Source organism: Leptidea sinapis, chromosome 1 (genome assembly GCF_905404315.1).
Source record: "Leptidea sinapis chromosome 1, ilLepSina1.1, whole genome shotgun sequence".
Lineage (NCBI taxonomy): Eukaryota > Metazoa > Arthropoda > Insecta > Lepidoptera > Pieridae > Leptidea > Leptidea sinapis.
This window is the reverse complement of record NC_066265.1, coordinates 13,147,463-13,207,326: the sequence shown is the minus strand read 5'-3', so window position 1 is coordinate 13,207,326 and position 59,864 is coordinate 13,147,463. Positions and strand designations below refer to the sequence as shown.

The 59,864-nt window shown below is 36.5% G+C and overlaps 3 protein-coding genes and 1 long non-coding RNA gene across 5 annotated transcripts; 1 reads left to right on the top strand and 3 right to left on the bottom strand.

Moving 5' to 3' along the window:
- The first annotated feature begins 3,148 nt into the window (after positions 1 to 3,148).
- LOC126966588 (phenoloxidase 1-like) lies at positions 3,149 to 16,234 on the top strand. Of its 2 annotated transcripts, XM_050810737.1 has the most exons (12): positions 3,149 to 3,334; positions 4,761 to 4,956; positions 5,957 to 6,065; positions 7,007 to 7,127; positions 9,185 to 9,393; positions 9,746 to 9,998; positions 10,926 to 11,078; positions 11,396 to 11,530; positions 11,887 to 12,068; positions 12,481 to 12,623; positions 14,187 to 14,422; positions 15,448 to 16,234. In XM_050810737.1, the coding sequence occupies exons 1-12, from the start codon at positions 3,224 to 3,226 to the stop codon at positions 15,673 to 15,675; spliced, it is 2,076 nt and encodes a 691-aa protein (XP_050666694.1). In that variant the 5' UTR covers positions 3,149 to 3,223; the 3' UTR covers positions 15,676 to 16,234. The 2 variants fall into 2 exon arrangements, with proteins under 2 accessions (XP_050666694.1, XP_050666701.1); XM_050810744.1 differs by lacking the exons at positions 3,149 to 3,334; positions 4,761 to 4,956 and having other exon boundaries at positions 5,872 to 6,065.
- Positions 5,879 to 8,822, bottom strand: LOC126967012 (2-(3-amino-3-carboxypropyl)histidine synthase subunit 1). The gene is made up of 2 exons (XM_050811316.1): positions 8,334 to 8,822; positions 5,879 to 8,140 (listed from the first exon to the last, which is right to left on the bottom strand). Exons 1-2 carry the CDS (start codon positions 8,572 to 8,574, stop codon positions 7,137 to 7,139), a joined length of 1,245 nt encoding a protein of 414 aa, XP_050667273.1. The 5' UTR covers positions 8,575 to 8,822; the 3' UTR covers positions 5,879 to 7,136.
- A 6,676-nt stretch (positions 16,235 to 22,910) lies between the features above and the next one.
- Positions 22,911 to 25,885, bottom strand: LOC126967463 (uncharacterized). The gene is made up of 5 exons (XR_007729999.1): positions 25,725 to 25,885; positions 25,439 to 25,474; positions 23,822 to 24,098; positions 23,531 to 23,566; positions 22,911 to 23,290 (listed from the first exon to the last, which is right to left on the bottom strand). It is a non-coding gene; the product is annotated as an uncharacterized LOC126967463 (long non-coding RNA).
- A 3,982-nt stretch (positions 25,886 to 29,867) lies between these two features.
- Positions 29,868 to 46,511, bottom strand: LOC126979577 (zinc finger protein 883-like). The gene is made up of 3 exons (XM_050828955.1): positions 46,424 to 46,511; positions 41,393 to 41,538; positions 29,868 to 31,675 (listed from the first exon to the last, which is right to left on the bottom strand). Exon 3 carries the CDS (start codon positions 31,635 to 31,637, stop codon positions 29,868 to 29,870), a length of 1,770 nt encoding a protein of 589 aa, XP_050684912.1. The 5' UTR covers positions 31,638 to 31,675; positions 41,393 to 41,538; positions 46,424 to 46,511.
- Positions 46,512 to 59,864: the final 13,353 nt, after the last annotated feature.

The following is a 59,864-nucleotide window of genomic DNA, read 5'->3' as shown; positions in this document are numbered from 1 at the left end:
TTAATATTTATAGAAAATTACATCTTGACTGTTGCCTCTCAATATATTCTTGATAATGCTACGTATGTTCATAGGCACATAAGTGAGTTTGCTAGAAACTGTCATAACCATAATGTTAACACCAGGAACAAACATAAACTTATAATGCCTACTTCTCGGCTAAGTAAGTAAGTCTTTTGTGGGGCGTTGTAAATGCTTTTACAACAAGATCCCAGAAAATATTCAAAACAAATGTTTTGCGAATTTCAAAAGAATTATTTAAAAACTTTTGTGTGGTTATTACAACATAAATAACTTTCTTAATCAGTGGCGGATTTACCAGCAGGCTGAGTAGGCTGGAGCCTAGGGCGGCAAATTTTAAGGAGCGGCAAATTTAGTTCATAATTTTTTTATTTCGATTTACAAATTGTAAAAAAAATATACACACAAAATATGATTTTCGAAAATTGGAGAGAAATTAAAATATTTCACAAAAATCGAAATATAGTCCTATAAACAATGCTAAATAATAAATATATCTACATAAACAATTTCTAAACGCTTTATTAATAAAAATAAAAATTAATAATAATAATATAAGTCTATCTATGACAACGAGAAATGTGTTAACCCTAAAATAATATCGAATCGCTATTGCGTTTATCTAAAAATTAATGATCTAACACCAGGTACCACAGTTCTCAATGATATTAACAATACGGGAAAAGTTGATGTAACGAGGATGATGGAGCACAAATCATAAAGTTGGAAAATTATTGATAGAAAAATTTATATGATTTTGTGGTCTAAGATATCAAAATTTTGAGGCGGCAAAAATTTAATAGCCTGCGGGCGGCAAATCTGTAAATCCGCCACTGTGTATCTTAACTCTGTATCTTAATGATACCACAGATTGGGAATGGAGCGACAGCCCACAGACTATTAAATAATACATTTTATTGTATGATTTTACACCAATTTCCATAACCATATTTTTATATAAAAAGAAGAAGATCGCTGAGTTTGTTGCAACCATTCTTCTCAAGTTAGAGTCATACCTTTTGGAATGGGTAGTAGTTTTTGACTTTCAAGAAGTGATATAATATCCTATTTTGAATAAAAATATTTGAATTTGAAAAATCATCGCGACAGCATATTACACCTTACAGACAGAGCACGGTATTTCCCGTTCAATGTCTTTGTCATCCTTGAAATCCTCAATCTCTATGTGACCGAGATACCTAAACCACTCAAGTTTCACTCCATCGAGGAAAACAAAAAAAGCGAAGGGAATCTCACATAGGTATTTGCGGGCTGGTTCATTGTACATTCAATACCGATCCGGAGTCAAACCCTATGTTTTCCTGGATGGAGAGAAACTTGAGTGGTTTAGGTATCTCGGTCACATTGAGATTGAGGATTTCAAGGGTGCCTTCAAACTGAAACACAGTAATGCTTACATTATTAGTTATTACTTAGTTACGTTAAAAATGTAAACAACGTTTCTTATTTAGATTTCTATGGTAAGTGGTATAATTATTAGTGACCGAGATATCTAAACCGCTCAAGTTTCTCTCCATCCAGGAAAACATCGGTGATCGACTCCGGATCGGTATTGAATGTACAATGAACCAACCCTTCGCACATATTTGAGGGCTGGTTCATGCGTCAAGTCGTGAACGGGTCCTGCTTGTGGTGTCAGATCAACCTATTACAGTTAATAATTAATCATTGTATTTGTTGGATGCAATTACTAATTATGACAGTAATCACGACTATCATGTTCACGAAGCATCCTTACACAAACAATGAATTATGGCTCTAAAGGGTGATGCATCTATTTTATGAAAATTTATATATATACAGTTTATTATTTATTACTTTTTACGAAATAATTTATAATATTTAACCACGATTCATATATTGGAAGTAGCACCTTACAAACTAATTTGTTATGTATATTACAGCCATTGTAAAATACTCTAATTGATAGCAAAGAGTGGCCTCAACTTTTTCCGAACAAATAGTAAATTGATAATTAAAAAAAATATAGTGACGATTCAAACGCGTTTAGGTACTTTAAGCCTAATCGAATAAAGTTTATTTGACTTTGAGATTATTTTCACAAATTTTTCATATAATAATTAAGTTTAGCACACTTGTACTTCCTATGTCTCATGAAGACTTAAGAAGTAGTGTTAAATTACGTAATTTGATTTCGTTATTGTATTTACGTAAATTGATTTCGGACGGTTTTTGCATTTGCTATCTCTTTTACCGCGTATTGAGGTGAAGGAGATTACATTACAGAAACCAGTTCAGAATGAGAAAAAAATAATATGTATCTACTCTTAGATAATACGTCTAGATAGAGTCTCTTGCTGTTAAAATACAGGCTAGGAATAAGGGCCGGATTTAAACTTAATGCCGCCCGCTGGGCGCCGGAAAAAAATCCGCCCCAATACTGGAATTTTTCTTTAACTTATAGTTTATATATTTTATTAATCAAAAAGAAAATAACAAATTTATTGCACAAACTTTATTATAGAAACATGTATAAATATTTGTTTTTTTCTAACAATTATAAGTTTGGCACTAAGGGTGACTCATAATTGTATTACATCAATTTTTTCACAGGCAAACACGTCTGACTTTTTGAATTGCGAATTGGTCTTATCTTCGCAATCTAAACGTTGAGCAATCTTGTAAAGACTAAAATAATTTTTTTACGCTTTCAAAATTTTTCCGCCCTAAAAAATTCGCCGCCCTGGGCACTTGCCCCAACTGCCCCTAGTGTAAATCCACCGCTGCTAAGAATAGTAGTTTAGTGTGCGTTTCAAGCTACGTCTTACACTCGCGATTTGTATGACACTTTGTGTTAGTGTGCGTGGAAGTTTCAAAATAAAGGTTAGTTATAAACAATGATGTTCTATACATATAAACTAATTTTTTTTTCGACGTTTTCACAGCCGTCATATTTGAATTCTAGACGGTATCTAAGTATCTACTCATTCATTTTAAACAGCAAGCATATATAACAATATTAATTGATAAGACTGTTGTGGTTTTGTTTTGCACTCGGTCTAAAGGAAAGAAGTGCACGCGGTACTAGGTTTGTTTTCGTATAAAAAAGGGCTCGTCAGATAAGAAACTATTCACTTCACAATTATTGTGAAGTGTACACATTCTACCTAGTTTAAAGCTACTATTTGTAAATAAGTATAAATATTTAGGTATTTTCAAGATGTCAAACGTATCGAAAAGTTTGGGGTTGTTGTTCGACCGGCCAAATGAACCGATGGTTACACCGAAAGGCGATCAAAATGTCGTCTTTCAACTGACAGAGCAGTTCTTGGTAAGTCTTTTTAACATTAATTTTATGGTTACATGTAGGTACCTACCTCATAATTTTTATTCTAGTTAAACGATAGAATTATGTTTTCTTCACTTTCTCAGCTAGGCATCAAAGTTTAATTCAATGGTCTAGAAAGATTATTTTATTTTATTCGCTTATAAAACATCTGACAGCAAGCCAGGCAAAGTAGACATAGAAGTAAAATTTTAAAGAGTTACTTTTTGTGTCTTTGTGATAATCGCATTTTTATTTTTTAGATTGCATAATTTAATTTACATTTGTCACTTTTTCCACAATTTTTACAAACAATTCAAATTAAATATACACTCTTCTTGCCTTTTTTCGGCAAGCAGCAAAAGTTTTTACTAATTTTTGCTTACGCACGTCGGGGGCCGATAAGGATACAGATACGGCGGTCGGCGGTAGCTACGCACCCGCGCTTTAATTTTTTACATAAATATTAATTTATATCATGTATTCTACAAAGGCTGCAGGCCCGCAACTACAGCAGGCGCGGGTGAAAACCGCTTCGTGTGTCCTTAGCCTAAGTTCTATACCTATGTGTAAGTTTATGCGTAAACATCTGCGGGTAGTTATAGATATGTACGTTTGTTGAATCAATACTGATCCGGAGGCGATTCCCGATGTTTTCCTGGATGGAGAGATACTTGAAGGTTGAAGAAAGGGTTGAGCGGTTCAGATATCTAGATGACAAAGACATTGAAAGGGAAATACATGCTCAGTCTGTAAGGTGTAATATGCTGTCGCGTCGCTTTTTTCAAATTCAATATTTTTTAATCAAAATAGGATATAATATCACTTCTAGAAAGTCAAAAACTACTACCCATTCGAAAAGGTATGCCTCAGACTTGAGAAGAACGGGCGCAACAAACTCAGCGAGCTTCTTTTTTTTTAATAAAAATATGGTTATGGTTATTATTGTAAAATCATACAATAAAATGTATTATTTAATAGCCTGTGGGCGGTCGCTCCAATCCCAATCTGTGTTAACTATAATGTAACTAACTAACACCAGGAACAAACAAAAACTTATAATGCCTACTACTCGGCTATGTTGAGTTAGTCAGTCTTTTGCGGGGCGTTGTAAATGCTTTTACAACAAGATCCCAGAAAATGTTAAAAACAAATGTATTACGAAATTCAAAAGAATTGTTTAAGAACGTTTGTGTACTTTTGTGGGTACCTGAGAAGCGCGGGTTAAACTCCCGTATCGCCAATAACTTTTGATATGTAAATTATTTTTATATATTCAAAGTGAGAAGTAATAAAATAATAATAAAACAATTTATAACTAAACATACAAAAAACATATTTTAGGCCAATTTTTTCATAACTTAAAAATCAATAACCACCGCAGAATGAACCGCAGTAACTAAATACTTACCAATTATTGTGTTATTTATAGTCTGATGACTACAAGAACAATGGAATTGAGATCAATAATCGTTTTGGCGAGAAGGCGTCTGAAATTATTCCTCTGGAGAAACTGAAGCGAGTCCCCAAGTTTAAGAAGGCAAAGAAACTTCCGCGTGATGCTGACTTCTCCCTTTTCTTGCCTGCCCACAAGGAAATGGCTGACGAAGTTCTCGATGCTTTAATGAGTAAGTACAGAGACGTACTAATTGTAAGGATAACTCCCCTCGTCCTTTCAAAAAGAAAACCAAATTTACATTAAATAATCCTATTGAGTGGCACCGTTATTACGCGGGTCACTTTGCCATGAACTTTTAAAATGCTTCAGCGGAATCCCCATCCACACATACACAGTAAACATACGTTTACATTGAATTCCCATAACTTTAGAGTTATTCCCCCTTATTCATAATAGCCTGCTAACTTAAAGCATTGCTAATTCTCACTCTGTCTTCTTCTATTGACCTAAGTCAGAATGAGAAAAAACACTCCATAGCGGTTGTTTAAAGTTAGCGGATCAGTATGAATAAGGAGGATAATCTATAGCTAAAAACAAAAAGAAAAGTCCAAGAAACGTGTTCTAAATTGCTTATTATGTGTGTAAAAAATGTTTTTAAATGTACATTGATTGTAACCAGTATGGCAAGTTCTAATATTAGCGACGTTGCCAAACTTACACTTACGAAGTTACCAAAGGAAATACATACATACAGTAAAATATTGACATAATTTTCATTCATATGTAGGTAAGTACAATCATTCATAATTTAAAGTTATTAGTATGCAGCGTTGCCAATTTTCTCGTAAATGTGTGTGACAATTGATATTTGATAATTATTTCAATTATTTAAAAAAATCGTACACCATTCAATTCTAATAAACGGTCTTGGTAATTAATACGTTAGTTATGGAATTTCAACATAAATATGTTGTATACATTTTTGTTATTAAAGGGAACAATCCGAGAAAAATATAAAAAAAAAAAACAATCTTTTGTAAAAATGGATGTATAAAGTTGTGAAATTTAAAAAAAAAATTGTGTCCTTTTTTCACCCACACAACCAGACGCTAAAGTTGATTATATAAATGGATAAAGAATGAAAAAAATACTAATAATCAATATTTATTATAAAATATTAAATTACATATAAAACATTGAATTAAATAAATAATTAATTTATCTAACAGCTGTTCCCGAGAATCAGCTGCAACAGTTTCTGTCAACCTGCATCTACTGCCGAGTGAATCTGAACCCACAACTTTTCAACTACTGTTTCAGCGTTGCCCTGATGCACAGGTATTTTATACACTATAGTCACTATACTATACTGTTTTAATTGATATGATTAGTTGTTTAAGAAGTTAAATAAGAGTTGCTAACATACAATGTTAGGGAGCCCCATAGACCTACTCCAGAGTTACAAATCTCGAGCACAGTTCAAGAGTTATTTGCTCTAGCACACACTGGAGCCCACACACAGTATATCCATTAAATGCACTGAAGTCCATCTTATATTAAATTATTAATATTACATCTATTTCCGCCTCAAAATATGGTGCGCTTGTTCACACTCACAGGATATTGACTTTTCTAAATGTAAAAAATGTCTAGTGATACAGATTTCTATGGATTATCATTGCATTGTGTTTCATAAAAAAACATTATATAGTAATTTAAAGTGTTTTTGTGTGATATGGACATACACTCTTCCTCCAGAGGCTCCTTTGCACAGGATGTCGGCTAGATTATGGGTACCACAACAGCACCTATTTCTGCCGAGAAGCAGTAATATGTAAACATTACTATGTTTCGGTCTGAAGGGTGCCATAGCTAGTTTAATTATTGGGCAAATAAGACTTAATATCTTAGTGTCTCAAGGTGACGAGCACAATTTTTGGGTTTTTCAAGATCGTGAGTGGCACTGAAATGTAATGGGTAGGGTGTATCAATTACCATCAGCTAAACGTCCTGCTCTTCTCATCCCTTATATTCATAAATAAAAAAAATACACCAAGAAAGTTAGTTTATGTAAAAATTACTTTTTTTTTAATACATGTTATAGAGTATGATACTGCATATACATGTTATAGAGTATGACACTCTATTTTAGAGTATGTTTGGCAACCCCAGGGTAATTATAATGACATCAGATAGTACATCTTTCAGTCAGCTAATGCTATCAGATATTACTAATTGTACCTTGGTATGCTCATCTTCAAATATCTTATTTGTTACAGACCCGACACAAAAAGTGTGACCATTGCCAACTTTGCTGAGACTTTCCCTTCAAAGTTTATGACCTCCAAAGCTTTTGCCCAAGCTCGGGAAACAGCTGCAATAGCATCACAAGGAGCACCAGTAAGAACATCATTTCTTTCTACCACAACAGTTGTCACACTTTTTATCACTCTCTGAACACAACACTGGTTTGTAGTTTGGTGTCCACGGACCCAAACTGTCATTAGAATAGAAATCCATTGGATAAGTACCATCATCCTTCAGCCATTTAGAGTTCCCTAAGGATACTGAACATTCATAAGGTGTAAGTAATGGTTTGGGAAAAGCTGTGCCCCAATCTATTGATAATCGAGGACAAGCAACTTGGACAAAGGCATCCATTCCAAATAATGCCAACTTACTAGGAAATATTTCAGACAGCAGTATCTTGATATAGTTTTTGTTGGAATTAGAAATTTGTTTCTCTAAATTTGCTAGTACTTTTGTGCTTCCCTGTCTTCCTAATGTTCCAAGAATCAGACCAAATTTACTTCCTTCTGATGCAATTTTTATTTGATTATTCCTGTTCATTTTCATAATTTCATGTTCATATTCTTCAGATGTGAATTTTTTTTCATATGGATCATATTTATATGCTGGTATATTAGGATTAGCTATCATAATGGCTTCTAGATGAAATCTACCATCACCAAGATATATAATACAGTCAGCATTTAGTTTAGGTGCAGTACATCCCAAGATTTCACCAGGAGATAAAGGTTTACTTTGTGGAACTGTGACAACATAATCTTCTTCTCTGAGATTCTTCGAAACCGAATGAAGAGTTGTAACAAATTGAATAGTACTTACTAATGCTAAATGTGTTTTCCTTGGAAAGTTCAACTTTATTGTTTCTATAAAGTGTGATGGATCAATTTTTATGTCAACAAAAATATATAGTACTTTTATATTTGTTTGGTCTATTGGGATAAGACAGGAGTGTCCATAATGCACTAGTAGGTCTACACCAAGGGCTTGAGCTGTAAAGTCATCGACACAGCATGCCCCATATGTCACATCTCCCATTATTACAGTGTCAGCTTCAGTAAATGCTTCAATTATATCACATAGAGTTGTCGCAAACATAGTCAGACCTGGAAATGAATAAATTTCATTACTTACTATTTCATGATTTTAGTGGGTCTCGATGTTTAAATAAATCTGTGGGTCACCTGCACCTATTCAATTTATATAAATAACTGTCACATAAAGATAAAAAAATCTCAGGCTTACTCAAAAAAAAACAGAATAAGCTATTAAGAAAGTTTTATGCAAAATAAACCTTACCTTCAGGTAATTGAAGAGCAATTCTCTTTGAACCTAGAGTTCGAATCCTCCATATCGTCTTATGTATTTCAAAATTATAGTTACTTGGAAGAGCTTCACATGCTCTATTTATTAAAGGATCATTAAGTAGTTCATCTGGTATTTTATTCACTGATCGCACGTTGGGTTTAAAAGTTTTTCTTTGGCCCTCTGGTTTCGCTCGCACTACTACTATATTAGGATTCGCTGCTAAATCTTCCATTGTCCTAGGTTGTACTTATTCCATTCATAGTTCGTAAATACAAGATACTTAGCTGAACAATAAAATAAAACACATGCACGATTATCCGATTTATTTACATCCTACTATTTAGTGGCCTACGTGACTTTTGCAAGAAATAACTTGGAAATAACGTTTCAGACTACGCAATGCATCAGATTCATAAGTATTTGTCAAGTTTAATGAGTTGTATTTATTATAAAATCAACCGTCACTAACAAAAGAAACGAAATCTAAAATTTTTAATTTTATAAATAATAGGAATGTACAACTCATTCAACAAACAAAATTTCATCGTAATGAATTAAGGTGTAGATCCAAACTACAAACTAGTTGCTAGAGCTACTGCTTGGCGCTTACCGGAACGACCGGAAGCCGAACATAGATATCAAATGTCATATCTACATTTTATTCGATGTCAGATGTTTTTTTTTTCTTCTTTTGGCAGATGTCAGATGTCAAACATCACGTCTTTGAGTTAACTTTCAATTTCGTTCCTTTATACGAAATTGAATAAGAGATAACTTACCTAAGTTTGTACTCTGTAAAATGAGCTACAAAACAGTTGTAAAAATTTAACTTATAATTACAGCGCACACCAATCATCATACCCAGAGATTATACAGCAACAGACCTGGATGTAGAACATCGCCTTGCTTACTTCCGAGAGGATATTGGAGTGAATCTTCACCATTGGCACTGGCATCTTGTGTACCCATTCAGTGCCAACCAGAGATCCATAGTTGCAAAGGACAGGCGTGGTGAACTATTCTTCTACATGCATCAACAAATAATAGCACGGTATGATTTGTGCAGACTTATCTTAGGAGATTTTTTTGACATTTTTGAGTCAAACGGATAACCTTGGGACAATATCTTTGCATTAAATTTCTCTGCTTGTTGTATTATAGTCGTAAGAGTTAAATTTATAATTAAGATATCGTAATTCTATATTCTGATGTGTGTTTTAGGCCATCATTAAAAAGTTAAAAAACTATTACTCTTTACGAGGTGAATTTATAACGTATTATTTGATTTGTAACTAAATTAATATACTATATTCTATGGAATACCCAGTGTACCAAAGTTAAATTAAATATTCATCAAGGTCAAACAAACACGTCCAGAAACTAATTAAACACTTTTATTACAGTTACAACGGCGAACGTCTCAACAACTCTCTAGCGCGTGTCAAGAAGTTCAGCAACTTTAATGAACCAATCTCCGAAGCCTACTTCCCCAAGTTAGATAGTCTGACATCATCACGCGGCTGGCCTCCGCGACAGGCCAACATGCGCTGGCAGGACTTGAACCGGCCTGTAGACGGCCTTAGCGTTACCGTGGCAGATATGCAACGCTGGAGAAGGAACATCGAAGAGGCCATTGCTACTGGTATGGTCAGGAAGGTCAGTAATGCGAGTTCCGTGCCCGAAAGGTACCAATGAGATCCCAATTACCAAGACTCAGCCGTCCCACTTAAGCCACAACATTAGATAGACAGTTGAAATTTTGAAAAAATGTGCATTTATGTATATACTAAGGTCCATAATATGCCGGAAGGCGTCTCAATACATAATCATATACATACTTTATATCTTTTATGCACAGTTATGAAGAGAGACACAAAACCCATTTGATCGTGGATTAAGTATTGAGACACCCTAAAATGGCCGCCATGCAAGATAAAAATAAAATGCGTCTCTTCAAAAGTATTTAAAATGTAAATGGTATAATTATTATATCTTGAGCGATGGTATTAAAGCCTTTTTGTATGAGTCCGAGTCGCACCTGAACGAGTTTTATTTGTGGGGTTAAGCTAATCTAATTAATTTTCACAGTAAAAAAAATATGTCTCACAAATGTAGGTTTATATAGGTGTTGTATATTTGCAGTAGGTACCTAACCCTCTTCAAAGAAAGGCCATGCTATTATTATACAAGATAGTAAAAGAACTACTCTAGTCGCAGAGTAGAGATAATTTCGGCCATTGCCCTCTTACTGACCACACTCACGTGGCCACCGTCGTTTTTAATTGGATGGACAGTGTATATGTAATTGTTGTTAAGTGTCATTTTCTATTTATCATTCCACTTAACAGTGAACTTATTGTAAGTCATCACAATGTAGGTCTTAATAAAAGTAGGTTTAACTAGCGCAAAAGGGAGGGGCACCATGAGGGGCCTGACTTACTGCGATTTTATGAGGAATAAAAAATGTTATTCTATAGTCTATAAAAAAGTATATACTTTGTAACGATTGGAAACACAAGCGCTTTGTTTAAAGAAATGTTTTTATCAGAAGCTATAATCTAAAATACTTTCATGTTTTAACAGGCTGATGGATCGACGCAGCCGTTAGATATCGACACATTAGGAAATATGATGGAAGCGAGCATTCTGTCACCTAACATGGATCTCTACGGAAGTCTGCACAATAACGGACACAGCTTCTCTGCCTACATGCACGACCCAACCCACCGTTACTTGGTTTGTACAAGTTTTTTTTATATATGACCAGTATGTTAGTGACATTATAACCCAAATGTATCACTAATTAATATATAATTCAATTACACGTTGTGATTTTTTTCTATCCAGTAAATTCTTTGTTATTCTGCATAAGAGAGTCGCTAGATAAAATCTTTAAGTTTTACATATTTTATAAAAATTATCTAAATGTTAAACTATCTGTATCCTATTTGTATCTTATATTAAGTATAGTTTGAAAATTAATCAAGCGAGATCAATAATAGTCACAAAGTACCTACATGTCAAATTTATTATATCATTGTCTTATAATGCAGGAATCGTTCGGCGTGATTGGCGACGAGGCCACCACGATGCGAGACCCCTTCTTCTACCGCTGGCACGCCTTCATTGACGACACATTCCAGAAGTTCAAGGAGTCTACCCACGTTCGTCCATATTCACGCTCTGAGGTATATACAAAAAAAATATCGACTTAACCTTTAATAAAAGGCATTTATTTTCTCAAAATTAGAATTCTTTTTGATGATTTTAACTATTGATCCCAGGTTCAAGTGCAAATGTGTGATGAGTAACTAGGTATGTTCAATAAACCACTAGATTTTAAATACAAAAAAAAGTGTCTGTGGCTATGGGTAGAACAGCTGACTCTTTCCAAGATGCCCGTGGTTCGATTCTCGCCAGTCACACAATGTTTTTTCATACCTACGGTTCTTCCACGCACTGATTAGCCCAGTAACAAAAACTAGTGATGTTTAATTCCGTCACAGTCAGAGGCAATTTTATAAGAGGTGGGAATCACTTGCAGCTCGAGAACCCAGGTGTGAGGATATCGTCGGTTCGTGTCCAAAGCAGCGCGGGAGACATGAACACGCTCAATACTTTCTGGATGTCCAGCGACCTCGACCTCTCTCGCGGTCTTGACTTCTCAGACAGAGGGCCCATTTACGCCCGGTTCACTCATCTCAACAACCGGGACTTCCAGTACACGTGAGTTTCCGTTATCAATCATTCAAGGAATCCCGACAATCTGAAAGAGTAAATCGACAAAAATAAAAAGTGTGAGTCGAACGAAGGGACGAAAGGTTATACTTTTTTTTTAAATTTTGAGTTTCAGTTCTAAGTATGGATAACCCCCAAAATTTTGTATCTTCATATGTTATATCTTTATGTTAAAATGTTAATGCGGTTCACAGAATACATCTTACTTACCAAGTTTCAACAGTATAGTTCTTATAGTTTTGTAAAAAAGTGGCTGTGACATACAATGACAGACAGACAGACATGACGAATCTATTAGAGTTCCGTTTTTTGTCATTTGGCTACAGAACCCTAAAAAGACAGTTACATAGTAACGGTTACAAAAAAGTTAAATAATAATGCTTAGTTCTTGAATTGTCAGGATTGAAGTAGAGAACAGCGGCAACGCAACTCGCGGTACGGTGCGCATATTCCTCGCGCCCAAGTACGATGAGCGCAACATCCAGTGGGTGTTCTCAGACCACAGGAAGATGTTCATTGAGATGGACAGATTTGTTGTTCCACGTGAGTATTGACTTCGAATATTTGTGACTTGTAGGGTTGCAATATATGTACCTATGTAACACAAAATAAAATTAGGTGACCAGTGCAAATAACGATTACACTAAAATAGACTTATAAAACGATTAGTAAATAGTCAATGCACATATTAAGTATGACCATGCATACTGACGACAGATTGCACTGTAAACTATTAACAAATTCTTTTGGAAAATCTATAGTTTTTGGTGTCTCTATATATATATCTATAGTTTCAAGTTTAGTCAATATTTGTAATAAGTAATAGATAAGTGAGATATTATTTTTGTATATTATAGCTTAACAACTAGATACATGTGCGAATAAGATTAAAGATTACAATAATTATAAGTATTTCTATTTAGATATCGAACTTAAAGGCATGCACAACATTACTAAACAACATTGTAATAACAATTCAGGAAAATACACTTAATTAACTACTTTTTCTTTTTCTAATCTATATTTTCTTTTAATGTTTTTTACTTCTAATTTTTATGTCTAAAAAGAGCCTCTTGACAACCGATGAAAACGGGCCAGGTTTATTATTTCAGTGTACGTGACAAGCTACGTGTTACACTCGCGATTTGTATGTCACTTTGTAGTAATTAGTGTTCGTGCATTGCTCTAAATAGAGATTACCTGTCAACCTCTATTTTTCAATGTTTTCACAGCTGTCGCAGTCTGTCTAGGTATAAAATAATTATCTAAAGTTTTTTTATAAAAAAAATATGTTAGTAATATGATCTAGTTTTCACACATAACAACTTTTATAAACAATCACAAACTTTATAAACATTGAGGAATTAGTTATTGTTGTGTTATAATACCACTCATGTGATACTACCTACTAATATTACCCACATTCGTGTTTTAATACCTAATTATCAACAGTTGCATACAAGACTTTATCTACACACATAATATGAATACTCTATAAAAGATTCTGAAACAGTTAGTTTACTGCTAATATTAAAAAAGCCAGTCCTAGTAACTATAATATCATCCAAAGGAGTGTTACTATAAAAACGGATGATATAATTATTGTACTGAATTTCATTACTACACTCGTTTGGATGATGTAATGATTATTAGGACATTGGGTGTTTCAATAGAGGATTTAAAGCATGGGTGTAGATAAAAGTAGGTACGTATTCGACACATTTTACAGAAGATCTTGACAGTTTATGCTATCTGTACTTTATTTTCTGTTCCATCACATTCATTATTTTTATAGTATTTTATGTGTATAATATGTTTACAAAATTATTTGTATTTGAAAGATGGCAAACGTGTAAGTGTTTTAATGTGTTTATTTTCTTTTTGGCACTCCGACAATTAACCAGGTAGATGCTGAAAATCAGCGCTGCAGCCAGTATTGGTTTACAGCACAAGTTAAGCATCGGCCTTTTCTTTTGCCACACAGCATATTTAGATAAGTTAGGATTAGGAATAATATATATTAAGTATTTAGATTGTATTTGTGTGTATGGCATGGAAGAAATTTTTCTTGTTTCTTATCTTAATAATAATAAAAATGTTTTCCAGTGAACCGTGGACGGAATATGATCACTCGCAGGTCGACGGAGTCATCATTGACTATTCCGTTCGAGCAGACCTTCCGCGATCTGTCAGCGCAAGGCTCGGACCCGCGTCGCACAGACTTGTCCGCGTTCAACTACTGTGGTTGTGGCTGGCCCCAGCACATGCTGGTGCCGCGTGGGAACGCCGCTGGCGCATCTTACGAGTTGTTCGTCATGGTCTCCAACTACGACCTGGATTCTGTGAGTATATCACACTCTAAGTATACACCTACGCCGCACTCAGGGGCGTGCATTAGTTTTCCAGCAAAGTAGGCACTGTAGATATAACTAGTCGTAGTTGCGTTTTAGTCCGACAGTACGACATAAGTTGTATAAAACGCGGCTTTCTTCGTATATGTAACCTGTAGACTGCCTACCGTAGGTAGTAAATTAACTTTGACTCTAGTGCTATATTTATTTAGGTTAATAACGAGGTAGACACTGCCTGATTGCCTATATGATATGCACGTTTTGGCCACACTACGGTTAAACCGCAGCGGTTTTAAACCGTGTGAGTTTATGACACAAGAAAATGAATACAAGCCGCGCACTTGCGGTTTTTTCCCGCTACTGATCTTAAAACCGTGAAATATTACAAAATTGTCGCGATAAAAAACCGCCGCAAAATTTGTAATTCATAGAACTTAGTAGATAGACATACACTATGTGTTGACCGCAGCTGATGTATGAAGGCGATATATAGTCCCACATTGTAATAAATTTTATCTATGCAAGAAAGTTCAGAAGAATTTTTTTATTTTGGTAACTTTCAATGCCAATATATCCCGAATCATGGTCCGATTGCAACCGCCCACTTTTAGGATGTAGGTGTTTTACACCCTGTATACGTATGCATAATACATAATATATTGTGTATATATGTACATAGATTCACATGTATGTTGGCATTTTATGAGATGGGGAATAACGATTAATTTCGCGACATTGTTAAATACCTTAACCGACACATCTTATTTCCTGACGATTAAAAAAATACTGAGACTTAAGATGTTGTCTGATTAGCACAATAATTTCACTAGCTCAGGCGCTCTTAAAACCAAAACACAAGAACACACTTCCACATTACAGCAAACATGTTAAAATTACTTGTGAAAATCCATTTCAAATAATTGTAAAGTTATGCATTTTCATCAAAAGAATCAGTTCACTATGCGAAATAACTATTTTGACGACCAGCAGAGTATAATGTATACATAATTCAACAGGTCGATCAGCCAGACGGGACATCCATGACCTGCAAGCAAGCTTCAAGCTTCTGTGGCCTCAGGGACCGATTGTACCCTGACCGTCGCAGCATGGGTTATCCCTTCGACCGGCCTTCCACCACTGCTAGCAGCATCCAGGATTTCTTGTTGCCCAACATGTCCCTCATCGACGTCACTATTCGTCTGCAGGACAGCGTTGAACCTAACCCGCGAAATCCATCTAGCTAAATATAAAACGTGTTAGATATGAACCATGAAATAGATCAAACTACAAAATCTAAGCTAGAAGGCCCATAACAAAAATAGTAACGTGAACTGTTCTGTTTTTGCAATCGCGGCACTCATTAATTTGCCAGCGCCAATAGAAATAAAAAAAAAAGATATCATCTAGTTCCAAGTTGTTAGTTCAAGTAAATCATACAAACCGGCATCCCATTAACGATAATCATTACTTTCTAATGATCTATGCAGTGGTTCTATTCGGCGATTCCATGGAAGCCCCGGACACTCATTTTTACTTCAATGATAACGATTTTTTTCCTACTTACAAGAGTTAATCTATGTAGGTAGGTTCTATTTTAAAAGTGCAATTTAAAGAAGCATAATTTTTGAAGATTCTACTCTACTTGTTTTATCTTATTAATACCTAAATGATTTTTTATTATACAAATTATAATTATAAAATTGAAAGGCTGATTTTAGTAGTATTGTGAATTTGTAAGTATTGTACATATTTATTGGTAAGTTAGTGTAATGACCCGATTTAAAATAAAGCATATTTAAGCAATTCTGTTGTTTTTGTTACTAAACCCAAGCACGGACTAGTAAAATTAGAAGGACTCCGCTCCGTGATATTAGCAAGTGAAGCACCTTTATGCTAGTGTGTGTGCGGTTACGGGGTATACAAGTTACACAATTTTTTCTCCCTTAAATAATCATTTATCCACAAATACTTTTACACTTTTACACACGTTTTTACACTTTTTCACGACGCACGACGGCATTTTTTAACCTACTTCAAAAAAGGAGGAGGTTCTCAATTCTTCGGTATTTTTTTTATGTTTGTTACCTCAAAACTTTCGACTGGGTAAACCGATTTTGATAATTCTTTTTTTATTTGAAAAACGGTGCTTTACGAGTGTTTGGTCCAGATCTGACAATTGAATCCATGAGAAAACCATAAAAGTCTTAAATTTTGCTATACATAGGTATAGCAAAGTGGATGATAAATTTACGAATAACTCAATATAGGGCCAACCGATTTCGATGATCTTTTTTTATTGGAAAGCATATACTTCAAAGATAGTTTGGTGAGAGTTTGGTTAGGTTCTCATTACGGAATCCATGACAAAGTAACGGAACACTGTCTGTAATCAAATTACAAAGTACTTACGTCCATTTCTGCATTGAAAAATTTAGTATATTTACACATATTTAGACAAATTGTTAGTTAGTGTACTTCAAATTCACTAAAAATCATAAAATAAAATAAAAATTGACAAAAAAACAACCGCCTTCAAAAACACTATTCTAAAACAATATATATATAATGTGCACTAAAAAGTATAAAAATAATTGCGTATTTTTATACAATCTAATTAATTAATCTTATTCTAGTTAAGATTAGTGTATTTTTTGGAGTCGGTGTAGGTGAGATGTGCTTGAGTCGTGAGGAGGCGAGAGGCGAGAGCGGGTTGCGGCGGAAGGACACCGATTCCAAAAATAACAATAATCGTAACTAAAATAAGATTAATTAATTAGATTGTATAAAAATACGCAGTTATTTTTATACTTTTTAGTGCACATTATATATATTGTTTTGGAATAGTGTTATTGAAAGCGGTTGTTTTTTTGTTAAAAAAAATTTAAATATTTTATTGTGACGCAAACTGCGGCTTGTGTTCGTGTTCGGCGTTCCATACTAATACCAATTTTTACAGCATTTTATTGATTACCATGTTGAAATTGCGCGTAGAGTTAGTTATCTAATTTTGTCACAACATAGAACATAAAGGATAGATTTAGTAGTGTAAATATGCAAAATGGAACACGAGAGCTACATTCATGCGTTAACTCTAGAAGTAGCCGCCATTTTATGACCAGTAAGCAGTGACACAACTAAAGAAAAGTTGTAAGGTTTCAAAGCGACAGTGACAGCTGACAAAGCTTTCATTTTCGAGACAACTATCAGATGGCACTACAGTCTTCTGAAGACGTCACTATAAGGTAGTTTGTCCCACCCCTGAGCGTTAGGGATAGTGGACTAGTTCCTCTAGCTATATATATTTTTATTGTTAATTTTATTTGCTTGATTGTTTTTTGTTAACAAACTTAGGAAGTTACTAATGTTTATTGTTGCATCATCTATTACATTATGGTCATGGAACACCTGCCAATGTGAAACATCGAACTTTATGTGGGTTAGTCTCTACTCTAGACCACAAGACGTGTGTTTGAGCTGTTTTTCAGCAGTTCGGAAAAATATGAATGAGGTCTCATTCGATTAGGTATCGCGTCTGTATTATTTTTGAAAAAGAAGTTTTTATCAATTTTCAAAAAAAATAACAGTGTCGTCTAGGTAGGTGTACAACAACACCGTACATACTAGTAAGTTATTTTAACTATTATTTTTAACTATTTATTTTTTCGCAACGACTAATAATTCTGATCGTTAGAAACGGTAGGTACTACCCAGCTTTTTAATTTTCGCTTTTAACCGGCTAAAGTTGAGGTTAGGCACAGTTAGTACGAGAAGATGATCCGATAAATCCAAAATAATATCAAGCGTCATAGCCTACCCGCAACAATGTCGTAACATAATTCAAAATGACCTACGGTAGACGTAGTATATGATACGACCCCGATAACAGCACTTTGCGCTTGTCTCGTCTCGTAAAGAATTGCAATGGAAGAAGAGCGGTGTCTTCAATACAGGCATTAATTGCTTACCGGACACTAGCCCAAATTATATTTTTAACTGTTTTAAATAATGAAAATAAATATCTTTTGATGTTTTTTATTTTGAATGCAACTAAGATTCAAATGGAATTAGAATTAAGACTGAAAAAGAACAAGAAATTGCATTTGAAGAGCGCCGCGGCCGCGTAGGTAGGTATGGCTCGACTTAGTGCTTCGCAATCACAAGGGCAAAGTGAGGCAGCCTGTGTGAACGACTCTTTTTTTTTTTTGAGAGGAGGAAATACATTCGGCCTCGAGTGTCCGCGTAAGCGGACACCCCATACCGACTAAAACCTCCTCTATGCTGTTAGCCCTGGCTTTTACAGCGAAGTAGGACGTGGGCCGTGGAGGCCGCAAAGACTACTAGACTCGAACCTCGGACCGGCTGTGTGCTTATGGGAAGGAGAAGAGGTGAACGACTCGCTTGGCAATGCGAAACAACATTATCAAGTCACTGTACTTAAGTCAGACTAAGTACTGCACAATACTCGAATAACATAAAATCAGACACCGCAATATATAAATAGACTAAATTTCTTATCTTTGATTTGTTTAAGTCGTATTTAGATAGGTACTGTAAAAATAATAATCGTTCAATAACTACTCGGTAACCGGTACGTACACGAAAATCAAAACTGTACAAAACGAAAAACGAGAGCATCGGCAAAGAATATTTAGAGAATGAGCGTTTGGCGATTAAATAAAACAACTGCTTGACTGTGAGGAATATGTGGAAGATATGATTTATTAAAAAGTTACATGATATATATATAAAATCCTTAAAACTAGTTACCCAATCACAATTGTTACTCAAAAAATATTTACAAGTTCAGAAAATACACACCAATACTAAAGCTTACATTTCAACCAATAGTAAAACGTTTCATTCAATAAGAATTGAGAATAATATTATGTGTTCTATCTCGCTCTAAAACTAATGCTATCGCAGTTTGTGTAAACTCGCGTCGAACCTCGATCATACGATGTCAATGAGCATTCAGCACCTACGCTGTTGCTCATTGATTAAAATTGCATGAATAGCGATCGACGCTTCACTCGTTAGTCGAGTCCGCTCGGCCTTGGTGTGCGGTTGTGTAACGCGGAGCATATGACTGATCACGTGAGTATATCTGCGATCGTCGAGAGAACGTGACGATGCTCGTACATTGATGAGATTATTACTGGTGATCTGTATGATTCTATGAGTTGATGTACAGCATTATGAAATGGTTCTTATCAGAGCTAATATTACGTTATATAAAATAAAATGTTCTTTTCAGAACGAATCTTTCGGCATACGCTTATTACAGTTATTATGCACGATTACTATTTCTATGATCTATAATGCTACGTTACAAGTTAGGTATTAGACATTTGTATTAATTGATATTATTGGTTGTAGGTACAGCTACAAATATATTATGTATTATTATTAGTACAAGTACGGAAGCCTCTCTCCGCAAAATCATTTAAAGAAAGGGACTCTTGCGGTTAAACAATAAGGTGTAATTCAGATCGCACAACGCTACCAGCCTACATTTTTATTCACCTAGAAGTTGCCTCTATTTCTATCGCGTAACTCTTACCTCTTCTGACGGCATTAGGGTTGACTTATTTACCTAATATTGTACCTACCTAAAAGGTCATCTTATAAAAATAGCACAGTTTTTCTATACTATAAATAGGCATGTAATCGTAACTTCAAATCAATATTCTTTGGTTTTCAAACCTACACTTGTTGCAGATAGTAATGTATGCGTTGGAACACCACAACATAGTCAAACCTACTCAGTATATAGGGAATAAATAGGTAGCCATCATGAATGGTAATTTCATAATAATAATAATAACTTGAAATAAGATTGTTTCAGCGTCTTAAGGACGCTTACAAAATTTATATCGCCATGACTTTTAATAAGCCTTGCTTTGTTTATGTTTTCTCCATTTTTAAAATATCGGTCGGATCTGTGAAGTAGGTGACAACAAAGCTTGCGCGTGAGTCCCTACTGGCTGGCCTACTGTGCAGAGGCCGCCGCCGGCCTCACCTACTTACGATTTCAATACCTACACGAAGAGTGAGACAGGTCTGGCATCGGGTCGTTTCAGAAGAATACCTAGTTTTGTAGTGTGTTGTCGTATACCGTTTTAATCGCATGTTCTCGCTCTATCACATAAAGTAGTTGTCCTTATCGGCAGTCGACACTCCGCAGACGGCAAGTGTTCGCCCAAGCGCGTCGCTATGTGTAATTCATTATAATATACTATCTACCGATGTACCAAAATTTCTAGCTCCTCCGCTTTATCTTATAGAGCTTCGGTTCTTTCTAGCTTCCGTAGACGTGACTGTTTTTTTGTGTGTGTAATAAAAAAAATCTTTATTGGTTTTAACAACTTCTCCTTTATAAATAGTGGTAAGAACCTCCTTTTAAGCATATAAATAATGCTTGTGCCAGGAGGCTCCGCTCTTTCTTAGCTTTAAAATAACATAATAATATTATAATACTTGCGTGCGTGTGTGTGTTAGCGTATGTGTCGTAAGAGCAACTCGGTATCATCATAATGCAGTGGTAGTATCAAGGCGATCAATGCAATTTTACATTCATGGGCGTTTCTATTATATATATGTAACTGTTTGTTTATTTTATTATAAAGAAATGCCGCACGACATTTATACTGCATGCTAGAGAACTCCGTCCTAAATGGTGTAACAAAGGCAAATGTGTCTTTCCTTCGTTTGTGTTCAATATTAGGATCGTAAATGTGTGTGGCATGGAAATCTCAAGCTTGGTTTGCTGCCTGGACATATGCATTTATAGTAGAATAATTCATAGGAAATAGGAGAAGTTCACAAAGTATTATAATATTTGCTGAGTGTTAAAGATAAGCTAGGTAGGTACCTAATGTACGGAGAGCGACAGATAACGTATGGTATTTGGTCATTGACCGTATACTCGCCTGCCCTAGAAAACATATACTATAGGTACTTCCATGCAATCAGCACTATACAGTAAGCGGTTGGCTGCTTGGCCGGACTCATCAGATTATAACGGATCACATCACCCTTATGGCGTTTGCCCTGCATGGTAGTTTCTGTAGCATTTTTTTAGTTTGAAATAAGATGCCAAGTGATGCTGATGTGATAGCGATTTTAGTTAAAAAAAATTATAGTTAAATCATGGCCTTTAGCATTTAAGTACTAATGAAGAGACCTATCAGTCTCCACTCCGACTCAACGAACATTACGTTAAAGTTGCAGAGTGAGTATGTTCAGGCATAGAGTCTCAGCGGTGGATTTTTATAATATACGCTGTATGATTATTGTTCTTCAAAGTTTTATACCCCTAACATTTGGTGCAGATGTAAAATCTAATTATGTAACGAAGTAGAAAAAATACACAAACACTATTCAAATTCAAATATTTTTATTCAAAATAGGATGTGACATCACTTATTGAAAGTCAAAAAGTACCACCCATTCCAAAATGAATGCCTCAGACCTGAGAAGAATGGGCGCAACAAACTCAGCGGGCTTTTTTTTCATCGAATAAATATGTTTACAAAGTAATATTGTACAATTAAACTTATTATTTATTGGCCTAAGGGCGATCACTCCTTTCCCAATCGTTGGTATCATTAAGAAAGTCATTTATGTTATAGTAACCTTTACCACACAAACGTTTTTTAACAATTCTTTTGAATAACGTAATACTTTTGAACATTTTCTGGGATCTTGTTGTAAAAGCATATACATCGCCCCATAAAAGCCTTACAAACTCGACTTAGCCGAGTGTAGGCATCATAAGTTTGTCTGTTCCTGGTGTTAACATTATGGTTATGACAGTGGAATTCTGGGAAATTCGCTTATGTGCCTATGAACATACATTACATTATCAATAATATATTGAGAAGCAACAGTCAAGATGTTAATTTCTTTGAATTTTGCTCTCAATGATTCTTTAGGACCTAGGTTATAAATAGCGCGAATAGCCCTCTTCTGCAGCACAAATATTGTAGTAATATCGGTTGCGCTGTCCCATAGGTACCTACTATAATATTATTTAAAAAAATATTCATAACATGATAGTTATATTATTTTACAAAGAAAACAGCTGTAAGACCATGCTTCGTAGCAGACGCTCCAAGGATATTCAAATACTTTTAATAAAGAAAGAAATAAAGCAGATTCCACCTGTTCTTTCACCTCTCCGTTTAACAAAACATTTGCATTTACATTTTTGACATTTGGTATGGTAAATTTAATGAATTTAGTTTTCTATGTAATGTATGCAAGCTCTATATGTAATAGAAAATTATTTAGTCATTTCATAATATACCTACAAACTAAGTTAAATTCAGTTGCTGGCCTTAAACCTTGCCTTTGAATAAATAGTCTTAATAATCTAATGGGTATATTGGCTGAACTGGGTGGCTACGCTATAGTACCGGACCACCCAATTATACAGGTGGGCCACTTATTAGCTTATATTTAAAAATAACAATAAACATATTAAAAAAAGAATTTATTGTCGAGATAGCAAATGGACAGGAGTTTAATTTTTAAATATAATGTGATTTAATGACCTCCAACGCGACTTCGGCACACTTCTAAATGAGAACAAAAATTCTCAAACACTGGTCTGCAGACTGACAAATCGTTGACATCTCTTCCCTGAATTGACTTTGTACTTGCTGGTGTAGACGATTTTTTCGCAAGATTCACTGCACTGTACTTTTGGCACTCTTGTGTTTAATTCTATTGCACATACTGAAATATTCATGTCTTCTTGAACATCTAGTATGACATGATTGTATTGGAAAGGATATCTTCCTTCACAATGTATGTGAATAAAAAAAAAATCTACAGACACTTATTAGCTTCAACTTTCTGAAAACAAAACAATTCATTTAGCACAACTCTGTTGAAAAAATAGCTTAATTAAACACAAAAAGTCATCAGACCTATCATTTTATATCAAATTGTTTTCAATTAAACACATTTTCGGCTCGTGTTTATTATCATCATTATAATGCTATGTCAAATCAAAGTTAATGGAGTATATATATGTATATATTATATTTTTACCTATAATATGTATTTTCAAAAAGTGAATTTATTAATACTCACATAATAATAGGTACCTAATCATTTGTGCTGTGAAATCTGTAAATAAATAGATTTATGTTCAGTATACAAGTTGGATTAGTAAAGTATAGACCATGTATTGATTTAATTATTAAACAATCAGACCTATCATTTTGTTTCATGTGTTAAATCAATTAAACACATTTTGGCTCGTGTCATTATCATCATTGTTGATATTGAAATTTCAATTGACATTAAACTGTCTATGACTCATCCTTTTATGCAATGCTAATAAAAGGGTTGTGTTAAAATATTAACTATAATAATACTTACACCTATCTCTCGGTCCCATTTGTGTGTTTCCCCTCATTACAAACTTTTGTTATGGTAGAGGAAGACACTTCCACAGTTTTGTTGAACATGGAAGAAAGTTCCTTGTTGTTGGGGATGATATGCTAAATTGAGACATGTTGCGCGAAAGAGAATCGGGCAGCAGGCATCAGGTCAAACAGCTCTTCAGAACACTACCCGTGGTAAATAGTGTGAATATGTGTAACACACCAAAATTGTTTTCCTTTCTTCCTTCCTCCGCTGGATACAAAGCTCCTTCCTGTCAGTACAAAATATTTATTCAATAAAAGTCATACAGATAAGAAGTGAAAAAGGACTTCAACAATACAATCAGACCTATCATTTAATATCATGTGTTAAATCAATAAAACACAGTTTGGCTCGTGTCTTTTACATCACATTGTTTTTATGATTTAAAACAGTTATATTTTATTAATATATATGTATATAATATATGTTAATTACCTAATAGTTGGAAGAGCTTGTCATATTGGACTGCTATTACCTAATTATAGACATTAACTTAAATTAACTAAACTAAATGAATTTTAAAGTGAGGCTTCTAATCTGTCATGCAAAAACACATGCAAAGAACCCGGCTAGTATAAACTAGCAAAGATCTCACATTGCTTTCACAAGCTTTGCAACCAACATTAGCTTTCCTTTACTCATTCAATTTAAATTTTCATATCTATCTATATATATATAAAAATGAATTGCTGTTCGTTAGTCTCGCTAAAACTCGAGAACGGCTGGACCAATTTGGCTAATTTTGGTCTCGAATTATTTGTGGAAGTCCAGAGAAGGTTTAAAAAGTGAATAATTAAGAAAATGTGCTGCAAAATTAAATAAAAACAACAAATTGGTTTCTTCTTTGATGTCCATACATAATTTCAATGAGAGAATTTATTGACGCATGGTTTGACAGTTCTGTTGTGAAACAATGTCATTACGACAGCAGGGCGCATATATTACGAAGTAATTTTTGATGTTATGATATATTATAGACAAATTCATATAAAAACATTATTTTATTTATTATATACAGAACAATGTCTGTCCTCTATTCTAATAATTTGTTTTATAATGTATTTACATTATTGAATCAAATCAAAACTTTATTCATATAGGTCAAGGATATGACGTTATAAATGATAAAAGTTTTCTTTTTATATTTAGCAAGACTTCAGAAGGGGTTGAGATTTAATGAGAAAAAGCAGTAAGGAACTCATTGCATTCTTAATTATTTTTAAACAGTTATTATTGCATCACTGACCTAACATAATCAATTACTTTAGGAATTCATAATAATTAAAACTCATGTGAGAATAAAACATCCCCATGATTGGTTAAGTTAATGCAAATCTTATATACATTTATTCTACTTTAAGATATTATATTGATTATGATAAATATCTTATCAAAAATCAACCAATCCAGTATGTGTGATTTATTTGATGTTCTAGCAGTATATACAATTTAAATCTATGTATCAACTCAATAGGTGTATTCTTATCTTAGCCACCAATAAATATTGATCGATTACTGCGACTGATAAGATGTACCTAAGTAAATATTATTTATTTGTATGCCTCTTACCATTTAGTCAGGATCCTTCTTCGTATGTACCGCAACCTGTTACAAAAAAAGGTAATTTACTTTATTTTATTATCTAGTGAGCTACACAGCGCGTGAAAAAGAGTTCATCAGACCTATCATTAATAATCATGTGTTACTCAAATTAAAACACATTAGGCTCGTGTAAGATTCATCACCTCGAAAGTTTTTCATAAACACGTGTGTCGTGTGTTAACCTCAAGACCCCTTTTTAAGATTTTTTCTGGTTTAGATATTTAAATTATTGTACATTACTGATAATACTGACCTGAATAAACTTATTTATATTTTTAAAACAATATTACTTAACAAATCATTCAAGATTAAAAAATTTATATATATAAATATCTAAAATGAAAAATGAACAGCCCGTCCACCTATTTGTGAATGTGATTATAAGAATCAGTATTCAGTTTTTGACACAGCTCGACGACTGACAAGTGACAAGTAGGGATGAATCGATATTACTGATACTTTCATTCGATACCAGTACTCAGTATCAAATATTGGCAAGTCTCGATACCGAGTACTAGTATCAAATGAAAGTATCGTATTAATTGATGTCGTATTGCCACCATCCACCTTAGCCAGACAGTGGCAGCACTCCTATTGCTTTAAATAAATATCTAAAAAAATATAATTACCAACCATAAACGTGATTTTCCCCCATTACCATTTAGCACACACTAGGTCGTGGTCAAAGGTCGGTTAAGCTTCACAGATTCTGTAGAGAGTGTGGAGGTAAAAGTTAAGGTGATTCTGTGTATATGTTACCGGCAATCTATACGAGGGCTGCACTAAAAGTATCGGGAATGGAATATTTCCACTGTTCCTGTCATATTAAAATCTTTTTAATTGAAAACTCCTTGGTTTTAAAAATCGAATACCATTTAACTATTTGTTTAAAAAAAGAATCTCGATCTTGTCGCAAGGTCTTTCAAACTTGTTTAGTCGTTGAGAAAATTTTCGATTTTGAAAGAAAAAGCGGGAAATTAAAAACCAATTAGTAATTTCAAATGCTTTATATATAATTTATCGGATAAAGTTATTATAAAGAAACAATCAAATTGATAAGCTTCTTTTCGAATTACTAAATAACTTTTCACTTTTGTATCTTTGATGAGATTATTACACTTATTAGACTATAATTGATTCCATCAAAATATTAATAATGCACCCTCAAATTGAAAAGTCAATAAAGAAAAGTATTATATTATAGTCCATACAATTTTTTTAATAAATTAAAAAAAAAGCCAATTTAAAAATAAATTCATGGTATAATTCTTCGGCTCTTAAATTTTAACGTTCTGAAAATTTTGACGCTCCCAAATCGTGCCGCCCTAGGCCCGGGCCTCACGGGCCTATGCGTTAATCCACCACTGACGTACTGCAACAACCGGTAACGTGTTGGATTTGCGTGCCAGTATAGTACCGTGTTTAATCCACACGTACTTGAATTGGTGGAGTTTTGCACGTTCACGGCACTCGCTAAATAAGTGTTTATTATTTTATCTACACCCATGCTTTAAATCCTCTATTAAAGATTCTGAAACAGTTAGCTTATTACCAACATTAAAACACCCAATGTCGTAATAACCATTACATCATCCAAACGAGTGTTGTAATGTTGTACTGAATTTCATAACAACACTCCTTGTTTTTTTTCGATCCCTTCATGCGCAAAGAGTATCAACAAACAGCCACATTTTTATTGCTCGATGCGTGGTATCTGTATGAATTTCAAAAAAAGAACATTTTCATTTACGCGCGTTCCACACTACCAGAACCTGGCGCGCCGTAAAAAAAAGTAGGTTATTCGAAACCCCGCCATTTTTCTTGAAAAAATGAGCGATTGAAGTTTTGACAGCACACCGCGGGATATTTTAAACGCTGCAAAAGAACATAATATTCAAGTGAATTTTAATAATTGCACAATACAAAATGTAAATTACTACTAAAATAAATAATTAAGTATTTCATTAACACTTAGTTTAATTGTATAAAATCAGTAATGTATGATATTAAGTTACTACTAGGACTGGCTGTTTTAATGTTAGCAATAAGCTAACTGTTTCAGAATCTTTTAAATGATTCATATTCTGGGCGTAGATAAAGTCTTGTATGCAACTGTTGATAATTAGGTATTAAAACACTCATGTAATACTATTATCACACGAGGCGAAGCCGAGTTGTATAAATAACTATTATCTACACCCACATTCGTGTTTTCATACCCCTTATTACACAACAGTTGCATAAATAACTATAATGTTAGATGTTAATTTACAGGAACAGATGGAGCCAGTTATTGAGAGGTGTTCCGAAGTAATGCCTTTTTTAGCACGACAAGCTGCTATCATGTTATCTCGAAGTATTCTAGATGTAAATTTAGCTACAATATTTTTAGGTCGATTGTCTTTCGAAACAGCATGCGGGACACGATGAAGTAATATAATATTAGTTGGTTGGATTTGAAAATTCACCGCTAATCCCAACGCTGTCATGATAGACATTAAGATTTCCCCCGCCTCTTAGGAACATTTGAAATCTCAATATTACACTCTCTTGCCTGCTGTTCGAAAGCTGCTAATTTATTCTCTAGGACTATTTATTGGTCAGGAAAGCTGTTAATATTTGAGGTGTGGCTTTCCAAGGATTTTAAGCGGGTATCAAAAGAGTCTTGGCGCGCATCCGAAAAGTTTAGGCATTTGTCCATTTCCAGTATTCGGTCGTTTACATCCTTCATCGAGATCTGTAAGGTTGTGTAATCAGAACGTAGCCCTGTAATGGTTATGTTGATCTCAGCTAAACTGTTAGTTATTTGGGAGAGCTCTGATGTCAGGACAGATTTAATTGACTGTGTTATTCTTTCGATTATAATTCCATCCATTTTGGAAGACGAGTTTGCAAAATGCTCATCAGTTTTACTGTCTGATACCGAGCAATTACAATTCTCCGGCTGTTTACGCTTCCGTATATTTACGAAAGTATCCATGATAGCTGAGGTAGGTATGTCCGATATATATATATATATAAACATTTTGGAGGAGGGATGTTAAATAAAGACTTACAAGTAATCTTAGTCATGTTGTGAGAGATCTGACTAGCTTAATGGACAGAATCTACCCCAATATTGTTCAATCTGGAGTAAGTTGCGCTGCATGGCTGAGAGAAAGTTCTATTCTTTCTCCAAGAAACGACCCAGCCAACAGTATCAATATATTTTTCGTTAGTTCAGATAAAATATGAATCTTTAGACACTGTATTGGAGGTCGATAGAGCTGTGCATTATCCTGTAGAGTTTTTTCACACTCTTAAGCCACCAGGAATACCACCTCACATCCTAAGCCTCAAAGTTGGCGCTCCAATTATTTTAATGCGCAACCCTCCAAAACTTTGCAATTGAATCAGACTTCATGTCAAGACCTTGCATAAACATGTGATCGAAGCCACCATTTTTACTGGCGTCAACCAAGGGGAAACAGTCTTTATCCCTAGGATTCCCTTGATACCCTCGGATTACCAATTGAATTTAATTGAAACGTCTGCAATTTCCGGTTAAATTAAACTACGCTATGACAATTAATAAAGCACAGAGCCAAACTTTGAAACTAGCCGGCATATATCTCAGAAATGTTTGTTTCTTGCATGGCCAGGTGTATGTGGCGTGCTCCGGAGTCAGTTCACCAGATTTTTCTTCAACCCGAAGGAAGTACAAGAATTGTTTTTAACAGGGATGTTTTAAAAAAATAGGGCTGTTAATTCTTTTTTTCCATACCACCGGATTACCAATTGCAATTTAAACATAGCAACAATTTCTGGTTAAGAAATTATGCTACTCGATAATCTTATTATAATAATAAAGCCAGAATCTAACTTTGAAAACAACCAGTGTACATCTCAGAAATTGTTTCTTTCACGACCAGTTGTACCTACGTGTAGGCTTATATCAATATGAAAATTGAAATTTTGTTTACGGAGAAGTTTGAAAAAAATAGAAACGTCAGTTCTTTATTCCAAAAAAAATTTTTTACAACTTTAGGTATGAACTATGAAAAGCGGTTTTTATATAAGTTTGATTGCCCTTCCAGCAGGAAAATAATCTCATAGAAAATCAGAAATTATGCGCGTACGAAGTCGCGGGCAAGATCAATTTATATGGCAATACAACGTTTGCCGGGTCAACCCTGGAATATATTATAATGAAGGCGTCATCGGCTGAGCAAACGAAATACCCATCGATAAGTAATTTATTGTAAGCGCTGCTTATTATCTAGTTAATTAGAATCTGATACACCGTCTGAAAACAGAAAAGGGATTTTAAATGTAATATTGAAATATTAAAAACCTTCTCCTTCATGAAGTCTCCTTAACTTTTAATGTCCATGAAAAGTCCAATTAATGTTACGAATTATACCAAACTTTGTACGTTTGTGAAATGTTTGTGAATGAAACTCTTCCCACACACATTGCACGGGTAAGGTTTATCACCGGTATGTATTTTACTATGTGATTTCAAATGACCGGTAACACTGAAACTCTCACCACACACATTGCGCGGGTAAGGTTTATCACCGGTATCTATTCTACTATGTCGCTTCAAAGAACTAGATACACTGAAACTCTTACCACACACATTGCACGGGTAAGGTTTATCACCGGTATGTCTTCTAGTATGTCTCTTCAAATGACCAGATTCACTGAAACTCTTACCACACACATTGCACGGGTAAGGTTTATCACCGGTATGTATTCTACTATGTCTCTTCAAAGAACTAGAATCACTGAAACTCTTACCACACACATTGCACGGGTAAGGCTTATCACCGGTATGTATTCTGCAATGTGTTTTCAAATCACAAGATTTATTGAAACTCTTACCACACATATCGCAAGGGTAAGGTTTATCACCGGTATGTATTCTAGTATGTGTCTTCAAATAACCAGAAATACTGAAACTCTTACCACACACATTGCACGGGTAAGGCTTATCACTGGTATGTATTCTACTATGTCTCTTCAAATAACTAGATTCACTGAAACTCTTACCACACACATTGCACGGGTAAGGTTTATCACCGGTATGTATTCTACTATGTCTCTTCAAAGAACTAGATTCACTGAAACTCTTACCACACACATTGCATGGGTAAGGCTTATCACTGGTATGTATTCTACTATGTCTCTTCAAAGAACTAGATTCACTGAAACTCTTATCACACACATTGCACGGATAAGGCTTATCACCGGTATGTATTCTGCAATGTGTTTTCAAATCACAAGATTTATTGAAACTCTTACCACACATATCGCAAGGGTAAGGTTTATCACCGGTATGTATTCTAGTATGTGTCTTCAAATAACCAGAAATACTGAAACTCTTACCACACACATTGCACGGGTAAGGCTTATCACTGGTATGTATTCTACTATGTCTCTTCAAAGAACTAGATTCACTGAAACTCTTACCACACACATTGCACGGGTAAGGTTTATCACCAGTATGTATTCTACTATGTCTCTTCAAAGAACTAGATTCACTGAAACTCTTACCACACACATTGCACGGGTAAGGCTTATCACTGGTATGTATTCTACTATGTCTCTTCAAAGAACTAGATTCACTGAAACTCTTACCACACACATTGCACGGATAAGGCTTATCACTGGTATGTATTCTACTATGTCTCTTCAAAGAACTAGATTCACTGAAACTCTTACCACACACATTGCACGGATAAGGCTTATCACCGGTATGTATTCTACAATGTGTTTTCAAATTACAAGATTTATTGAAACTCTTACCACACACATTGCATGAGTAAGGTTTACCAATGGTATGTATTCTTTCTTGGTTCGTCAAATGGACAGATTCAGTGATACTTTGACCACTTTCATCGCGTGAGTATGGTTTGTCACCAGTGTGTTGACCTGCTTGAATAGATTGATTCGTTGTTTCACCAACGATACTGGTATTAGACTTTGTATCTGAATGTATTTTATTAGTTCTCTTCGGAGCAATAGTTATATTGTGCGTTGATCCATTAACATTGCTTGAATTCGACTTTTTAACTGAAATAATTTTCTTTTTCTTTTTCAAATAATTTTCTATCTTCAAATCAACACATTGCTTCAACTTAGTTCCACTCTTATTACTTGGATTTATCAGTGCTGCATACATGTTATCGTACTGCTCATTACTGGCTGCTATTCGTTTAACTGTAAAGTACAAAATTATATTATCGTTATTGCTATTACCTATGTCACATAAATTACTTTAGATGGGCTACTTCGTGAGTTAATTGCAAATAATATTTGGATTCTACTGTACGATGGGACAGATAATCATGATAATCATTATTAAAGTACGTGGAAAGTGCATCAGCTCACTGGAACCTAATTTAAAGTCATGTTTCTTTAGGCTTTATTACCTACTGTTATTATATTTTGAAAGTGAAAACTTCTTTATCATCGATGAGATTTAAAAGTCGATGAAACGAAAAAAACACTTAAATTCATAAGATATAGGAAGCATTATACAGTGTTTTGGTACCAGGCGGTCATAGTTGAAGAAGAGATTGTCTTTTGTATGACGCGAATATACCTTAATGTATTTTGACGTCATGCGCACGACGTATTACTACATAAACACCAGGACAACATATGGTAGTGGTAATAGTTATGTCTTTGCTAAAGAAAAAATAGTTCAATACGAGTCTATAGATGTTGCGAAATTGTATAAAACGTTTGTTGAACGACAATTTTAGAATTTAATACTCATGATTACACACTATTTGGTACAGTACATTAAAAAGATGATTTCCGAATATAATATAAGCAAATACAATAAGTGTATTGTATTTGTTAATCAGACAAAAGATGAATCGATCAACAGACAGATATTAGCCGGAATTAATAAAAGAAATAAATTATGGTGTAGACCAAAACAACACCATAACAATTATTAACAATAGTCAACTAGAAAAAAAAATTAAAACCAAAAGAGACAACCTAGCACAAATAATCAAGAAGACAAAAGAAAAATACAAACAAAATTGTTAATAGTTGTGGTCCTCCAAAGCTAACCTCTGAAAACGGCATTGTAACTACGGACCCAATAGAGGTATGCGAAATTTTCATAAATTTCTATGCAAATATACGGACACATTTAATCAACAAAATACCAAAACACTTTCATAATAGTAACACATACACATTACCCATAGCAACCACAACACCAAACATCACAAGTTGTTTCAATTTACTCCGTGTACTATAAATGAGGTTTCCAAAATTATAGACAACCTAGATCCCAACACGAGTACAGGACTGGATGCTATAAGTACCAAACCCATTAAGTGTATCAAAAATCTTATAATAAATAAATTAACAAAATGTCTAAATCAACTTTTGGCTGAAGGTATCTTTCCGGAAAGTCTTAAAATTGCTAGAGTTACCCCACTGTACAAAGCAGGTAATAAATCTAACCTTGGGAACTACCGACCAGTTTCGGTTCTACCAACACTCTCAAAAATTTTGGAAACAATCATATATAACAGATTAGAGAAATACCTAATAAAGACAAACTTTATATATGATAAACAATACGGTTTCCGGCCAAAATCAAATACAGTTGGTGCCACCATTGATTTAGTACCCACAATAAAAACCAAAATAGATCAGAGGTAAGTGGCAATAGGAGTCTTTATTGATTTTAAAAAAGCTTTTGAAACACTCAGTCATACCCTGCTACAAGAAAAACTAGAACACATCTGCACTAGAACACACAACACAACAAGCTGCTGACATGCGGGGTTCCTCAGGGATCCCTTGCGCTTGCCCTTCTAGCGCCTTTATTATTTCTGATGTACGTGCACCAAACAGGTTAGCAGGTTCATCTTACCCTTTATGCAGACGATACATGTCTATTTTACTTCGGAAAAAATTAAGAAGAACTAATGGGAAACGCACAAGATCAATTAAATATACTGCAAAAGTGGTTTCAATGTAACCTTTTAACAATCAATGCCTCCAAAACATATATGATATATAGTGCTAATAATAAAAAAACACCTAACCTTCCTGATCTTACCATAAACGGCGAAGTATTACATAGGACTTATGAAGAAAATTATATATACGTAGACATAGACTACACGTATATGTCTTAATGAGAAATAAAGTTCATTAAACCGATGTCTTTCAATGCGGTTGAAATCATGTGTCAACCTAGAAACATGTACCAGGACTCTACAGTTTACAGGATAGTGCACAATGCAGGTTTCACTTCTGACATGTGTAATTTGTACGCACGCAATTTTTTTTATGGAAGATTTTTTTGAGAAATACAAATGAGTGGTGGTAATAACCGCCGCCTATACTATCTTGCTTCTCACTTCAGAGGATTAGAAGTTACCGTTCTTTAAGGTGTATGTACATGGTATTCTGAAGGTAACCATGTTGTATCGGACTGGAAATACAGCACAATCACTTTACAATACAAACACAACTAAGAGAAGTTTCTACACGATGTCAAACGATCAATCCGTACACAAAGTTTTGGCTTCCCGACGATTTGGGCAGGGAATGTGGGATAGAAATAGTAAATTTTGGACGAGGCGTGATACAAAACCGCACCTCTGGTGATTTTGTCTTAAATGCCCTTAACTCAACGGTTGTTACCGTTGAGCCAACTCTCTGATAACGCATGCCCTATAAATCTTGATATATTTATTCAACTATCCTGTTTTGGTGATATTTCTATTGGAAGCTGGTGATGCGCTAGCAATCACGGGAAGCAGAATTCATGATTTGCAATATCTATTGGACATTTACCGAGTAGGTTCCATACAAAGAAGATACTAATAGATCATCAACATTATCATCATATCAGCCGGAAGCCGTCCACTGCTGGACAAACGCCTCCCTCAAAGATCTTCACGATGATCGGTTCTGTACTATCCTCGCCCAACGTATCACCTCATCCCTAGGTGTGAGGGACTTATAGATAATTCGTAATAATATAATACACTAGGAATAAGTATCTCGTATTAATAATCCGTTTATGTTTTTTTCATAACTGTGTTGTAAACATATTACGTTTTGAAATATAAGGTACTTTGATGAACTAAAGACCGAAAGTACGTATATAAATTACCAAATTCGTCTATAGGTGAGTTATATCGACCGATATCGACTTGCAGGCGATGTGCGAACTCACTCCCGTAGTACACCATCAGCTCCGTATTGCGGGGAATAGTTCTGATTGTGCTAAAATATTAAACGAGCTTTAAATAGAAATAAACTTTTCTAGATGAAAGCAGTCTATTATAATAATTAAAGAATAAAAAACGGTGCTTCGTATTCTGTGGTGCCTTGATTCAGATGGCGAAAAGTCGAACAGCAAAAGCTGTTTCGCTTCCTAAGAGATAATTTATGAAATTTTCATCTTTTAGGTCTTATTTATTTGATTTTAAATTAGTTTCTTATAAAAATATAGACAGGAAATTTGAATAAATAACATGCATTTTAACTCGTTTAAATTAAATGGCCACTTATTTTGCAAATCAATGTCAACGAAAATACCATTAACTAAATGAGTGTTTTACGAACGCTGCCGTGACGGCTTGTTATCACCTACTCTTTCTTTTCGCTGTATATCTCAGTAACAGAGCCCTTCAAATATCCAATCATTGTATTGAAATTCTTTACAAAATCAAATAAGATAATATTGTGTCAGGAAAATATTGAGTGATAGCACTCACATTAATTATGTTAATGAAATAAATCAATATTTATTATGTTATTGTTGTTAGTAGTTTTCTTTTTCTTAGTTAATTGATTATATTTATGTTAAGGTCAACTTGTTTATTATTACATCATATTATTATGTTTTTGCTATGGAAGAGCGGGGCCTCCTACAAAAGGAGAGAAGGCTTAAAAGGAGACCCGAACACTGATATTATATATTTTGTATTTTGTTGTAATAAATAAATATGTGGGGTTGAGGTGTGTGAATTAGTCCTGGTATACAGTAGATGATATAAATAATTAGCCCGAATTAGCTTCAGATAAGTTTATGCATATATAATTTACACTTAACACCACAATATGATACAGGTATGTAGTTAACACTATATAGAACAGAAGGTACACTAAACAAGAAATGAGAAGTAGTTAAACTAGGGGTAACGTAAGTAAACGAGAAGCGTCAGCGAAAGCAAAGGTAACGTGCGCGTGCGTTGAAGGTTCGGGGCGCACTGTCTTCGGGTGCCGGCTGCCGGTGCGTCGCTAGTCGCTGTACTGCATTCCTTTGTCCCATTGTTCTCGATGCTACCGCAGGCCTTCACAGCAGACGACACGATGCATCAAGTCTTAAATTAATCGGTACGACAAATGTGGCAAAGTAATTATTATATGTGGTGGATAATGTACGTATAGTATATAGTGTTATTATAATCTGTACTTATATATTATTATAGTAAATATGTAGATGTTTAATATATAATAATGTTCTTGATATATATTTTATGTTCATAAATATAATAAGATAGATAGGCTATATATTTTCATATACTATTATTATAAGTTTGATAATATACATATCGCCACAATACTCCCCCCCAGAGACCGTCCTAGGACGGGCGATAATAGTTTGGAAATTTAACTTGTCTTCCAGAGCGTGTTTTGATACCGCTGTTTTCTTTCATTTCGGCTTCAGATCCTATTCGTTTCGAGTCGCCGTCAGGGGTAAGTATGTAAGCGGGTTTTAACCTTTCTATGGAAACTGTCTGTGTTTTATCATTTATTCTTAATTTGTAGACTTTATCACTTCTTTCTAGAACTTCATACGGTCCCGTATATGCTGGCTGTAGTGATCCTCTCACGGTGTCGTCTCTGACGTAAACACGGCTTGCGTGAGGTAAGTCTTTGAAGACGAATATATTTCTTTTGCAGTGCCTTGACGCTGGTTGAGGACGGATTTTACCCATCATCATGCGTAAACGTGCTGCATAGTCTGTAATGTCCGTTGTTGTGTTCCAGCTAGCAGATTCAAGAAAGTCTCCGGGTAGTCTAAGTGTTTCTCCGTATAACATTTCAGATGGTGTGGCATGGATGTCTTCTTTATACGTGTTTCTGATGCCGAGGAGTACAAATGGAAGACTTTCGGTCCAGTTCTGACTTTCGTGGCACATAATAGCTGTTTTTAGCTGTCGGTGTAGCCTTTCTACCATCCCGTTGCTGGCTGGATGGTATGCCGTAGTTCTGATACGTCGAAATCCTGCAAGTTCTCCGAGTTGTTTTAGAAGTGCCGATTCAAATTGTTTTCCTCTGTCTGTGATTACTTCTAACGGGCAACCATAGCGAGCTATCCAGTTTGATATAAGTGCCTTTGCCACAGTTTCCGCTGAAATGTCCTGAAGAGGTGTTGCCTCTGGCCACCGTGAGAACCTGTCTACGGCGGTGAGACAGTAGCGATATCCTCCAGAGATGGGCATAGGTCCAATCAAATCGATATGCACATGCTGGAATCTAGCTCGAGGTAATTTGAATGTACCGAGTGCTGGAGATATGTGTCGTGTGACTTTTGTACGTTGACATAAATGACAACATTTGGCCCATTCACGGCAATCCTTATTGACGCTTGGCCACACATAGCGTTCTGTCACTAATTTGGCGGTCGAGTTTGCGCCTGGATGGCTTAGTGAATGGATACTACTGAACACCTGGTGTCTAACTTCCTTTGGCACATATGGTCGTGGTAGCTGCGTACTGTGGTCACAATATAGTTCGGTTCGTGTTCCAGGTATGGTAACTTTCTGGAGTTTGAGGGATGTTTCGCTGTTAAGTAAACTTTGTAATTCAGGATCAGTCATTTGCAACCTCGCGAGCTTGACAAGGTCTACAGGCTGAACTATCTCCTCGATCCTTGAAAGGGTATCGGCCACAATGTTATTTTTTCCTGAGATGTGCTTTATATCCGTGGTAAATTGTGACACGAAGTCTAGATGGCGGAACTGTCGTGGAGAACATTTATCTTTACGCACATGGAAGGCAAAACAAAGCGGTTTATGGTCGGTAAATACCGTGAAATGTCTTGCCTCTACGAAGTGTCGGAAATGTTTGATTGCTTCGTATATGGCCAGGAGTTCCCTGTCGTAAGGAGAATATTTTTTCTGTTGTGGGCTCAACTTACGACTAAAGAACGCAATTGGCTGCCATTCATCTTGTTTCAGCTGTTGCAGAACTCCACCGATTGCAGTGTCGGATGCGTCCGTTACTAGTGCCAACTTGGCATCTGAATCCGGGTGAGCAAGTAGTGCTGCATGACAAAGACTTTCTTTGCAGTTTTTGAAGGCACGTAGGGTTTCTCCTGAGATGTTCACTGGATGGTTACCCTTGACTGAATCGGTTAGTAGGCTGTTCAATGGCGCCTGAGTTTCCGCTGCGTTTCTGATGAAACGTCGGTAATAGTTCATCATGCCAAGGAAACGTCTAAGTTCTTTTACAGTCTGTGGTATAGGGAAATCCTTGATTGCTTGGACTTTACTCTCTAGTGGTTTGACGCCATCTGCTGATACTGTGCAACCGAGAAAAGTTACTTGTGCTGCGCCAAATACGCATTTTGATACGTTGATTACTAGACCGTAATCCTGTAGTCTTTGAAATATCAGACGCAGATGTTCCAGGTGCCGCTCCTCATTTTCCGAGAATATCAGGAAATCGTCGATGAATGAGAAGGTGAAATCGAAATCTCTGGTCATTTCATCCACGAATCTTTGGAATGTTTGGCCCGCATTTCGTAGACCAAAAGTCATATATGGGAATTCGAACATTCCGAAGGGTGTCGTGATTGCCGTTTTTGGTATATCCTCTGTATTAACGGGGATATAGTGGTATGCTTTGACTAAGTCGATCGTTGAGAATATTTTGCTGCCGGAAATGCTGTGCGTGAAATCTTGGATGTGCCGGATGGGGTATCGATCTGGAATTGTCCTCGCATTTAGCATCCGGTAGTCTCCACATGGTCTCCAGCCATTATCTTTTTTCGGAGTTAGGTGTAATGGTGAGCACCATGGACTTTCTGATGGTCGTGCGATTCCTCTAGCGATCATCTCGGCGAATTCTTGTTTTGCGATTTTGAGTTTGTCAGGTGCAAGTCTTCTTGGAGTGCAGTAGACCGGTGGACCGGGTGTAGTCCTTATGTGGTGTACCGTGTTATGATGGATTTTTTGTTTAATGCCTGACGGTCGAGTTATCTCCGGGAATTCTCGAAGAAGGTTTAGGTATTTCGTGTCACCGACGAGTGTCTTCACAGAAGAAATAGCATCAGCTATTGGAGCAGGTGCTGCTTTTGTCGTGAGTGTCGTGGTGTTATCAACGAGGCGGCGATTTCGGCAATCTACCATTAAGTTGTAGAAAGACAGGAAATCTACGCCTATTATTGCCTTGTTGACGTCTGCTACTACGAACTGCCATTTGAATGCACGACGAAGACCTAGATTTAGCTCCAAATTCGTGGATCCATAGGTAGCGATTGTGCTTCCGTTCGCTGCGTACAGTTCATATGTTGTTCTTGGTCGGCTTGTTTTGATGGCAGATCGAGGAAAAACGCAGAGGTCACTGCCTGTATCGACCAAAAACTGCACTTTTGTTCGTCTGTCCGTGATAAATAAGCGACCAGTTGAACCAGGGCAATCATTCGTCGCTATTAATGACCGCCTCTCGCGTTTCCCTGCTGGTAATCGCAAGGCTTCTGGCAGTTTCTTGCCTTTTCACCATATTTGTGGTGATAAATGCAGACAGGAAACTTTCTGTAGTTTGATTGCGATCGCTTGCCGCTTCTGCTGCGTTGGTTTACTCGGTGTCTTGAGCGAGATCGAGGTGCGTCTCTTGTGGAGAGCGCTTTTACTTGTCGACTCAGCTCGGCAACTTCTCTTGAAAGTTGGTCCAGTCTTGAGGAAGAAGCGACGTCTACAGGGGCTACTTGTGGTGTAGGAGGAACTAGCTCGTGAACTTTGTCAGCTAATTCAGCAAGAGCTTGGAGTGATGACTCTGGTTGGCATGCTACGACGGTTTGCAAGTTGGTTGGGAGCCGGCTTGTCCATACAGTTTTAATAAAATCGTCTGGTATGTTCGGTCCTGCTAGATGCTTTAGGTGTCGTAAGAACTGAGAAGGGCGTCTGTCTCCAAGTTCTTCGTGCATTAATAGCTGGGTCATCTCTTTTTCTCGTGATGCCGAGAGCCTCTTGATGAGTTCAGTTTTGAGTGTCTCGTATTTCCCTTTCGATGGCGGATTAACAAGAATATCTTTCACTTCGGAGGCGTATCGATGTTCCAGTTGGGCACTCACATAGTAATACTTTGTATCGTCGTCTTTTATTCCGGAGAGGGCAAAGCTCCCTTCGATTTGAGCAAACCATACAGCTGGTTCGTCCGCCCAAAATGGTGGTAACCGAACTCCGACCCGATTAATGTCGGATGGTGTAAAGTTCCCACTGGTTGCGTCCGCAAATGTTTCTTTGCCTGGTTGCGCCATTTTGTTCACTACTTTATCTTTTCACTTACTTGAATTAAGTCCTTATCGGGGTCACCAATGAAAAATAAAAAAAATATATATATTTGTATTTGTTAAGACAACATAAATATATCAACATAAATCGTCGTCATGCAAAAATAAAATATAAAATAATCGGTTGCATCAACTTGTTTTGCCTATATTTTACTTGAAATTTATAAATAGTTTATAAAAAATAAACAGAAATTAAAAAAAACATATCCATTTTAAGTACTACTTGTCAATGTTTATTATGACTAATTTGACAGTTATGATAAGTTTGGAACTTCGCGGGCAGGAACCCCTGCTTGGGTGAAGACCTTCTCCATTATTTTCCATGTTCCTCTGTTTTTGCACAGATTCATCCAGTCTATCCCGGCAATATCTGCTATATCGTCAGTCCACCATCTTTCTGGTCTGTATACTTTTCTTTTACTCTCTAATCCTTCCACTATTCTTAGAGTCCACCAACCATCTGTTAGACCAGCTATATGACAGCCCATTGTCACTTTAATTGCAAGACCTTTGTGAGTTTATCTGTTTCCGCAGTCATATTTCAAATTGAACTGCTCCAAATTTTCTGTATTTTACCGACATTTTCAAATACTTCTTTCTTGTGCTCTTGATTCGAGTTTAACTTTATGTATTTTTCTCATAATATCATCTATGTTTGTTCTGCTGATATTTACAAGTTTCAGTGCATTCCATGTGGCAAAATGACTAATACTATCGAAGGCTTTTCTATAATCGATAAAAGCTATGTACAGAGAACTGTTGAACTTAAACTTAAAACTTACCTGCGCAAAGAGTTTAAATATACTAGCCGTTAGACATATCACACTGAAATGTGTAGTGGATTCCCTTTTTTGTACGGGTCTTTTGTTTCTAGTACTATATTAATCAGTTGTGTCATGTAACGTAAGAACAGGTGCCCTTCGTTTTATGCTTTACGCGCCTTTTGCTTATTCCATCAGGATTTGGACCTTTTTTATTCAGTAAGTTGGTTGCTTGTTCTATATAATCAAGTCTTCTATTTTTGATTTTATGTTTACTTTCTAGCTTGTGGATCCTTACTTAATAAAGATTAAGCCCATTAAATGCTTTCTTTGTACATATATCTCTATTTTTACTTCAGTTTTATTATGTGATTTAGTTTCTTTGTATAATTTGTTTAGTTCTTCTTTAAGAACTTTGACTTTTTTTTATTGAGTTCTGTTTGTCTTTTAATTAGGGCTGAATGGCTTCTACTTCCCTGTTTCTTTCAGCAGACTTTAGTCTTTGAACCACCTTCTAAGACGATATCGTCTTAGATTTCAAAATTGGGTTCAAGTAAAGTAAAAAATATGGTAATAATAGGTAAGCAAAATAAAAAATATTACCAGTAATACAACTCTCCCCTGTACTGGAACGCGACGAGGTTCTGTTCACTCCAATGTCTGGAGCAGTTTATGAACCGCATCCAATTCGAGTTGTTCCCGTCTACGGCGTCCACCATGTGTGAGGGTTTGTGGTCTTTGTCGCAGATCTGAGGATATCACGGCCAGTATCATGAAATAAAATGACAAAATAAACATGACGTGATGAATATATTTTTTACGCATTATTTACTATACAGTTTATATTAACAGCTTTGATATAAAACGGTATTGATATATTATTCCTTATGATCACACCCGCCATATAGCATGTTATGTTTGAAGTTGGTTTTGTATTGGGTATTAAAATACGAATGTGGGTATCACATGAGTGTTTTAATACCTAATTATCATCAGTTGCATACAAGTCTTTATCTACACGAAGAATATGAATTCTTTAAAAGATTCTTAAACAGGTTGCTTACTGCTAACATTAAAACAGCCAGCCTTCCTAGTAGTAACCTAATATCATCCATTACTGATTATATAGAAATAAACTCAAGAATTATTTATTTTTGTAGTAATTTACATTTTGTATAGTGCAATTTATAGTATAATGTATAGTAAAATTCACTTGAATATTAGGTTCTTTTGCAGCGTTTTAAATATCCGGCGGATTCTGTCAAAACTTGAATCGCTCATTTTTTCAATAAAAATGGCTGGGTTTTTTTTTTATGGAATAGGAGGACAAACGAGCGTACGGGTCACCTGGTGTTCACCAAGTGATCACCGCCGCCCACATTCTCTTGCAACACCAGAGGAATCACAAGAGCGTTGCCGGCCTTTAAGGAAGGTGTACGCGTTTTTTGAAGGTACCCATGTAGTATCGTCCCGGAAACACCGCACAAGGAAGCTCATTCCACAGCTTTGTAGTACGAGGGAGAAAGCTTCTTGAAAACCGCACTGTGGAGGACCGCCACACATCCAGATGGTGGGGATGATATCCTAACTTGTGGCGTGTCGTGAGAAGGTGAAATTCGGCGGCAGGAATCAGGTTAAACAGCTATTCGGAACACTCCCCGTGATAAATGCGGTAGAAGACACAGAATGAAGCGACATCTCTACGCAACGCCAAGTGATCCAGCCGTTCACAGAGCACTGAGTCCCCGACAATTCGAGCTGTTCTACGTTGCACGCGGTCACATGGATCGAGCAGATACTGGGGTGCACCAGACCAGAGATGACAGCAATACTCCATGTGTGGCCGGACCTGCGCTTTGTAGAGCGCTAGAATGTGGGCCGGCTTGAAGTATTGCCGTGCTCTATTGATGACGCCCAGCATCTTCGAAGCCAATTTGGCTTTGCCCTCCAGATGGCCAGGGAATTGGCAATCGCTCGAGATTTCGAGACCCAGTATTCCGATACTAGGCGCGGCTTTAAGAGAAGTGTTCTCGAAGAGCGGTGATACGACAAATGGAGTTTTTTTAGTGATAAACGCGCAAACTTGAGTCTTCTGGGGGTTAAATTGGACAAGGTTCAATTTACCCCATTCTGCGACCTTCTCGAGAGAGGACTTGATAGAAGACACAAGTTTCTCCCGGCACTGGTCGACGATTTCCCGAGAGATACCTGAATGGCCCGTGTATACGGCATCACCAGTGCTGTCATCTGCATAGCAATGCATGTTGGAGGTGTCCAACATATCGTTGATATGCAGAAGAAACAGCGTAGGAGATAGCACACAGCCTTGGGGCACTCCAGCATTCACGGGCTTCGGGTTCGAGCAATATCCGTCGACAACGACCTGTATGCTACGCCCAGTGAGGAAGCTGGAGGTCCACTTGCACAAGCTCTCGGGAAGCCCAAATGATGGAAGTTTTGAGAGGAGCGCCTTGTGCCATACACGATCAAAGGCCTTCGCTATATCCAGGCTAACTGCCAGGCCTTCCCCCTTGCTTTCAACAGCCGCCGCCCATCTATGTGTTAGGTATACCAGAAGATCACCTGCCGACCGTCCATAGCGAAAGCCGTACTGTCAGTCGTTGATCAACTGGTGACCCTCTAGGTATACTAAAAGCTGGCGGCTAATAATGCTCTCCATGATTTTGGAGAGCAGGGAGGTGATAGCAATAGGCCTGTAGTTCGCCGGATCCGAACTGTCTCCTTTTTTTTGGATCGGATGGACAAGGGCTGACTTCCATGAGTCAGGGACTACGCCTTTGGAATAAGAGTGCCGGAATAAACGCGTTAGCACCGGCGTCAACTCAGGGGCACACTTTCTAAGCATGATTGGAGAAATGCCATCCGGCCCGCTCGACTTCCTGATGTCCAACGAAAACAGAGCTCGCCTAACAGTTTTCTGTCTGAACTGTACTTCAGGCATAGAGCTCTGACACCGCGGGATGGTCGGCGGTGTTTTTCCGTTGTCGTCAAGAGTCGAGTTGGAGGCGAAAAGAGGCTCTCTCTTTTGCCGTATGGGCCAGGGTGTCATTCCTCATGTGCAACGGCGGCATGGACGGCTGGTTGAAGTTACCAAGAGCAGCCTTCGACAACGACCAGAACTTGCGTGTTTCGGTCGGGTAACTGGAAAGCTGCTCGCCGATTTTGACGACGTGCTTAGACTTCGCACGGGCGATTTGCCGCGTAAAAAATCTGGAGTCACGGTTATATTTCCTCTTAAGAACTTTGCAGTTCGGATCCTTTGTGCCCAGCGCCGCAACCCAAGTTCGATACGCCTGTTTTTTGCAGTCAGATGCTGCTTTAACTGACGCATCGAACCATGGCTGTGATCTGCCACCGATCGGTACTACAGAGCTTGATATAAAAATATCCATGCCCTGCAGTATTACATCGGCTACTGAAATGGCGCAGGCACTTGGATCATCCGAAGGGAAACAAACCTTGCCCCAAGGGTAGGATGCAAAAAAGGAACGCATCCTATCCCAATCTGCTGACTTGTACTGCCAAACGCGGCGGGTCGCTGGTGGTCTGAGACGTTGGCGTCGGATAGGCACTACACTCCTGACCAGGCAATGGTCGGACGTTCCGAGAGGGGCGTCGACAAAGACCTGGTAACCATCGGGATGTGTAGTCAGCAGAAGATCTAATAAGGACGGCATGTGGCTATCCACATCCGGGAGCCGCGTTGGCGACTCAACCAATTGGGACAGACCATACGCCAATGCAAAATTATGCACAGATCGCCCTGCGTAGTCTGTGGTACGTGATCCAAGCCATTCGGCATTATGCCCGTTGAAATCACCCAAGACTACGATTTCAGCGGAGGGGATCTGTGCAAGCACGTCGTCAATTGCCGCTTGAACGCAGCCCATGAGATGATCGGTTTCTGCGTTACCACTATGGGACCTGTAGACACACGCATAGATACGGACGCGGTCGTCTAAATCTACGCGGAGCCAGAGAGTAGACAGGTCCCTACCCTCAAAATTGCCGAGACGGCGACAGCAGATATCCTCCCTAACGCACACACATACCCCGGCATGAGGCAAACAATTGTGCTCAATTTTGTACCCAGGGTACGTTAAATATGACGTATCGCTAGGTCGAGATATCTGCGTCTCCGTAAGGAAACACAAGGCCGGCTGCGCCGTCTCAAGGTGGTGGTGGACGGCGTTTAAATTGGAGTGAATTCCCCTGATATTGCAAAAGTCCACGTTGAGCGTGGAGCGGGGTGCCGTGGTGTTACTGCCTCGTTTGTCCTCGGTCATGCGCGGTTCTGTGCCCACCCCAGAATACGAAGGGCAGCCCGAGCGAAAGTGCTCGGGGAGGGATTCTCCGGCTCTGGTAGAGCCGGTACCCTCCTGGGGTAATATCTTTTTACGGACCGCTCTCATATTTTGCTGGGGGGGGGGGGAAGGGATGGCCTCCGGTCCTCGACACTAACCTATGCGAAACGTAGCGGCACTAGGCCGCTACTTCACGCCGGTATTCTGTGCGAGTGTGGTAAATTAACCCGGACGAGTCTGGCCCGATTGTGCTGACGTCATAAGACGGCAGCGTGACTCTCCCACTTCTAAAAAGCCCTTAGTCGCCTCTTACGACACCCATGGGCCTGGGACTCCCCTATTCTTTTTACGCCCCGGGGAAAGTACAGGGTTTCGAATAACCTACTTTTTTTTACGGCGCGCCACGTTCTGGTAGTGTGGAACGCGCGTAAACGAAAATGTTCTTTTTTTTAAATTCATACAGATACCACGCATCGAGCAATACGAAAAAAAAACCAAGGTGTGTTGTTATGAAATTCAGTACAACATTACAACACTCGTTTGGATGATGTAATGGTTATTACGACATTGGGTGTTTTAATGTTGGTAATAAACTAACTGTTTCATAATCTTTAATAGAGAATTTAAATCATGGGTGTAGCTAAAATTTTTAATCACTCAGTTTGAAGCTTGAAATTGGCGGCAGAAGTAAAATCAAACAGAAAAACAGGAGTCCACTACGGACTCACTTTTATATTATTGGGTAAGTATAGGATACATGCACAATAATATAGTATAGAAAAAAACTGTTGTAATAGTTGTAGCTGTAGAAAAAGGACAAACATTGCAGACGTATCACAAACTATTAGTAAACTCGAATGGCAATGGGCAGGACACCTAATACGAGGCAAACAAGAAAAATGGGCCAAAATAGTAACTGAATGGTATCCTAGAGAAGGAAAACGACAGAGAGGGAGACCGAGTCGTAGATGGAGCGACGATTTAAAAGATGCCGCTGGTGTGACGTGGAGCAGATCATGTCATGACCGAGAACACTGGAAGAGCCTGGGGGAGGCCTATGCGAAAGCAAAACAATCTGTGCCGATGTCTACTGCAAACTAAATGTAAATCTAAAACTATGTAAAGATTGTTATTAAAGGCTATTATTATTATTATAATAGTTGTAGCTTAGTAGAAATGGTATTTGAATTGGTGGCGTATCACACAATTTTGGATACTGATTGCAGAAAGCAGTAAATACAAAGTGGAGTAGTGTACCGTCAGCCAGCGTACCATTATCGTATTTATTAACTTGTATCAATATACTCACCTGCCAGCAGTAGTTTGAAGCAGCGTCCGTACTACGTACTCCTCTGTACGGTCCAAACCGCACATTGCGAGGTAGGGTTCTCGTAGCGAACACTCCCAAACCGGCGCCTTTCATTTAATGGTTATTAAAATTGTGGCCTTTTAGGTATTAAATAACAAAAGAAATACAATAACAATAATATATAAATAATAATAAATCCTATGTATTAAGTACTAACTCATTGCGATATTTTTTGAACTATAAAGCCCAGAGAAATATTCATTTCGTGGAGTGCGCTTAAGAACGACCAATGTAAAGCGTGTTCACGACTCAATGATTCAGATATATAATGTTTCTACTTCTTTCTTCATTACAATCTACTTATTGAGAAGCTGTTAACTTAACAAACTTACCTCTAATAGTGGATACATTTAAATGCAGAAATACTCTCGGTACAGTCAGGGCTGCCCTCGGTACAATCGGGGGGAGGTTTGTCACGGCAGGGACCTGAACGTAATAAACTTATCTAAATTATGTTTTGCAATAATGGTGTTTATGGAATAGGACTAATGAAAGTGATCACGGCCTATAGTCTGTTGCAGCACTAGAAGAATAGCGATTGCTAGTCCATGCGGCCTGCTCGCGAGCGCTGTTTATGAGGAGTCGACAATCCCGTCAAAGCGAATCCTGTCATGTACTTATATTTATATTTCTGATGCATAATTTTCACATGCCACAATGTATATATACCTACCTACCTACCTACATAATATTTTTACTTATTATTTAAAGTGTCTTCTATTACCGCTTTTATCACGGGGAGAGCTCAGAGGACCTGTTCGGGTTGATTCCAGTGGCTGAATTCCACCACCGGATTTTACGTCAAAATGCAATATGCCACCCGCATCACGCTGACGTATGTTATTCCACAACTGCGCGTTTTGCAAATTTCTTGCCTCGCACAGCCACTCTGTGGAATCAATTACCGGCTGCTGTTTTCCCGAACCGATACGACTTAGGGACCTTCTTGGAATAAAAAAGTATACCTTAAAGGCCGGCAGCCCATCTCTTGACACCTGGTGTTCCATGAGCGGCTGCCTCAATACTTCCTATCACGTGAGCCTCTTGCCCGCTTGCCTCCTCTTATATATAACTAATTACTTTTACGGACCCAAGTAAAATATCTAAATGTTAAAGTGTAGAAACATACGATTATATTTATTGAATTGATTTGAATTTGAATTCTATATATTCTGTAAAATGCTGAATCCGTTAATGTTGATATAATTAATAATTAAAAGGTAAACTTTTTTTTCAATAAAATATTTGGTTCAAAAAGTTTACAGAAATCTTATAACTAATAACAATATGGACATTAAAGAACCAAATTGGTGTCTAGTCAGCACTTAAGTTACTTCACAACACTGGTATTCTCTAGACACCGTAAAAGCAAGACTTCGAGAATAAAATATTTATTAATTAAAATAGATATCCAATCCCCAAGTCTGAAATGAAAATAATAAAATTACATATTAAAAAAATGACAATTAATTTCCCGCCACTTCTCATTCAAGCTCAGATTTTCCGAAGTGCTGGTAAATGGTGAAACGCATAACTTTGATAATATGATAAAGTCGTTTATTTTATCAAAATTTACAAACCTGTTGCAACAAATGGGTTTCTAAGAGAGAAGAAATGCTCCCAGTACATAATATGGTGGCAGTACACTGCACATAAAGTCAGTAACTGAATTTATGTTATGAGTAGGTATAATAGCTTCCACTTACCTTATCATCCGGTATGATCAGTAACGGGCCATGTATAGCGCAGTATTCGTATACATAATCTCGACACGAAGAACAAACTGTACACAATATTGTATTATTAAGTCATATTTCCAAAATACGTAGCTACTATTTTTACTAATTGACAAGCTTCAAACATATTTGTCTACCCCCATAATTTTACTAATACAATTATACCTTAAAGTATAAATACATATAAAAGTATGGAAATTAACGTCTTATTGTAATAAGTACTTCGAATTGACATAGAACCTTCATGGTTTGAAATTTTTTAATGAAACTTTTTAGTACGAGAGGAACACAAGTCAACATCAGGAAAACAAGCATTTCAGGTAGGCCAGTTTTTAGATATCCTATCTCTCTCACTCTTCCGGACGTCATATGGACTATCTGGCTGGCGGTAGTGGGATAATATATATATATATATATATATATATATATATATATATATATATATATATAAGTTTTTAGATACTTAAATATGTATATATATATATATAAGTTTTTAGATACTTAAATAATATTACAAAAAAATTTCAGCCATACTGAATTATTTTGAAAAAACAATTTTTTTTAATTCGAAATTAGCGTCTGGAACAGTTTAAACAGCATTAAAAATGTCTGGCAATATTAGATATATATATATAAAAATCGATATTTTACCTGTGCAGGTAGGATGCGCACTGATGAACGCAACCACTACCGCCAGCCAGATAGTCCATATGACGTCCGGAAGAGTGAGAGAGATAGGATATCTAAAACTGGCCTACCCGAAATTCTCTCTCAAAAACGTTGCTAGCTCTTAGACGATTTGTTCATATGGTTTGTAATATGTAGTTCTTCTTTTAAAAATATGCAACATTCGACTATCGACTTTAAGTTGTTTTTTTTATTCAGCTCAGACAAAAAAGATACTTGGAAAATTCGAGTAATTTTTGAATACGAGTTCCGACGCGGAACTAACGCGGCATAAACCGCTCGCAATATCAATGTTGCGTTTGGAGAGGGGACTGCTAATGAACGCACCGTGCGATTTTGGTTTAAACGCTTTCTAGATGGAAACTTTTATTTGAAGAACGAACCACGTGAAAGACAGGTGAATAACAATGAACTGAAAGAGATGGTGGAAGCTGATCCGAGCCAAACTACCCAGGAATTAGTGGCAATGTTTAACATTACCTTACCATCAATATTGACTCATTTGCGTCAAATAAAAAAAATAAAAAATGTGGAAAATACGTGCCTCATTATTTGACTGATCTGCAGAACGAAACGCGTGTTGAAACTTGTGTTGCCTTGTTGAATCGATTCAGAAATTAAAGAATATTGGATCGAATTGTGACATGCGATGAAATGTCGATTCTTTATGAAAACCGTAAGCAGAAATGCAGTGGCTGACCCCAGGTCAAACGCCACAGCAGTGTCCTAAAGCAAAACTTACCAATAAAAAGGTAATGGAAACTGTTTGGTGGTCTCAGCATGGTGTTATTGACTATAGCTTTCTCTGATCTAGCCAAGCAATAACGGCAGAAGTCTACTGTGCCGAACTCCGAACAATGATAGCAAAACTAGCAGTGAAACAGCCCCAACTCATAAAACGATCTTCACCATTATTGCTCCATGATAACGCGAGACCGCATACACACGAGAAACCGTTTTAACTCTACAGGAACTGCAATTAGAAACCATTCGTCACCCTCTGTATTCGCCAGACCTTTCTCCAATGGACTACCATTTTTTTTGGTGATTTGTACAATTTTCTACGTGATAAAAAGTATTCTTCTCAGGAGGCAGTGCAAAATGCTTTCACACAGTTTGTCGAATCTAGAACAGGACAGTTCTATCGCAAAGGCATAAATGAACTTCCTATTAGATGATAGCAATGTATAGATAATAATGGTCATTATTTTGCTTAAATAAATAAGTTAAATTAAAAAAAAAAAAAAAACAATTTTAAAATTTTTCAGTAAAATTCGGCGATTTCATATAATAATACCCTAATATTACGTAATAAGAGGCGGGAGAGAATATTAATGAATATTTATGAAATGTTTCCCACGGGGTAACACATACTACGCTTATATAATTTATACATCGAGATAGAGCCTCTTGCTGCTAGACAACCGATGAAATAGGCCAGGTTTGTTGTTAGTGTGCGTGCATTGCACAAAATAGAGGTTAACAGTCAACTTAAATTTTTTTGGACGTTTTAACAGCTGTCACGGGCTATCTAGAATTTTAGACGTATAAATGATCTAAGATACTACATCTTCTAAGATTATGCATCAGTCGGAGGTGGTGGCTGGTGGTTACCATAAAGTGAGTCCCACGCTCGTCATTTGATGGCTGACATAACTGTTAAAGAATCTTCAATGCGGTTTATAAATGTTTAGTGACTTACAAACATAGTCGTCGAAAGGCGGCTCGTCCGGTTCGTAGTAACTAATTCTTTGTTTCTTACGTAAGTTAAATCTGTTCATCTGAAAAATACATGATAATAAGTGAAGTCAATTAGTGAATTTATGTATCAGTCGTTGAAATAATAGATATTAAACTGTTGGTAAACATATTGCTATTTCCCGCCATTAGGTGTTGCAAGGCGAAAGGCTACACTCAAATACAACAGCTGTAAGTTGAGCTTACGGCATTGTGTCTATTATAATATCATACGAATAATTTTTTATGAACACAATGAGAATAATCTAGTATTATAGTATATAGATTAATCAAAGTACTAATGGTCAAGTAATAAGTATAATATAGGGATTTCGTTTATTTTTTTAATAAACTGTATGCTAATATCAAGTTTTATTAAGATTAACCATTACCTCCATACTTACATATTGCAAAAAGTAACTGAATACCCACCTTGTCTTCCTTGTTCTTCAAATTCTGACTTCTCAGAAGACTGAGACTAGAAATAGAATAATTAGAAATGGCGCGGGAAAAAAGCTAATGGTTTTTAAATACCAAAGGAAAAATATAGAGGCAAAGATGTTGGTCTTAAACAGCCAAAAAAAGGGCGCGTAAAACTTGTTTACTCCTCAACATATTTTTTTGTGTAAGCGTAGCGGTGCAAGTGAAACAGACAATACTTGTGTGACGAAAATTATAAATGCTTCTTGCCTAATGTTTGTAATGTAATAAAGTAATGGTTTTAAGAAAATTTATTGAATTAGGCGTTACTTTGCGGAAATCCATAATTATACAAATGATTTAAGTTTTCTTTAGTGTTAATTCCGCCAATATTTGTTTTTAAAACAATTTGACACGTGTTTCGCCTCTACACGAGGCATCCTCAGGACGTGTTGTCTCGCCAAAATTTGGCACGAGACATATATATTTATATATATATTACATTACAAACATTAGGCAAGAAGCATTTATAATTTTCGTCACACAAGTATTGTCTGTTTCACTTGCACCGCTACGCTTACACAAAAAAATATGTTGAGGAGTAAACAAGTTTTACGCGCCCTTTTTTTGGCTGTTTAAGACCAACATCTTTGGTATCTATATTTTTCCTTTGGTACCTATTTAAAAACCATTAGCTTTTTTCCCGCGGCATTTCTAATTATTCTATTTCTAGTCTCAGTCTTCTGAGAAGTCAGAATTTGAAGAACAAGGAAGACAAGGTGGGTATTCAGTTACTTTTTACAATAATTATGAAGGTAATGGTTAAGATATGAATATCTTAATAAAACTTGATATTCGCATACAGTTTATTAAAAAATAACCGAAATCCCTATATTATACTTATTACTTGACCAAAAGTACTTTGCTTAATCTATATACTATAATACTAGATTCTTCTCATTGTGTTCATAAAAAATGATTCGTATGATATTATAATAGACACAATGCCGTAAGCTCAACTTACAGCTGTTGTATTTGAGTGTAGCCTTTCGCCTTGCAACACCTAATGGCGGGAAATAGCATTATGTTTACCAACAGTTTAATATCTATTATTTCAACGACTGATACATAAATTCACTAATTGACTTCACTTATTATCATGTATTTTTCAGATGAACAGATTTAACTTACGTAAGAAACAAAGAATTAGTTACTACGAACCGGACGAGCCGCCCTTCGACAACTATGTTTGTAAGTCACTAAACATTTATAAACCGCATTGAAGATTCTTTAACAGTTATGTCAGCCATCAAATGACGAGCGTGGGACTCACTTTATGGTAACCACCAGCCACCACCTCCGACTGATGCATAATCTTAGAAGATGTAGTGTCTTAGATCATTTATACGTCTATAATTCTAGATAGCCCGTGACAGCTGTTAAAACTTCCAAAAAAATTTAAGTTGACTGTTAACCTCTATTTTGTGCAATGCACGCACACTAACAACAAACCTGGCCTATTTCATCGGTTGTCTAGCAGCAAGAGGCTCTATCTCGATGTATAAATTATATAAGCGTAGTATGTGTTACCCCGTGGGAAACATTTCATAAATATTCATTAATATTCTCTCCCGCCTCTTATTACGTAATATTAGGGTATTATTATATGAAATCGCCGAATTTTACTGAAAAATTTAAAATTGTTTTTTTTTGTTTAATTTAACTTATTTATTTAAGCAAAATAATGACCATTATTATTTATATATTGCTATCATCTAATAGGAAGTTCATTTATGCCTTTGCGATAGAACTGTCCTGTTCTAGATTCGACAAACTGTGTGAAAGCATTTTGCACTGCCTCCTGAGAAGAATACTTTTTATCACGTAGAAAATTGTACAAATCACCAAAAAAAAATGGTAGTCCATTGGAGAAAGGTCTGGCGAATACAGAGGGTGACGAATGGTTTCTAATTGCAGTTAGTTCCTGTAGAGTTACTAATTCTTTTTCCCAAACTTTGATGACTGCGTCCATTCTTTGGTTAAATATTTTAGAAGATATCTAGGGCTAATCAGGGACACGTGACCTGATCGATAATTCTTAAAATAGTAGAAATTATAGATGAAAGTTGATTTTTATGAGAGATAAACTTTTTAATGTTAAATAATTGTACTAATAATTCCGAAGTATTTTTTTTTATGTACCCACCTAATATAAATTGTCATTTTTGTGGACGATAGCGCAATAGATGGATATTGTATTTAAATACATAAATGCTAGTACTTTTATACTGATAAATAATGCAAGGCGTGCGAAAATATTCCTTAACCATTCCAAAATATTCAATAATGCACAACGTTAATGTTAAAGTTTTTACTTCTGCTTGCACTCCCGGAGTGCAACCCGTATTTTTTTTCTAATCCTGACTGTTTAAATAATGCTGTAAAATTGTTTCATTATATTTCAATACTTACCACGTCTCTGCATTGTCTTCGAGAATCTATGTTATTTGGTATAGGGTAAAGTGTTCAACAGTGGTTCACTTTTTTTCCGAAGTCTGTAGCTCCGGTCTAAATTGTCTAAGAAAGCTGAAATTTAAGAGTATTCATAGAGGATTTATCTAGGTTTATATAAATCTGTTTATTTTCTGAATTACTGTAACCAAAATGGAGAAATAATAGTTTTTTTAAAAACCTATAAATGAGCCACTGTGTACGATGGGGTCGAAACAGTGGCACGCCCCGAAGTATACAGTGGATCGGAGTAGTATACAGTGGATAATTGAGGAATAATCGTCTAAAATAATACAAGATTATAGAAAAATCAAAGTCTTTAATGGTAAATCAAATATTTTTATAATAAGTCACAGTATCCTTAAACTTAAACACATAATTGAGATCAAATAATAGAGAACAATACTTAAATTTATTTGGAAAATTTCTCTAGTGGTAAGTTCTCGAGTTGGTGTTGTAGTTTCATTTGAATAATTGCAAATAGGTTCAAACTCATCATCGTTGGAGCAAACAGTCTCTTCAGAATCAATTCGGGTGACTCGGCGCCCAACACTGGCCGCATCTAAAGAACATGACGTACCAAGTGGTGAACCAACCAACTAGAGATTTGATCCTCATTATTGGGATAAGAGCGATCTGTCACTGTACTCGGCATGTAATCGTCTTCAGTAAATATGTTGCGGTCGAAAGGAGAAATCCCACATTTCTTAAACGAATTGATGATATTGACCGGTGTTATTGCTTTGAAAAACGCAATACCAACGATTTCGCCAATAACGTAAATTGATACTGATCTTTCAGGATGTTGCATCAACCAAGAATCGATAGCAGCGTTGTAAAACGTTTTGAAGGGCCCATATATTCCAACATCTAGAGGCTGCAATGCAGATGTATGCGGGTGCAATGTCAAAATGTGAATTCCAGAAGCTTTCGCTAAGTTTAATGCTTCGATTGATAGATGCGACTCGTGGTTATCCATTATTAAAATGCATGGATTTTCAAGAGAAGAATTCGAATACTTTACTAAATGATTGATTGTGTAAGAATCAATTGTATACCTACACAATTTATTACTATAATTTGTATAATTTATCTAGATCGGTTACATAATATTTGTCTATTCTTTGTTGTTAAGAAGTTTTTATTTTTATCAAACATTAAAAGAATGACAGGTGACGTTTGTAGAAAACAAACGTCACCTGTAAGCCTTGAAATGTTTAAAACTGGTTGTCAACTGATTGTCGAACCGTGCACACGAGCACCAATAAATCTGTTATAATCGAAGACATCCTCGTTTTATTTGTGGAAATTCGAAGTGATATTACATTTCAGAAGTGGGATCAATAAAATCTACTTGTAATTTCCGCGCCAAAGCCATTTTGTGGTGATAAAATATTAAATTGAAGATCTTTTAGTGGCGAAAATATGAATAGTGATTCCGATCGTATGACACCTACTCGTGAACAACGCCGTAGAAGAAAATCTAAGGTTACGAAGTCTAGAAGTCGGAGCAGGAGTCATTCAACGAGACTGAGGCGTGATCGCAGATCTCGAAGTACGACGCGTGGCAGAACAAAATCAGAGGTTCATGTAAAAAGAACACAACGTCGTCGTCATTCCAGGTAATTCAAGGTTCGGACGAGCTTCGTCACAAATGGAAATGGACACGTACAGTCCGTTCACCGCATGACGAACATGGTGGCAGTTCACGCGATGAATATTCTGGACGACGTGCGAAGTCATCGAGGGGCCATGGTACACCGAGTATCGGCGCGAGCAGACGGCGATCCAGAAGCATTTCACCGAGACGTACACACGTGAGTCGTTCCGATTTTAATGATAGTACTACGCAGTTATTATTGACAAAATTGATTGAATCTATTTCTAATAACCGTCCGGAAGGAAATAAATTCCCCATGTTAGGAAATGTTATTCCAGAGTTTGATCCCATGATCAAAGGCCAAACTATTAATTCTTGGCTTAGCAAAGTGGAGGAATGTGCACGATTATATAAGTGGGGTGAAGATCAGATAATTCACTATGCACTTCCTAAACTGAGTAGCGTAGCAAAATCATGGTATCAAACATTGCCGTCAATGTCGTTTTCATGGCCTGAGTGGAATGTTAAACTGTTAGAATCCTTTCCGCATAGTGATGATTACGCTGAATTGTTGACTGAGATGTTATCCCGAAAAGCTAAATATAATGATTCTTTGGAACTATATTATTATGATAAAATAAACCTTTTGAACCGTTGAGAGATAAAAGGAAAACGTGCAGTGGACTGCTTACTACATGGCATAGAAGATCGATCATTGAAGTTTAGGAGCTAAAGCTGCGAAATTTAAAAAGCCAGAACAAGTATTGGAAAATTTTTAATCGATCAAACAACAACCACGAGATTCGGAAATCAGGTTAAAGACCTCTAATGACAAGAAACCTACCGTTACAAATGTTAATTTGAATCAAACGACACATTCGAAAGTTAGCCGTCTGCGCGAAAATACAGGACCCGTAGTTTGTTACAACTGTAATCAAAATGGCCATTATAGTTTCAGATGTACTAAGAAAATACTCAAATGTAATATTTGTAATAAATTAAACATTTATCAACTAATTGTCCGAAATTACCAGCTAATGATAATAATAAGTCAGATTCCTCCAAAGAACAATGAACAAGGTTTTATCAAAACTTGACTATACTCTTATTTACATGGATGATGTTCTCATACCAGCGCGAACATTCGAGGAGGGTTTGACTAGGTTGGGAGAGGTCTTAAACACGATTCATGACGCAGGGCTTACTCTTAAACTAAGTAAATGTTTCTTCTTTTACGAACAAATTGATTTCTTGGGTTTTGAAGTCAGTGGATCAGGTATACGACCAGGGTCGCGAAAATCGAATGCCGTTGCAAATTTTCCGACACCAAAAAAACGTGTATGAGGTCAGACGATTTTTAGGTCTCGCCAGTTTTTTCCGAAGGTTTGTGAAAATCTTTTCCTTAATCGCACGACCTTTAACCGACTTATTAAAAAAAAAAATCGACTGGAAATGGACTGAAGAACATACGAACGCGTTTGAAACCCTTAAGAAAATGTTAATGGACAGACCGATTCTTGCGTTGTACGACTCGAAACTGGAGACAGAGTTGCACACCGACGCCTCAAAATATGGCATTGCAGGCATTTTAATGCAGCGTGGTAGTGACAGCCCGTGGCGTATTATAGTCGGAAAACTACTAGCGATGAACAAAAAAATCCTATGATTTAGAAACGTTAGCAGTGGTATCATCATTGAATAGATTTCGCGTGTATCTGTTGGGTTTAAAATTTAAAATTTTAACTGACTGTAATGCGCTACGGACAGCTATGACTAAACGAGACTTAGTACCGAGAATAGGGCGTTGGTGGATTCAACTCCAGGAATTTGATTGTGAAATCGAGTATAGATCCGGTATAAAAATGACGCACTTGGACGCCCTCAGTCGCGCTCCGGTAACTGAGCCTGAAGTTACTGCTAGACCTCATGTCATTGATGTGCTTGCTTTCGAAGAAAAAGATTGGATCGCGACAGTGCAAAGTGCTGATGAAGACGTTATGAGAATTAAAGAAATTTTATCAAATAAAGAAACACAGTTTATTGCGGACGTCCACAAAAATTACCAATTAAAAGGCGATCACGTATACAAAATAGTGGACGTAGGTCACTTCGGCTATGAGAAAACATTAAAAAGACTAAAAAGTTCATTTTGGTTTCCTAAAATGCGTCGATTTACTAAGAAATATGTTGCCGCATGTCTAGAATGCGCTTACCATAAGACACCCGGTGGAGCTAAAGAGAGAATGCTGCATCCCATTCCCAAACCTGATATCCCCTTCCATACCCTGCATGTCGATCACTTGGGCCCGTTCGTTCGTTCGCGGAGAGGAAATACATACCTGTTAGTAGTAATCGACTCTTTTACAAAGTTTATAACTATTAAACCGGTCAGAGACACAAAGACAACCACGGCTATACGTATATTTAAAGAATATTTTAGTTATTTTGGGGTACCTTCGCGACTAATTACCGACCGCGGAACGTGCTTTACGAGCGCAAAGTTCAAAAGTTTTACATCTAGCATGGGTATAAAGCATATTTTAAATGCGGTGGCGACTCCGTGAGCGAACGGTCAGGTGGAGAGGTTCAATCGGACGATATCGGATGCCCTAAGTACCAAATGTCACGGCAAAAATGACAACACTTGGGACGAATATGTCGGCGACGTTCAACTGGGGCTAAATACTATGATTAACAAAACAACCGGTAAAAGCCCATCTGAATTGTTATTCGGCTATAAAGTAACGAACGCGTCAGAAAATATATTAAGCGATGTCATTAATGAGACAGTTGAGCGAGTTAGTGGAGATGATATGATAGAGTTAAGAAATAAGACTATGGATAAAATTGAGAAAGAACAGAACATAGCCAAAATTCGTTTCGATAAACGAAGAAAATTACCTACAAAATATAACATAGGTGACCTTATTAGGATAGAAAGGACGTTGTTCGATAAGGATAGATTAGGGAAATCCAAGAAATTAATACAAAAATTCCATGGGCCCTATAGGATTATCAAAATTCTACCCAATGATCGATTTTCAGTAAAAGACACCCCTCTTACTAAAAAGGGAAGAAAAGATATGAAAAAAACGTAGTCTCAATCGATAAGATACACCCATGGTTAAATTTTAAAGGAGTAGATAGCGAAAACGACAGTGACGAGGATGATTGTAATAATACTCTAAATAATGATGTAAATAAAGATGATGTACATAGACCGAACAGTGATTCTAATTAAGAACTCAACTAAAATTTATTGATTAGTTTATAAATAGATTGAGATAGATTATACATGTATATTTTATGATGGTATGGGTCACGAGTGAACAGTGCATAACGTAACGATCACAGATCGCGACAGACTATACTAGAATCTAATTATTGCGGCTATTAACAACGAAAAATTAAAAACAAAACTGAAAGAGAGCGATAGTTTTCATTATACATGTGTAATCACTGAAAGCATAGGTTGTGAGCAGTTAGTGCTTAACGCATAGATAACTGCAGATCACGACAGACTGTGCGCGATTGCGAAAAGGGATTGTGACCGTGATTGAGATATGTTCTGAGCGGACAGTGCCTCTTAATAGCACAGATGTTCGCAGATTAGAACTATAGAATAATAAGTAGAAAGTGAATGAATTGATAAAAGTGAATGAATTGATTTAACAAAAATGAAAGAGAGCGATAGTTTTCATTATACATGTGTAATCACTGAAAGCATAGGTTGTGAGCAGTTAGTGCTTCACGCATAGATAACTGCAGATCACGACAGACTGTGCGCGATTGCGAAAAGGGATTGTGACCGTGATTGAGATATGTTCTGAGCGGACAGTGCCTCTTAATTGCACAGATGTTCGCAGATCAGAACTATAGAATAATAAGTAGAAAGTGAATGAATTGATAAAAGTGAATGAATTGATTTAACAAAAATGAAAGAGAGCGATAGTTTTCATTATACATGTGTAATCACTGAAAGCATAGGTTGTGAGCAGTTAGTGCTTCACGCATAGATAACTGCAGATCACGACAGACTGTGCGCGATTGCGAAAAGGGATTGTGACTGTGATTGAGATATGTTCTGAGCGGACAGTGCCTCTTAATTGCACAGATGTTCGCAGATCAGAACTATAGAATAATAAGTAGAAAGTGAATGAATTGATAAAAGTGAATGAATTGATTTAACAAAAATGAAAGAGAGCGATAGTTTTCATTATACATGTGTAATCACTGAAAGCATAGGTTGTGAGCAGTTAGTGCTTCTCGCATAGATAACTGCAGATCACGACTGACTGTGCGCGATTGCGAAAAGGGATTGTGACCGTGATTGAGATATGTTCTGAGCGGACAGTGCCTCTTAATTGCACAGATGTTCGCAGATCAGAACTATAGAATAATAAGTAGAAAGTGAATGAATTGATAAAAGTGAATGAATTGATTTAACAAAAATGAAAGAGAGCGATAGTTTTCATTATACATGTGTAATCACTGAAAGCATAGGTTGTGAGCAGTTAGTGCTTCACGCATAGATAACTGCAGATCACGACAGACTGTGCGCGATTGCGAAAAGGGATTGTGACCGTGATTGAGATATGTTCTGAGCGGACAGTGCCTCTTAATTGCACAGATGTTCGCAGATCAGAACTATAGAATAATAAGTAGAAAGTGAATGAATTAATATATGAAC

Excerpts from the sequence above, each read along its gene's own strand:
- LOC126966588 (XM_050810737.1), top strand. The coding sequence starts at position 3,224 with ATGTCAAACGTATCGAAAAGTTTGGGGTTGTTGTTCGACCGGCCAAAT. Across the intron at positions 3,335-4,760 it reads AACTGACAGAGCAGTTCTTG|TCTGATGACTACAAGAACAA; the intron begins GTAAGTCTTTTT and ends TGTTATTTATAG. Across the intron at positions 6,066-7,006 it reads AGCGTTGCCCTGATGCACAG|ACCCGACACAAAAAGTGTGA; the intron begins GTATTTTATACA and ends TATTTGTTACAG.
- LOC126979577 (XM_050828955.1), bottom strand. The coding sequence starts at position 31,637 with ATGTATGCAGCACTGATAAATCCAAGTAATAAGAGTGGAACTAAGTTG.
- LOC126967012 (XM_050811316.1), bottom strand. The coding sequence starts at position 8,574 with ATGGAAGATTTAGCAGCGAATCCTAATATAGTAGTAGTGCGAGCGAAA. Across the intron at positions 8,141-8,333 it reads TGCTCTTCAATTACCTGAAG|GTCTGACTATGTTTGCGACA; the intron begins GTAAGGTTTATT and ends ATTCATTTCCAG.